The 72089-nt window shown below is 41.0% G+C and overlaps 1 long non-coding RNA gene across 1 annotated transcript; it reads right to left on the minus strand.

Moving 5' to 3' along the window:
• Positions 1 to 484: 484 nt before the first annotated feature.
• LOC117520553 lies at positions 485 to 17745 on the minus strand. The gene is made up of 3 exons (XR_004563685.1): positions 17735 to 17745; positions 15311 to 15313; positions 485 to 691 (listed from the first exon to the last, which is right to left on the minus strand). It is a non-coding gene; the product is annotated as an uncharacterized LOC117520553 (long non-coding RNA).
• Between the last annotated feature and the right edge of the window lie 54344 nt (positions 17746 to 72089).

Below are 72089 nucleotides of genomic sequence, written 5' to 3' on the forward strand. Positions count from 1 at the left end.
TTTAACATTTTTGATTTCTGAATTCTTTTTAACATAATTTTCAAAGAAGTTTGATTATATTTGCTATTCACAATTTGTCATTGCTTGTTGCCACTTGGTTTCAGACTGATACCTGAAAGATAGACAAACGGGCATAAAATTGGAACCTCCAACCAATTTGGGTCATGTAGGCAAATCCATAACAGAAAAATGAGTGATTGTGGCACTTTGATGCAAAATGTACACCAAATGGGCTTTTCAATATTAAATTTTAAATGTCAGATGTCCACAAAATCCACAGTCCTGATAAGTTCTGGATCAAACTTTGTCAGGTGATAGTGAGTGCCAGTCTACACCTCACCTTCAAATATCAAAATGATTGTAGCATGTTTGGTAAATATATTATGTAAAATTTACATTAAAAAGGGTTTTCATTGTTAAATTTAAATTGCCTCAAAATCTGCAATCTGGATCAGATCTGGTTCAAACATTGTCAGTCAATAAAGGATACCACCCTACATAACACTATCAAATATGAAATAAATTTGATCTTTTTTGACAGTATTATGATTTTTTGAAAAATTGTTCAGTGTAAATATAGGGATTTTTTCCCAGTATTTCAAGATTTTTCCTCACTTTGACCTTTCACCTATGACCTTGAACATTGAATCAGTTTTTGCCTATAAGGATATGAATCTTCTGTAAACATTTCCTAATGAAAGGCTGTTCACAAACAAAAAAACAAAGAGGGGTGACAACATAACCTAATTAAGCTTATATTTCTTGAATGCAATGATATACATTTAATTTTTCATCTATTTATCTAAGTGTTTTCTTCTGAAGGCCAGAATTGATGATTTCCTTGGTGTACAAAGCACAGCAATCAATGTTTTCCTCAAGGACACCTTGCAGGGCAGATGCTTTGTTCAGTCAAGGCTTTGAATGCCACTCTGCTGTCGAGTTATCAAAACGTCCAGAAACCCTGCTGAATAGTGAAGCAATGACATCCAGCAGGAAAAACAAACACAAATGGTAAAAAATTATCAATTTCATTGTCCTAATTTGATTTCATAGCTGCAAATACAAGATGATGCAAATTAGCTGATCTATCTATCTATTCCTTGTTTGCAACCCTCTACAATATGAGGTCTATTAGAAAAGTATCCGACCTTATTATTTTTTTCAAAAACCATACGGATTTGAATCACATGTGATTACATCAGACATGCTTGAACGCTCGTGGGCATGCGAGAGTTTTTTTCATGCCTGTCGGATACGTCATTCGCCTGTGGGCAGTCTTTGAGTGAGGAGTGGCCCACCCTCTCGTCGACTTTTTCATTGTTTAGGAATGGCTCAGAGACTGCTGTTTTGTTTGATCAAATTTTTTTCAAAACTGTAAGGCACAACTGAGTGGACACCATTCGATAAATTCAGCTGGTTTTCGGTAAAAATTTTAAAGGCTGATGAGAGATTTTGGTCTGTCAGTGTCGCTTTAAGGACGGCCCACGACGCCTGACGGCGATCTGCACTCCGAGGCGTCGTTGTCTCGCTGTTTCAAGCTGAAAACTTCCACATTTCAGGCTCAGATTTGCATGTCGGGCCGGACCGGACCGACAGGAAAAACACCTCCATTGGAAACCTTAACGGACAAGTTGGAACATGCCCAGCTGTTAAACAATTTCTCAGATACTCACTTGTTGAAAGCCATCAAAAGCCGCCTGAATTTTACAAATGGATTTCAACACGGAGGTGTTTTTCCTGTCGCGGCGCAGACGGATTTGCGGTGTCGTCACAGAACCGACTCGGTGAATTTGCCCGCACGTTCTTTCATTACAAAATCTCCTTTAACAGTGGAATGTCCGCATAAACTCCTCATGCCGACTTCTTCTGAAACTTCTCTTTTCTCTGACGATGACCTGGGTGAACAGAGCCTTAAATTAGGATGTTTTCAGCTCGAAACAGCCAGACGGACGCCACCTCCAACCGTGCCGCGCCGATCCGCTTTGTGAGCTGTCCTTAAAGCAAAAGAAACTCCACAATCTCTCATCAGCCATTAAACTTTTTACCGAGAACCAGCTGAATTTCTCAAATAGTGTCCACTCAGATATCCCTCACAGGTCCTGAAAAAATTTTTGATAAAGCAACGCGCACCATCTCCAGCAGCGTCTCAGACAAAGGATTTCAGCCGAGAGGGCTGGACTAGTGCTCACTCAAAGCCTAACCCACAGGCGGATGACGTCACCGACACGCGTGAAAAAACTCACGCATGCGCACGAGGGTTCAAGCATGTCTGGTGTAATCGCACGTGATTCAAATCCATATAGTTTTTTTTTTTTTTTTTTTTATAAAACTGCTGGTTAGTTTTCTAATAAACCTCGTATTTATTTTGTACAGCTTCTTTTCACATTCAGAGTAACTATGCAGGGCGGAGGTGACAAAATGATTGCCTTAATTTTAGCCAATCAATAAAGTTATCTATACATAATTACGGGCATGATTTAAGTGACAGCTACCATCCAGGTGTCTGACCACTACAACCATGTTAGTATGTTGCTAGAGTTAATTTAGTTTGCTGTGGTTAATTTTATGAATAAATCATCTAAAGGCCTGGTCACACGGCACTAACGAAGGGCAACGAAGCCCAAATTAATCAAGAAATGAATTTGGGCTGGGAGAGCTGCGTGTCGTCAGGGAGAGCTGTGTGTCGTCACTCAGGGAGAGCTGCGTGTCGTCACTAGAGAGCTGTGTGTCGTCAGAGCGAGCTGCAAAAAGTTTGTACCTGAGTTTGCAGAGGTGGTGTTTGTAGTTGCCATCTGCCACGCCGGTGTTTGCCAACCTGGACAGTGGGAATACCACCTCAACCGGCAACTTAGTCCCGCGACTGGACAGCAACAACGTCCAAGGCCCGCCCAACGTGGTGAATTCACTGAGGCCGCGCGCTGCGTCATTAAAGCCGCGCGTCACGAGTGCCGCTTCCCCGAGGCCTCGTGCAGCCACCGCGGATCCATCAGCGCGGAAACACAGAGGCCGCGCGGCACCAGCACAGTGCAGATCCATCCCGGTGACAAACAACGCAGGCTGTTAACGTCGGCGATCGTCAAGCTGCCCATAAGCCGACCATGGGGCCTAAGAAGGTTCTGACAGCGGAGGAAGGTGACGATATTAAAAAATCTCTGGACTTTCTATCAGAGGAGATTTCTGTTGTGAAGCAGCAACAGAAATCAATCATGCATCTGGTGGAGGAGGTGAAGGCATTACGGCTCCAGAACACTGAGAAAGACCGGCGTCTGGTGCAGCTGGAAAATAGAGTGGCTGAATTGGAGCAGTACACCAGAATTAACAACGTCATCATCACAGGTCTTCACATCAAACCACGGTCCTACGCACGGGCGGTAACAGATGAGAGCGGAGGGGAGCCCAGTGAACAGGAGGTCAGCTCTGTGGAAAAACAGGTTGCTGATTTCCTCCTATCTAAAGGTATAGAAATGGATTTAAATAACATTGAAGCGTGCCACCCTCTGCCCCGGAGAAATGACGGTGATAAACGAACCGTCATCATGAGATTCATCAACAGAAAACACAAAACAGCACTGTTAAAACAAGGAAGAAAACTGAAAGGGACAAACGTATTCATCAATGAACATCTCACCAAACGGAATGCCGACATCGCCAGGAAAGCACGCTTCTTAAAGAAACAGGGAAAAATCCAGCACACATGGACTTCAAACTGTAAAATATTCATTAAACTGAACAGATCTCCAGAACAAGCAAAGGTTATGGCAATAAGGAATATCGAGGAGCTGGACAAATATGAACAATAGGTATGAGGACTCAAACACATCACAGCACCATGATGCAGACTGGAGCAACCCACTCATCCACATCATCTACACCCGGAGACAAGAGAGACATAATGACTAAGGATAATGATCCGTTTATTTCTACCCAGGAGCTCTGTCTAGATACATTTAATTATAATAACTCTGCTAACCACCCCTTCGAATCTGAAAATGATCCTGATACCTATTTCAGTGAGAATATTGTGAGACAGTGCAAATATTTTACAGAACAATTCAAAAATTATAAAATCAATGATGAAGATTTTTCAATTATACATTTCAACAGCAGAAGTCTTTCTCGTAATCTGTCCACTATTAATGTTTGTTTGAAAACATCCAAAAAACGTTTTTCACTTATTGCAATTTCAGAAACATGGTTAAATGAGGATAATAAAGATCTGGTATATCTTGATGGTTATGAATTGTTCCTGGTTAATAGGCAGACGAGAAGGGGCGGAGGCGTTGCATTGTTTGTAAGGTCAGATTATAACTGTAAACTCATCAACAACATGTCATTTACAGTGGACAACATCATGGAATGTGTTACCATAGAAATTACATCTATAAACTCCAAAAACATAGTTGTTAGTTGTATTTACAGAGCTCCTGGGACAAATATTGACACCTTTGAAGACATTATCTTAGGAATGTACAACAAAATCAACAGAAACAAGCATTTATTTGTCTGTGGAGATTTCAATATAGATTTTTTAAACCCTTCACTTCATTTATAAACACCTTGTATTGTTTAGGACTGTTTCCAACCATCATTCATCCTAGCAGAATAACTATGGACTCAACAACTCTCATTGACAATATTTTAACTAACGTTATATCCGGTAATCTTAGTGGGGGACTACTGGTCAGTGATATCAGTGTTCACTTGCCAGTTTTCTCAGTCTTTGCATTGGAGGGTTGTTGTAAGTATCGAAGCAATACCAAATTCATGAGTAGAAAAGTAACACCTGAAACAATTGATAATTTAAGGGAGGATTTATCAAGTCAGAATTGGTCAGATGTTTTTGTTGATGATGTTGACAGGTCATATGATGCTTTCATCTCCATTTTTTCCAGTTTGTATAATAAACACTGTCCATTTGTTGACAAAATATATAGAAATCAATATAGCAACAAACCATGGATAACTAAGGGGCTTCAGAGGGCATGTAAAAAGAAAAACATACTATATAAACATTTCATAAAACTACGAACTAAGGAAGCTGAAAGTAAGTATAAAACATATAAGAATAAGTTAATCAATATCATGAGACTCAGTAAAAAAAATATAATGAGTTACTTGTCAAAAATAGAAATAACATCAAAAACACATGGAACATATTAAATGAAATAGTAAAAAAGAATAGAGTAACTAGAGATTATCCTTCATTTTTTCAGAGTAACAACTACATCACGATTGATAATGACGAGTCTATTGCTGAACACTTTAATGAATACTTCGTTAATGTGGGTAAAAATCTTGCCAGTAAAATTGACTCATCAACTAATAACTTCTGGGTAAATAATTCAACGTTTAACAAATCTGTTTCAATGTTCATTGGTGGTACTCATGAAAGGGAAATACTTGATCTGGTTCATGGTTCAAAAAGTAAGAAATCGACTGATTTTAATAATTTGGATATGGCTTTATTAAAAAAAGTTATTGATTGTATAGTAAAACCGTTCAATTATATTTGCAATATGTCACTAAGTACTAATTATAGACCTATATCACTCCTGCCACAATTTTCCAAAATTTTGGAAAAAATATTTGCTAAAAGATTAAATGATTATTTACTGAAGCATAACATCATTTGTGAAGAACAATATGGATTCAGAAGGTCTCGAACTACATCACATGCTTTGATGGACTTTGTGGAAAGTATAGCAACTGCAATTGACAATAAACAATACACAATAGGTGTTTTTTTAATTTACAGAAAGCGTTTGACACAATTAACCATGGAATACTATTAATTAAACTGCAGAAATATGGAATCAGAGGTCTGGCATATGAATGGATAGCTAGTTATTTACAAGGCAGATTTCAGTATGTTCAATTCAATAATACAAATTCTGAACTCAGGGATGTCACATGTGGGGTGCCACAGGGCTCAGTGCTGGGTCCTTTGTTGTTTATAATCTATATAAATGATATAAGTTGGGTGTCGAGTTCACTGAGATGTGTCCTTTTTGCGGATGATACAACTGTGTTCTGTAGCGGTGAAAAACTTGAACAGCTTCTGGACATAGTGGAGAAAGAACTGGAAAAATTTAAGGTTTGGTTTGACACTAATAAGTTGTCACTCAACCTTGGGAAAACTAAATGTATTATATTTGGAAATAAACAGGCACCCAAATGTAAAAATTTAACTATAAACAATAAGGAAATTGAGTTAGTAACAGAGAATAAATTTTTAGGTGTTATAATTGATAATAAACTTAGCTGGAAACCACATATAAATTATGTGAAATCAAAATTGTCAAAAACTATAGCCATTCTGTATAAAGCCAAAGACCTACTGCCGCAAGAAGGGTTACTTACTTTATATCATTCTCTGATGGTACCATATATGACATATTGTGTTGAGTCATGGGGAAACACTTACAAATCAAATACCAATCCAATATTCCTTTTGCAAAAACGAGCCATACGAATCATCTGCAATAAACAATATCGTGAACCAACTCATTCTTTATTTGTGTCTTTAAATTTATTAAAATTCATAGATTTGGTCGTTTACATTACAATTCAAACTTTATTTCGAGCGAAAAACCAAGCCTTACCGAGACATGTCCAGAGTCTGTTCTGACTGAGGGAATCCAGATATAGTTTAAGAGGTTGTGCAATTTTTATGAAACCACCAGTAAGAACAAATGTAAAGGGTTTTTGTGTGTCTGTGGTTGGGGTGAGGAAATGGAACAAATGTTCAACAGAGGTTAGAATGAGTAGTACCTTAGTAAGATTTAAGAAACTACTCAAAAAGAACATCATGTCTAAGTATCATAAAGAAGCAAATATAATTTGATTTATATGGAATGTTCAATTTATAAGTGGGACTCATTGTATATTTGAATGTGTGGGTATGTATATGCGTATGTAGATATATAGATATGGGTAGGTGTATATGTATATAAGTGACTGTGTATATGTATGTATGTATATATTTATGTTTGTAAAGTATATAAGTATGTATATAGGTATATATGGCACAGCCCAAGCAGAGGGTCACCCCCAAGAGCCTGGTCTGCTTGAGGTTTCTTCCTTATAAGGAGTTTTTCCTCACCACAGTTGCCTAGTGCTCGCTCTGGGGGTTGGTAAGGTTAGTCCTTACTGGCGTAAAGTGCCTTGATTTGAATTTCTTGTGATCTGGTACTATATAAATATAATTATAAGTGAATAGTATATTGATGTGTATGTCTGTGTATCGACATGTAGTAGTGAATTTGTATTTATGTAAATATGACTGATAAGAATTGTTGGACTTGTACGAGCAGGGGTGGGCGCTAATAAGCTTTGCTTCAGCCCACACCCTTTCGGACTCACTAGTTTTGTCTGTGTTTGTTTGTGGAATTGTTCATTTTTTTCTATTTGAATATTTTGTGTGCCGAATAAAACTTTGTCACTTGTCACTTGAAATGTGGAATTTCATTGACTTTCGATGGCATTGTTTAACCTTCGCTCAGCTTCGTTCCTGCAGCTGGTGCTTTTTCAGGATTTTTAAAACTGTTAAAAAATTTGAACGAATGCCACCAAAACCCTCAATTTGTCCATATTTCATTTTGCTGTCATTCTTAATGGCTTCTTATCATTTGCTTAGTTTATGTAACATTAGCGTTTCATTCGATTTTGTTTACACTTTGTTTAACCTCACAAGTCCGACGTATTGAACAAACGCAACATCTGAACAAATCAATAACCAAAGCCTCGACCAGCTGTATGTTTTCATATAGTAACAATCATGTTAAGAACATTTTATCAACTATGTACGGACGTTTCAGGTTTCTGCCGTTTATGTTTCAGTCTTTAATTTTCTGTTATCATATTATTGCCACTGGTTTTGTTTTCTGTTCATTATGCATTTTCTGTTTGTCATACCATAGTCATGTCTTTCTGTTTATTATACTTAGTCATGTGGTTTATTCAGTTGTAATTTCTGCACAGCTATTGTTTTTCCATTGTGTTCTTTAGTAATCTTTAGTCCTTTTCTATTATCTCTTGTGAGTTCCACTCTTGTTTAGTTTTAACCTTTATTTTCATGTTGATCCTTTTCAGTTCTTATATTTGGCTTTTGGTTAACTCCTTGTTTGGGTATGTTGGGTCTTCATTAGCTTTTATTTACGAGGTCTTGAGTTTTGTTTGCCTTTGGTTTTGATGTGTTATTTTGATGACTGTGATTTTAGGTTCATCTCTTTGTCAGGTCATGTTCACTTTGCGTTTGTCTTGCTGCACCATCTTGCACCAGCTTCCCTCATCTGCTTTGTGTCACTGCACCATCTTGCACCTGCTTCCCTCATCTTTGTTTCTTCCAGCCACACCTCCTTCCTGAATGCTCTCCACACCTGTGTCTATTTCCTCTAATTATCACCTCCCTTATTTAAGCAGCTTTAGCTTCAACTTTCCTTCCAGTTTGTTGCACTTTTTGTCATCGTTCCAGCCCTTCTCACAGCCTTGTTTTGACCTTGTTTGATTGCCTGGCTAGATTCAAATCCACTGTTTTTAGCAAGGACACACAAACTGGCTCAGCAAAAATAAACTGTAAAAATAACCTGTGATGCAGGTGATGGAATCACAGCTCATCAGGACAAGTACAGACACGCCATGACAAGAATATGAAGACAAAGAAATCACTCACCTGGAAGTCCTGTGGAAATGAGGGAAAGGTTGGCTTTTATAGCTGTTGTCGGTCCCGTGATCGTGAAAGTTTTGTTTTAAAGCGTCAAGGTCAAAGTTAGCTTTCTTTTCATTTTGTTCCTCTTTCTTTCCTTTTGTGCTCTTGATTCACGGGCAGTTCGATGATGGGAAAAATTAAAGATCATTTGTGCACCTTTTCTCGACAATTTGTGATTTTGTGGCTTTGTTTCCTTCTTTTAGGAATCGTCGTGTCCTGTGTGAGCGGGCGATAAGAAGTATCTTCTCCATGATTTCCTATGAGTTTTTTTTTTTTTTTTCATTTGTATTTTAGCACTGTAAACGCAAAGTTATTGGTAACTAGGCAACGTCAGCGTCACTGATAATGTCGCGCTTATTGAAGATTGGCAGTATCAAGATGGCCAGAGCCAGATCTAGATCTACCCCTTTTGGGCTTCAAGCCCAGTCTTCAGAAAAACACTGGGGTGATGTCACTCAGAGTTTGTTAATTTTTTTCTTTTCCTTTTAGTATGCTTTAATACTTTGAGAGTGCACCATTGCAATACAAAGTGGTAAATAAAATGTTCAGCTTCCCCATTGTTGGATTTTTTTTAATAGCATAAGCCTATAAACATGGTCTGAGTACACAGTCATCAGACTTCACTTGGTGAGAACAAATTCACCCCATCTGTCTTGCCATTTGAATCATGACTGTAAATTCTTGTTCTCTTTCTTGTGCCACGCAAGGGTGAAACCAAATGTACTGCTACTCTGTTGCCAGCTGTTCTTACTGCTTGTGAAACTTAGCATTACTTAGCTGACATCTCACAAATGATGTTAAGAAGACAAGTTACATAATTACATGAAATCAGATCCAATGTCAATCACAAACACAAATGTTTGCTTCCAGGACATTTAGCTGATTACTCACAGCTCCGGGTAGAATGAACTGACCAGAAGGAGCGTGGGCAGCCATCATGTGCTTCTTTTGAAAACTAGACATGGCAGATGGACCTGGGTCAAGGGCAACCTCAAAGTACCATTGGTGCATCAGCTCTGCTGTAACCCCAAGCTGAAACAAGCATTTGGAAAGAAACACACCACACCATGCTTTTTGTCTTTATGGGTGCACTTTGCTGGGTTGTGTCAACAAGCACTGGGAGGAATCACCAGTCTTGCCATACATGTGACAGTAGAATTCCTTTCAGAGAATGGGATACATAATTCTGAACCAAACCTGATTATAACTTGGATCAACCCTAAACATGGTTTATCAGAGTGGAACTAATTAACTGTGCCAAGGAGGTCACATACTATTTGTTTGTGTTTGCTTTTCAGCAGGGTATCTCATAAGTAGATTGAGCAAATTTCAATGACACTGGGTGGACAGCTCAACCATTTCCATCCACAAATATTCTGCACCCCCCCCCCCCCCCCCCCCCAAAAAAAAAAATAAATAAAAAATAGCAATCAGACTCGGAGATCACCAACTATAATCAAGGCTCAAGAAGAAAGATGAGTGATCAGAGGAGCAACGATCAAGGTTAGTGATCTACTGTATTCTTTGACATATTTTCTCAGGTCAGTATATGTATATAGCTTCAAATCACAACTTAATTAAGCCCGAGAGCCTATTTCACCAAAATCACATGCCCATATATTATGATTTATTTCCCAGCTTGTACAAGGTCAAAAAATGCAAAAGTTTGGTTCAGCTAAAAGATAGGACCTAGGGGATGTTGTGGATGCAAAAAAATTTGAAAGTAAATAATACTTGGTAGGAGTAAATGAGGTTTTTTTTTTCCCCAAAAAATTAATTCCGAGCTTAAGTCATCCAAAAGCAAGTCACAAGGGTAAGGTCTAGCCTCACCAACCTCACTGATAAAATATCCAATCCACTTTATTTATAAAGCACATTTAAACAGACTCAAGTCTCCAAAGTGCTGCACAGTAAAAGCATAGACACGCAAAATAGTAATAATAACAATAATAACAGTAACATAGATAAGATAAAATAATACATAAATTAATAAAACCATGATAAAACAATAAATTTCAATAAAATAAAAATAAAATAAGACACAAGGGCCGTACAACTCACGCGGTGTTAAAAGCCAAGGAATAAAAGTGGGCCTTAAATATATATAGTTAAGAGTTGTTAGGATAAACTTCCTTTGGTGATTTTGAGGAAGAAACCTCAAGCAGACGAGAGTCAGATTGGTGACCAACTGCTTAAGCCATTCTAACAGTAGCAGAGATCAATTAAACAAATTCCAAAAATGAATGGATGAACTTGTAACAAAAGCAGAAAAAAAAAAAAAAAAATGAAATGCCCATAGACCATCACGATCTACAGCTCATCACAAATGGTTTCCATATTCTCCTGCAAGTTCAGTCCTAAACTGCATGTTTAGACAAGGAACCGGTAGATGGGTGCTTCTCTCAACCACAGCCATTAGTAAAGTCTGACGACCATAACTCAAACAAAGAAAAAGAGACCTAATCAATCAGTCAGAACTAAGAACTCACAGAAGACTATTTCTAAGCCAAAATAACAAAATAAAAGTGCCATTGTAAATTACAAAAAAGGAGGAAGACACTTTTCTGTAAATTCGCTCTTATTCTGAAAAGCTCTACGTCACTTAAGCTGTAATTTTACTCAGAGAAGACTTCATGTGTAGAGGCAGATGAGGATTTAACTTAAAAACATTAAGTATGTTTTAACACTTTGTTCTAAGATATGTTTGAATTAATATAACATTATTAAAGTCACCAAACTAACACATGAACAAATCATTGGTGAAAACAGAATATTTCACCATCAAAATATTAATAAGTCAAAAATCATATTACCATAAACCATGTTAAAAGGAACATATGTCAGATTAAATGAAATATATGCAAAGCATTTGCTTGAATAAACACAAGAAAACATTAGAATTTTCATATGTAGCTAGAATAATGTTTTGAATTTAAACAAAGATTTTTTTTTCTCCTCTTGAAGTGAAATGGAGACACATTTCAGCCTGGTCTGTGAAATCTCTTGCCTTGATGTCAATAAATGTTGATCCACCCGGGCCTGGAAAGCTTCTCATTTTTGACGTGAAACAATTTAAATGTCCTATAATTTCCACTGATGGAAATTTCACCGATAACAGGTTTCAAGGACCCCTCTGAAGAACTCTGAATTACCGTTCTGTTGGAATGTTGGCCACAGTGTAGGGGCCAGGGAATATTTCAGGATGTCCCCAGGAATTTCAAGTCAGAAGTGAAACCAGTCTTTTCTCAGTTTACAACCTCAGTTATTTGAGGAAACATCAATGTATGTTATTTGGTGTCAATCGAAGTCAGATTCGTGACAACAGTTTAGTTCAAATCTCAAAATACATGAGCAGATTTCAATCACACTTAGTGGTTAAAATCCAAGTCAATGGATGGGCTTTTGTTTATTGATCTGTGTTTCTGATTTCCTTTGTTTTGGCCTTGCCACTGATTTTTGATCTCTGCCAACTATTTCTTTGATCCTGCAATGAGGACTGCTGATTCATACAGTGATCAGGTTCACAGATCACTTATTCTGATTTCTTTGCTAATAACAACAAAATCAAAGCAAGACAGATAAGCAGCAAGAAAGAAGAATCATAAACAAAAAATAACCTCTTTAGCAAGGTTCAAATTCAGCAATCACAATCAAAGATCAACAAACAGGATCAAAGCCAGGAATCGAATAACATCCATCCATCCATTTTCTTTCGCTTTATCCGGAGTCGGGTTGCGGGGGCAGCAGCTCAAGCAAAGCCGCCCAGACCTCCCGATCCACACACACCTCCCCCAGAAAAAAATGACCAATTCAGCAATCAAAGCCTAATGTGTTATTTACTGTGTGTTTGTCAGCAGCGTATTTCAAATGTCTAAAAGCAGATGTCAGTGGCATTCGTTGGGTCAAGGAAGAGTTGGCTAAATTTTGGTGCTGATGCAGTTCAAAGATTAAATGTTGCTTTTGATCATTGAAGATTATTCCTGATTCTTGTTGCTGTGATCCTGCCTTTGTTTGGTCTCTCATAGTAATTTTTTGATCCTGTAACAAATATTAATTCATACTGTGTTCAGGATAACACATCAAGATTCATACTGTTATCCTGATTCATTTGGTCTTGATTGCAGAATCAAAGAACGACACAGCAAGAGAGAAAAAAAAAAAATCCTTTGCAAGGTTCAATTTTCAATTCTTTTAATGTTAAAAATTGGTATCAAAGCATGGGATTGAAGAAGAGTGATCAGGAATGAAGATCAAGTTGAACAATCAAGATCTATGAAAGCGATCAAAAGAATTACCCACACACAGAGGAATAAACTCTATGAACATCCTTCTCAGTTTTCATGTCATGTCAGTACCTTTAGGCATTCCTCTGCACTCTGTCCAAATGAAAAAAAAATCTTTCAACAGATTTATCCAAATGTTAACTAATTTAGAGTTTGACAGGATGTTGCACTGCCATTTTGTTCTGTAAATAAACCTGATGAATTAACACATTTTTGACCTGTGCTGGAGGATACTTGGACAGTTTCAGGAGACAAGAAACAAATGCACCCAGTAAGACATACAAGTACATGGAAACAATATACAGTGCTCATAGGTTGTGCTGTTCTGTCACTGAGCAACAGTCTTGCTTCACCTGTAGAAATAATGTCTAATGCAATGAAAATGAGCTGTTTTTTGTTTTTGTTTTTTTTTGAATGAATGAATTCAATTAAGCCGTAGTAGAACATTTCAATGCCTGATCAAAGGTCAGGAATGATGGCAACACAAAGGAACATTTCTTTTACAGTAACACAGTTTTCTATTTCCACTTAAAAGTAGAACCAAACTTAAAAAAAAAAAAAAATGCATGTTTTAGTTGGAAAATGTAAAGGATCTTACTCGCCCTTGGGTGGAAACAATAGTGGTAAAACTAAAATAGCCTTTTTAATTAGGCTTTACAATGCTTACAGAAGGCATATGGCATCTTTCTCTAACTTCCCTTACCTACCACAATGTATTGCACTTCTCATGCAGACAGTCAAATTAATTTACAATGATGCCTCAAATTCACATTAGCACACTGCTATGCAAGGTGCTCAACTGCACAAGCGTATCATGGCGATGAAGACCTCCCCAACACACCTTAGTGATTCTCCTCTCTGACAGGGAATCAAACTGAGGATACTCTGGTCTCAAGCCCACCACTTTAACACTTTTCCATATGCCTTCTGGCAAACTGCAGCTGAAATGTCATATGTCCCTTTAAAAAAAAAAAAATCATTTTCTATTCCTCTCCTCCATGTGGCTTTATAATGCAACAGATGAAAGTTCCTCTAGTCATTCAAAGAAGCCTGCAACTCCTTCAGAGTTGCCATATGTGTCTTTGATGCCTTCTTTCAAGTCTTCTTCTTGCATGTTCACTTAATTTGGGATTCCAATGATTTGGCTTTCATATATATATATTTTTCAAAGCCAAGAACAAGATGGCACCATTGTATTTATTTATTTTTTTTTTTCTGATTTTGTGAGGCATCACACAACACCAATGCCAAGTGGATGGTGGCCTTAAGAACACAGCACAGCCACCTCCCAGAAGAAGAACCAAGTAACAAAGGCAGACATCTCAGGGAAGAAGAGGTGGACAGCACCAGGGCCTGATATAATCCACACTTTCTGGCTGAAGAAGCTAACAGTAATCCATGTGCACCAGGCAGTACAAATGGGTGGGCTACGGACAGCAGGTCCTCATCCAGTTTGGCTAACACAGGGCAGGACAATCCTGATCATAATGGATCCCCACAAGGGTATGCCCTCCTCAAACTAGTGGCTAAATGCTTAACTATCCACAACATGGAAACTCCTACCAGGCATCATAGCAACCAAGTTGAGTAGGCACATGAGTCAACACATGAACATGGCTCAGAATAGCAAAAAAATGAGCATTTCATTAGAAACAATACCAGAAGGTTAAAGCACCAACTACTGGTTGACCAAGCAGTACACCAGGACTCAAAGACCAGGCAAACCAACCTGAGCACACTCTAGATTTGCTATAGAAAGGCTGATGACTCAATGCCTCACACATGGATAGTGCTTGGCACTAGACATAGCTTACGGTGAACTGATAACCTTCATCAAGAACTCAATGGGACTGTGGAAAATGTAACTGTAGGCCAACTCCCACGTAATTGCAAAAGTCATTATCAAGTGCGGAAGATATCAAGGTGATGCACTGTCCCCATTGCTATTCTGCATAGGGGATAACCCTTTCAGGAGATAAATGACACTGATGTACCTTGAGGCTCTATGAGCAACGCAAGGAGGGAGGGTGAGGATTAGTGAGTGTCAGAGCCACAATCCAGCTGCTGAAGATAGACGGTTACAAGGAACAGGAGGAGAAGATATCATGGAAGATCAAGCTCCTCCAAGGGATTGTACCATTGACAGACAGAGGAAGTGGCTGACATCAAGACGACTGGCCTAAAGGACAGCACAGAGGCTCTGACCATGGAAGCACAAGAACAAACCCGAAGCACCAGATCCATAGAGGCAGGAGTTGACCACAGCTGACAGGACCAAAGATGCAGGCTGTGCAAATGTGCCGCAGAGAAAGTTCAGCACATACTAGCAGGATGCAAGCTGGGACATTGTACACTGACAGGCACAACCAAGTGTCGGGAATTGTGTACAGCAGGGGTGCCAAAGTTCGGTCCTCGAGAGCTACCTTCCTGACACTTAGTTGTCTCCCTGTTCCAACACACCTGAATCCAATGAAAGGCACATTAAAAGACTGCTAATGAGTCTTTCATTGGATTAGGCATATATATATATATATATATATATATATATATATATATATATATATATATATATATATATATATATATATATAGATAGATAGATAGATAGATAGATAGATAGATAGATAGATAGATAGATAGATAGATAGAGAGAGATTTTAATATATCTATATATGTGCATTGTCATGTTCTGCCTTTGTCTTTGCCCTTTATAACCTCTTGTGTGTAGTTTGTCTGTTTTCCCTCCAGGTGGCGCACTGTAGAGCCAAGGAACACCTGCAGCTCATCATCTCCTCACACCTCTGGCACATGAGCCCCTGATCATGAGCCAGCTACTTAAACCCTGGCTCTGAGCTCAGTCTTTGCCAGAGTCTTGGTGACCCTGACCAGCAAGAGTCTTCTGTGAGAAATCCATGACCTTGTCTACTCTGACACTTCCATGCGCTCTGATGTCTGAGAACTTCTAAAATCTTCCAAGTCGTTTCTGAAGCTAAGTCCTGCGTTGGGATGGGTATCGATAAGATTTTATCGATATCGATACCATTATCGATTCTGCTTATCAATCTGATTCCTTATGGATTCCTCTTGTGATTTTTTTGTGTACTAAAAGTAGGTTTTACAGGTTTTCTATGTCTGTGGGTCAAAGAGCTTCTTCTTATTGTGCACCTGCTCTGTGGAACAGTCTTCCTGCGACCATGAGGCAGTCAAAGTACGTGAACATTTTTAAGTCAAGACTTAAAACCTATTTTTATTTTCTTGCTTATGAATAGTTTTTATTTTTTATCTGTTTTATTCTTTTACTTCTGCTTTTAATTATGCATTTGATTTTTTTTATTTATTTAGTTTTTTATGTTGAACTGTTTTGTGTGAGGCGCCTTGAGACGGCTTTTGTTTTTTGGTGCTTTATAAGCTGATTAAATTGAAATTGAATTGAAACTGAACAACATTTTATAGAGACATAAAGTAAATAAATGTGAAATTGATTACTGGATCCTTAAACTCTGGACATAATACGCTCTACATGGTGGATCCTTGTACTCTGGACATAAATAAGAATAAATAAAATCTGTAGTTTTTGTCAAAAGCATTTCCTTTCAGACACTATTAGCATGAATGTCTTTCCATACATCTGAGCTGAACTTTTACAGCTAGGTGTACTGCACGTCAGGACGTAATTCATAAAGAATGCAGCATGTCTCATTTTGGGATGAAAAAATGTTTTAGTCGATTGTAGTTTCTTGTCTGTATTACAGTGTTTGTAAAGAAATGTAATTTTATTTAAAGCGGCAATTCGTTTTGAAGTTATTAATTCCGACTGGACTCTGTCTCAGCAGAGAGCCACACAGCGTTTGGAGCTGTGCCAATGGAAACTGAGGATGATTCTTGTTTCCTGACTGCAACAAGACAAGAGTCCCAGTTAGTTACTTTAATCCACAGAAAAGTGACTCACTATATTTTAATGGCTTTGAGAGGGGTTAAGAAGTGAACTTGTCACTTCTGAAGAGCAGCGAATCAAAGAACCAATGAGGTAGTGGATTGAAGCATTGCTTCATTAGTTCATGCCTGAAAGTGGAGTCGCGCTGCAGAAACGGTTGATTACAGAGCCACTGCAGGGTCTGTAATCAACATAGAGGAATGATCACCTTCCTGACAAACACCCTCAAAAACAACAGCCATTCTGAAAGACTGATAAGGGAATCGTTAAGCACAAAGGCTATTGATATTGGTGGATCTAATCATTTCTTAATGATACTCGAAAAGAACCGGTTCTCGATACCCAACCCTAGTCCTGCTTACTGGAACTGCATCACAAGACACGTGGCATCTGACCTCTGACCTTTGAGGACAATTTATGAACTGTGAACATTCCTGCCTTAAGCCTACAGTGAATTGTTTATGGTTAAAGGCTTCCAGTGTTACGAGTGCAATCACTCACCTCTGTTCTCCTCCGTTCTCCTAGTTCCTTGTCTTCGGCTTTCTGTGTCTCACCTGGCTCCGGTTCCAGCTCCATATACTCCAGCTCATTCTCAGACTCCCAAGTCTGTCCCTGCGTGCACTGTGGCTCCTGAACTTCCACCACGATATGTGGGCCCGTTCTTGGCTCATCAGGTTTTCTCCAGCTCAGCACCTCAGTTATTTATTATTGTAAATAAAGCTCTTTTCATTCACACCCAACTTGTCTTCCTTGCTCCCAGCCTTTGAGTCCATCACCTGAAACGGTTCGGTCCTATCCAGACCTCGAAACACAATAGAAGACTCTGGCCATAAAAATTGACTCAGTGGGAGCACATCCAGTCCAGCAGGCTCTCAACCTTCAAGGGGAAATTGCTGGGAGAAATACAGCTATCGAAGCCCAGGTCTGGAGCCTCTCAGCCCAGGTTAATCACTCTGACACTCATGTTACCCAGTTAGAAACCCAGGTCATTCATTTAGACACTTGCTTTACACTGCTCACTGATCAACTGCCTCAACTCCGGGGTGATGCATGAGCATGGGCTACAGCTCTCTGGAGCAACAAGTTGTCTGTACTTGACATATATTCCGTGTTCTCCCGTGAACTCCATCTTGTTTTTGATCACCCAATGAAAGCTCACTCCGCTGCTCAGCATCATCTCGTTCAAACTACTGTAATTTCTTTGGTAATTTGTTTAGACTGCCGTTTGCGAGAGAGACACAGAGATAGAAGCAGAGGGTCAGACCAGACCACCCTCACTCAGACTCCTCCCCTTACACGTCCGGGTCCGTCTGTCCCACACTCCGCTGAGATTCCACTCTCTGGCACTCTTGCCCCATCCCAACTTTGTTGAAATGTGTTGCAGGCATCCATTTCAAAATGAGCAAATATTTGCACAAAAAACAACAAAGTGTTTCCGTTTGAACATTAAATATCTCATCTTTGTGGTGTATTCAACTGAATATAGGTTGAAGAGGATTTTCAAATCATTGTATTCTTTTTTTTTATTTACATTTTACACAACATCCCAACTTCACTGGAATTGGGGTTGTATTATGTAAAGCTCAGAGGGGTACAATCCTTTTTGCTGCAGTATGTGTTCTGATTTAGAAATTCTAAATAATAAACATTTATTACATTTATTTATTCATTTTCTGGAAAAATACATGTTTGATATTTGGTGGGCCTCACATCTCATATGGAAAATGCTTTCCAACCCACTTCCAGCAGCTGTCATTGATGCAAATTTCCACCCCAAAAAATAAGACAATGACATTACCTCTATGTCCTCTCTGTGCTGGGTCATCTATAGAGTGATACATTTCCCGATGTCACAAAGTTTCTGCCAGAGGTCACATCAGTGTCATTTGGACATGCCAGGTCACTGATTTTTGTTTACGTGTCCTCTTTCGTCCTTTCTCTCGCAAAGTGTTTCTGAAGTCCTGCGAGTCCTGACAGAGACGAATATGTGCTTTAGCCTGTGTGTGTGCATGCGTGTCCGCTGAAGTTAACATTGTCTGTCTTGCCAAAGAACCCCCAGTCCCATGAGTAACCACGGTGACACACACAGAGATGCATACACTCATCATCCCCATCACACACACAAACACACACACACACACACACACACATGCACACACATATTCTTAGGGCATGAGCAACCAGGGATTGGGAACATCAGGGGACGACCTTGGATCTAAAGTTGAGTGGTGCTCTTCACAAAGGATTTGTGTCCAAAAGCCACATTTGTCCTCACTTACACCCATATTGCGTCTTCAGGCTCATTTGAGGAGATCAAGCTTTGATTTGTTTCTTTGATTGTCTCCAGAGAAAATTATTGCATAACGCTTGAGTTTTTTGTTTGTAAATCACAAGTCAGAAATATTTTGGAGCACAGAATATGTATTTATGTAGTCAGAATTATTATTTTCACAAAGTTCGTTGTATACAGAATGTATTTCTGCAAACTGTAAAACTAATGGACCCTATCTTGAGAATAAAGCAGGTCTCCCATTGCCAATTTGGGGCACACCGTTGTTTGCTTATTGGCAAAAAAAAAACAAAAACAAAACAATGGCATTCCCAATTAGGAGAAAATAGTGCACAGTATAATGACCAGTGTAAAACTAACACTGACAGTGTTAGTGACAAGTGATTATATTGTGTGGTGTTGTTGATCGTTGTGACCAATCAGAAAAAAAATTGATAATGAGCAAAATAACTGTGACATTGTTAAACATGATCCACAGAAGTGAAAAAAACAGATGTAATGTGCAGGTAGAGGGTAATATGCATCTTTTACTTTCATTTTCAAAACAGCTTTTTATACAGTTACTAATTCATTTACTTTTTGTTTATTTGTTTGTACATCTTGAAATAAATTATTTTTGCCTGAATGTAGAATTGGCTGCTCAGTTAATTTGATGCCATCTTAAAATTGGATGCAAAAATTAGGGCAGACGTGTGTGTGTGTATGTGTGTGTGTGTGTGTATGGTTTTGATTACAGAGAAACTGGGAAGAACTGCCATTTGCTGTTCGGTATGCTTATGTATTGTGGGTCAAAGATGACTGCTGCTAAAATGGAAAGTTTATAGGACTAACATTTTTAGAGAATTTAATGTGATTAGCTAACAGAAGTGAAGAATGGACATTGTGCTGAAATGCACAATGGGATTTCAGGGTTTACTGTAAATGTTGTTTTGTGATTGTTGTACATAAATGTTGTACATGTTATTTTAACAGTGCCGGTAGTGTTATTGATTTATTGTGTTTTTGTAGTTCAATTGGTTTAGACAGCTTTGTTAAATTTTTTAACAAAGTTTGCCCCTAAAAATTGGTCCGCCCTGCCGCCACTGTGCATGCGTCACTTCGGCGCTCTGAGACAGTCTCTTCACCCAAATAATCAAATGGTTTAATGGAATTATTAACCATCAGATGACAAAGGAAAACCTCTTAAATAATTCTAAAGTCAGTTTTAAGAAAAAAACAAGGCTGTTATAAGCAGAAACGAGGCAATACTTAGTGATGCTATGAAAGGACCGACGTGCAGTGAACGCATCAGCTAGCAGCTCGTGTAGCTGCGGCGCTCTGATCGTTTCCTCCATCTTTTATGATGAAAAAATGCTGACTTTATGTGGAAATGATTGTTGTACAAAAGCTTCAGATATCTGTCACTGAGATATATAATGACTGGAGTGCAGTTTTAAGCAGAAACGAGGTGATAATCAGTGAACCACAGCTAATGACATGCACAGTGAAGGCAGGTTGGACCGATTTTTAGGGGGGACCGTTCAGTCTGTGACACCGGTACTATGTTTGAAAACTGTCTTCTGCCAACACCTTTGTTTGTGGGTGTGTAAAATTAAAAGCACCTGCTTGTGAGGGAATGCAGAAAAGACAAAAAAAGACATTTAAAACACTTTCTGCACAGCCAGATCAATAATTAACCACAGCAGTTAACTGGAGTGGTTCTTTTTTGTGTTTTTTTGTTTTTCATTTACCAGATCTGCATAATAAATAGTTATTGACTACATTGTCAGTTATGTGTTGAATAACTGCTGATAAAGGTTTGTAACTTCCCTGTTCTATATAGTCATAGCAGAAGAATGAAAACATTGTTATCATTGCGCAAATGGAATACATTCATTATTTATTTTATATGATACCAAAATAGAGTTGCATCACATTATATATTTGATATATTTGTTAAAATTATCAAGATGTTTGTTCTCTGATCTGGAAACTGAAGCCAATAGGACCCAGCAGTTCAAGCTGTCCAGGTGACCAAACGACACACTGCTGAGTTCAGCCAGCTAACTCAGCTGGCTGAACTCATAAATCAGCTTCTTAAATCCAATGATAAATCATGACAAGAACTCCAGAAGTCCAATTTTTCATCTGTCAGTGCTACAGCAGTTGCTAAAGATGTCCCTTCAAACTGTGCAGCTGCTGGATTTAGCTTCATGGCAGCATTTTTCAAAAAGCTCACGGTGGCATGTAATAGAATGGAATTTATGTGAGATTAAATGCACAGGAAAGAGTACAAAAAGGCAGAGTGACATCACTCACATAATGGGACAAATAATGGATGTCACATGACATGCAATCTACCAATCAATTGACAAGGATCTACTGAGGTATAATAGATAGATAAATACGAGGTCTCTTAGATAATAAACCGACCCTTTTATTTTTTTTTTAACTATATGGATTTGAATGACATGCGATTACACCAATCATGCTTGAACCCTCGTGCGCATGCGTGAGTTTTTTCACGCGTGTCGGTGACGTCATTTCCCTGTGGGCAGGCCTTGAGTGAGATGTGGTCCCGCCCTCTCGGCTGAATTCCTTTGTTTCACACGCTGCTCGAGACGGCGCGCGTTGCTTTATCAAATTTTTTTCTGGACCTGTGAGGAATATCCGAGTGGACACTATTCGAGAAATTAAGCTGGTTTTCTGTGAAAAGTTTAACGGCTGATGAGAGATTATGGGGTGTTTCTGTCGGTGTAAGGACTTCCCACTGAGCGGGACGTCCTGCAGCGCTTCCAGGCGCTGTCGTCGGCCTGTTTCGAGCTGAAAACATCCTAATTTAAGGCTTAATTCACCCAGGACATCGTGAGAGAACAGAGAAGATTCAGAAGAGGCCGGCATGAGGAATTTATGCGGACATTCCACTGTTTAAGGACATTTTTTTAATGAAAGACGTACGCGCAAATTCGCCGAGTCGTTTCCGTGACGACTCGGCAAATCTGTGTGCGCCGCGACAGGAAAAACACCTCCGTGTTGAAAACCATTTGTAGAATTCAGGCGGCGTTTAATGGCTTTCAACAAGTGAGTAACTGAGACATTGTTTAACAGCTTGGGCATGTTCCAACTTGCCCGTTAAGATTTCCAACGGAGGTGTTTTTCCTGCCGCGACCCCCCGCGGTCGGGTCCAGCCCGACATGCGACTCTGCCCGCACGTTCTTTCATTACAAAATGACCGTTAACAATGGAATGTCCGAATAAACTCCTCATGCCGACTTCTTCTGAAAGTTCTCTGTTCTCTGACGACTTACTGCGTCAACAGAGCCTGAAATGTGGAAGTTTTCAACTTGAAACGGCGAGACGCTGCCGCCTCAAAGCGCAGATCGCCGTCAGGCGCCGTGGACCGTCCTTAAAGCGACACTACCAGACCAAAATCTCTCATCAGCCGTTAAAATTTTTACCGAAAACCAGCTGAATTTATTGAATGGTGTCCACTCAGTTGTGCCTTACAGTTTTGAAAAAATTTTTATCAAACAAAGCAACAGTCTCTGAGCCATTCCTAAACAATGAAAAAAATCGACGAGCGGGTGGACGACTCCTCACTCAAAGACTGCCCACAGGCGAATGACGTAACCGACAGGCGTGAAAAAACTCTCGCATGCCCACGAGGGTTCAAGCATGTCTGATGTAATCACACGTGATTCAAATCCATATGGTTTTTGAAAAAAATAATAAGGTTGGATACTTTTCTAATAGACCTCGTATATTTCTCTTTTAGCTCAGTACACAGTGTCACAAAAAGCTCACTTTTTGAGCTCTGTTGCTTCTGTATTGTACAACACATTAAATTTTTGATCACAAAACAGAACACAAAGAATGTGTAAAACTCCACACAGGAAACTGTTGGGGTCTGAAAGTGGTTGATGTGGAAGACAGCATGTTGACCCCCAAAATGTGAATCAGGTGCAAATTGTGAATTCTCCACAAACAATTAATGAAAATTTACACAAACCGTGAATATCTGCAAACAAAATGTAAGTCAAAAATCATGAATGTCATTCATGATATATATTTTCTTTCACTTTAAGGAGTTTATGGATTTCAGTTTAGGGATCAATTACTTCAGGAAATCAGAAAACCCTATCTGTAAAAAATATTTTTTTCCAACCTGATAGAGCTTGTGTGCCAAGCATTGACATCATATTCAAGAAGACTTGAGGCTGTAATTGCTGCCAAAGGTGCATCAGCAAAGTAAGTAAAGGGTGTGAATACTTATGTACCTGTAATTTCTTTGCTTTTTTTTTTAATAAATTAAAAAAATAGAACTTTTTTCATGATGTCATTATGGGATGTAGTGAGTAGAATTTTGAGGGGAAAAAATGAATTTAAAATCTTAACATCTCAACCCCCTTTTTTCCAACTCGCCATGAACGCACCACAACCAGGCCCATGCACAGACACATTCACGCAGTTCAGTCTTGTACTCATGCCTCCAGGCGAGAGAACCATATAAAGCCAAAAATAACTTGCCAAGCAGGCCAGTCCCTGTCCTGCTGTCCAGAATCCAATTGTCCATTTTGAGTGCGTTGAAACATTTCCGGCCACCATGCGATACATGAACATGTCACGGCGAACCTCGCTGTTGCAGCGGACCTCGGCACAGAAATACACAAACAATGTGTAGCTTGTAAAACACAACCCCCTGACATGTCCTGACTACTGCTAAGCTGAATGCAACTGGGCATAGTTGGCTTTCAGCTCTTGCCACCTATAACTGCACTTTGCAATATAGACCTGGGTCTAATAATTCGGATGGTGATGGATTATCTCGGAATCCTCTTAGTTGTGATGAGGGGGAATAGCAGAGTGTGCCACTGGAAAGTGTTGAAGCATTATGCAAGCAGAATCATCTGATGGGGGGAGCCCAAGATACTATTCGTCTGGCGGAATGCTTGGGGTTTTCACCCGAGGTGGTCCCAGAGTGTTTTGCTACCCAGTCTGCCTTGATTCAGGTTGTTTGCTCCAACTCAGCCCTTCTATTCTATTCTTCTACTTCTATTCTTTTTGAAGTTTGGTTCTCCTTTCAAAGTATAGCCACCTTCTCTTTCCATGAATAGATTTTGTATTTTTTTCAGCAGTAAATTGTTTCTGGCTTTGTACATGATTTGTGATCTTTTAAATTTGACCAAATCCATAAACTTCAAGATGTTTGATTTTACAAATGGTGGTTTGATATGTTATCTGTATCCCACTTATGTGTAAGGCTTTATAGTCCAGTATGTATTTTGTCCTGTCCAGAATTGCAGTGCATTTTGCCAGTTTTGACCTAACATGGCTTACATGAGGTTTCCAGCTGATTTTGCTGACTGTGATCACTCCAAGAAATTTATTTTGGCATACTTTTTCTATGTGTGTATTGTTTATAATCAGGTCTACAACGTCATCTTTGTTTTCTCTAAATTAAATGATAATTTGTTTTTGTCGAATCATAATTTTACTTTGTTCATTTCTGTTGTGATCAGCTCCAAAATCTGCTGCAAGCTGTCACCAGAACAACAACAACAACAACAAAATTGTATCAAATGCAAACAATACAAATCTCAATAACTTTGAAACATTAAAAATATCATTGATGTATAAAATAAACAGCTTAGGTCCTAATATTGACCCTTGTGGTACCCCAGAAGTGATATCCATGTAGTGTGATTTGTGCTCACCCATTTATTTGTACATATTGTTTCCTGTTTCCTAGATAGCTCTTCAGCCAGCTAAACCCAATCCCTCTAATACCATATCTTTCCATTTTGTCTAATAATATTTTATGATCAATAGTGTGATTTCCTCTATTAGTTGTATGACTGCCAATGCTGTTGGTCTGCCTGCTCGGAAACCACATTGATTCTCAGTCAGCAAATGATGTTTTTCAATAAATGTATCCAGTCTGTCATTAAAAATTTTTTTTCGAATATCTTGGAGAATTGGGAGAGCAAAGAAAGAGGCCTATAGTTTGTGAAATGGTGTCTATTTCCAGATTTAAACAATGGTATTACTTTTGCTACTTTCATTTTGTTGGGGAATTCACCATATTGAAAATACAGGTTGCAAATATGGGTTAGCGGCTTTACAATTCCTTCAGTAACTGTTTTTTACTGTATTCATATCTATGCCATTCCAATCAGTGGATGTTTTATTTTTAAAATTTCTTAGTATGTCTATGATTTCTTTTTCATCAGCTGCTTTTAGGAAGCTTGTGCTTGGATTTCTATTCCCCATACTACTATTAGCCCCACCCTCTGCTATCTCTGGCTCCTTGATTTTTTTCTGGACCTACAATTACAAATAATTTGTTAAAACCATCAACCACATTCTCCATGTTGTCTATGGTCTTGTCATTCTCAATGAAGTATTCCAGGTAAATTTCATTTTTATGTCCATTTCTTATGATACCATTTAATATACCCCATATACCTTTCATATTATTTGAATTTTTATCCAACATTTTATTATAATATTCCTTTTTACATATCCACATAATTTAGTTACCTTATTTGTATATATATATATATATATATATATATATATATATATATATATATATATATATATATATATATATATATATATATATATATATATATATATATATATATATATATTTATACTTTACCTCTGCTTTTGCCTTTTGGAGCTTTATGAACTTCCTATAGAACATATTTTTCTTTTTGCAGGCCTTTTGTAACCCTTTAGCGACGTACGGACTGTTCTTGTATTTATGGTCATTATTGTATTGTTTTACAGGGCAGTTTTTTATCATATAAAAGATTAAATACATTGAGAAATTCATCATAGGTTATACTGATATCTTTTGCCTCATGTACCATCTTCCAGTTCTGTGCAATTAAATCTTTGTTTAGAGATTCCATTGCTTCCTCCGTTTTCAACGCTAAATGGTAAAATGTTAAAAGACCATTGTGTTTGAGCGTTCTGGCATACCGAATGCGGTAACACCAAACTTTGGTGATCTGGCTAATTATGTAAAACCAGCTGTCAAGAATTTGGGAGTGATATTTGACAGCTGTTTCAGGTTTGATCAACAGATAAACTCTGTCGTCAAAGCAATGATTTTCCAGCTTCATCTTCTGGCTAAAGTAAAGCACTTCCTCAGTAGCCTCAATGGCCATCTCAGTGATCTTGAGATGGCCATTCATGCTTTCATTAGCTCTAGACTTGATTATTGTAACACACTTTATTCTGGCAATCAGTCTTCTCTTGCTCATCTACAATTGGTACAGAATGCAGCTGCTCGTCTTTTAACACACATTTTTAGATGTGAGCATATTACACCTGTCCTGTACTCACTCCACTGGCTTCCAGATCATTTTAGAATTGATTTTAAGATTTTAATGTTTGTTTTTAAAGCTATTTATGGCCTTGCACCTCCTTACCTGTCTGAAATTTTAAATTTGCACACTTACAATAGGATATTATGGGCATCTTTACTTAAATGGTCCGAGGTCAAAATATAAATTCTGGGGTGATTGTGCTTTTGCAGTAGCTGGCCCCAGACTGTGGAACAAGCTACCTCTCGACTTACACACTATTCCTAACCTAGCACATTTTAAATCTAGACTTATTTATTTAAGATGGCTTTTAACACGTAGTGGGGAGGTGACATGTTCTATTTTCATGTGCTGTTTTAAATGTTACTGTATACTGCCAGGGCCTGACTGTTTGTCTGGTCATTTGCGGGGGTTTTGGTTTGTTTTTGTTGTCATCTTGCTTTTGTATTATGTTTCTGTGCTTGTGGGATTTTGTTGCTGGAGTCTGTCTGTGGTTCTCTCTCTGGCCACACCCCGCTTCTGGGTCCTACTATGCACACCTGTCTGTAATCTGCTGATTGCCACCTGGGGCTTTATTAGCTCACAGGTTGTGTTGGTTGTTTGCCAGTTTGTTGCACCTTGTGCCATCATTCCAGCTCTCATTCTCGTGTTTTCTAGATCTGCCTGCTTCAGTGTCTTCTCAACCTACTCTCTTCTGACCACGTATAGCCTGATGATCTTTGTACTGCTGCTGTGCCTTTTGGACTGCCTCCCTGTGTACTGACCATTGCTTGCCTTCTCATTAAAGTCTTTTTGCAAACAGAGCTGTGACAGTGAGCCTTGCATTTGTCTCCAACCAAACCCGCCTGTCAGAACAAACTGGCCACCAATGGAGACAGCAGGCTCAGACCCGTTTCATCTGGCGGTATGTCACCACAGCCAGCAGCTCGCACAGCAAGAAGAAAAGCTTGATACCCTAAGCTCTGGTTTTAGTGAACTCATCACCCGCCAAGAGACTTTTATGGCATCAGTCAGTGATCAGATGAGTCAACTGCTGTCCAGGCTTGATCTTCAGGCTATGTCAGATGCAGCCACCGGCAACCCAAGCATACCACTGGGGCTCCCAGCTGTCTCACCAGCTTCTGCATGAGCGCCTGTAATATGCAACCAGTTGTCACATCCTGAACACTTTTCAGGCGATTCCGGAGATGTCAGACCCTTCATCACACAGTGCGAATTACACTTTGAACTTATGGCATCCATGTTCCCGTCTGACAGATCAAAAATAGCATACATCATCACTCACCTGTCCGGTCAAGCATCAGCCTGGGCCATGGCCGAGTGGGGATGACAATCACCCACCTGTGCTTCACTCCCGGCATTCACAAGAGCTCTCGAACAAGTATTCCAGCACACCGCCCCATGACATGAAGCAGCGTGATCCGTTATGAAGCTGAAGCAGGGCAGCCGCCGGGTAGCAGATTACACAGTCGATTTCCGCATCCTGGCAGCAAAGAGTGAATGGAACACGGCTGCACTCCTCGACGTGTTTTTCCAGGGACTGTCAGCAGAGATACATAATCAGCTCATGGCCATAGACCTGTCAGAAGAATTGGACGATCTTATCGCGCTACCATCCTCATGGACCGGCGCCTACAAAACCGTCCTCGCCGTGAAAGCCAACATCCAGACTACCAATCCCACACATCTCCTGGCTGCTCCGCCTCCTCCACTCATGTCCGGCCAGAGCCATCTCAGCACAGCACAGAGGAATCGATGCAGCTCGGGCGCATGCGCCTGACTCCAGCTGAGCGACAGCGCCGCCGAGTGGACGGCCTCTGTTTCTATTGTGGACAAGCTGGACACATGATAGCCGATTGTCAGGCCAGAGGTGCCACCACGCGGTCAAGGGCAGAATTGCGGGTGAGTCTTAATTCTATCTCCCCAGTTTCAACACAAAATATAATCCCAGGCAAATTAATGTCTGACCACACTACCATTACTGTTTTGGCTTTTATTGATTGTGGTCTGATGCCAACCTGATTCTGTCTTCTCTCGCCAAGTCCTTCCACGTGAAATTGTATAAGATTTTGCGCCCTCTGGTGGTATGTGCTGTGGATGGCCATGTCCTGGGCCACACACAGTCAATACACAGTCTGTCAAATTACTGATTTCTCATACACATTCTTAATCAAGCAGTTTCCATGTTTTGGACAATATAACTCAGTTGCTAATCTTGGGGCACACCTGGATACAACGACATGGTCCGAATTTTGATTGGGTTAAGGGTGAAATCACATCCTGGAGCCCAGCCTGTAATTATTCATGTCTATCAAGACCCAAACAAACGCCGCAGGGTTCGAATCCGGATCTCGCTGGGGTACCTGATCATTACCACGACCTAGCTGCTGTATTTAGTAAAGCAAGAGCCAAATCATTACCTCCTCATCGTGAATATGACTATGCCATTGAGCTTCTCCCTGGGGCGAGCCCGCCCTGAGGGAAACTCTTTTCTCTATTGGCACCTGAATGTCACGCGATGAATGAATACATTTGGGAGTCCATGGCAGTAGGGTTAATTCGTCCTGCATCCTCACCTGCAGGGGCGGGGTTCTTCTTTGTTGAAAATAAAGATAAGACGATCCGTCCCTGTATTTATTACCATGGTCTAAATGACGTCACCATAAAGAACCGTTATCTGCTGCCGCTCATTTCCTCTGCATTTGAGTTGTTGGAGGGAGCCACGGTTTTTTTGAAGCTTGACTTACATAATGCATATCATTTGGTCAAGATCAGACAGGTAGATGAGTGGAAAACAGCCTTTAGTACCCCATCCAGCCATTATGAATACTTGGTCATGCCTTTTGGTCTCACAAACGCACCAGCCACTTTCCAAAATTTAGTGAACAATGTGTTACGTGAATAGCTAAATAAATTTGTCTTTGTATATCTGGATGACATCCTCATTTTTTCCCTGGATTTAGCTACACACAAGTGCAACGTACGTACAGTTTTACAAACACTCCTGCAAAATGAGCTGTTTCTGAAAACAGAGAAGTGTGAATTTCACAATCCACGGTTTCCTTTTTGGGCTTTGTTATATCTAAGGGGGAAGTATGGATGGATCCTGAGAAAGTGGTGGCAGTGCGGGATTGGCCCGCACCCGTATCACGTAAAGAAGGCCAACGGTTCTTAGGGTTTGCTAACTTTTACCATAAATTCATCTGAAATTTCAGTACTGTTGCGGCACCACTGCATGCAGTCACCTCATCCCTCCGCCGGTTTGTCTGGACCCTGGAATGTGAGTAGGCATTCAGAGCCTTAAAACATTGCTTTACCACGCCCTCTGTGCTACTCCTCCCTGACCCAGCTCGGCAGTTCATGGTGGAAGTCGATGCCTCCAATGTTTGGGTTGGAGGAATTCTCTCTCAGAGAAATCTTTCCGAAGGCAGGCTGCACCCATGCACCTTCTTGTCCAAAAAACTGTCTCCTGCAGAACGGAATTATGGCATCAGTGATTCTGAACTGTTGGCAGTAAATATGGCCTTAGAAGAGTGGCGGCACTGGTTGGCCACCACTGGTTGGCACAGATACCATTCTTAGTCTATACCGACCACAAAAATCGTGAGTACTTACGTTTGGCCAAACAGCTTAATTCCCGCCAGGCTAGGTGGGCAATATTCTTCAGTCATTTCAATTTTTTGTTGTCCTATCGACCAGGCTCAAAAAAATGGAAAACCTGATGCCTTATCCCAGCAGGGGGAACCCAGGTGACACGTCCACCGATGCATGCACCATTCTACCTGCGTCCTGCTTTGTGTCCGCACTTACTTGGGACATTTAGTCGAAGGTCAAATCAGCCTTAGGCACAGAACCAGTTCCCGCTGGTTGTCCGCCAGACTGCCTTTACATCCATAGAATGTTCAGGGGGGATGTAATACAATGGTGCCATGACAGCCATCTATTCTGCCATCCGGGAATCAAAAAGACCATATCAGTGATACAAAAGTGATTTTGGTGGCCGGGGCTTACTACGGATGTGGAGGAATATGTCAAGTATGCGCTACACAGAAGTCAACCAACCACCCACCTGCGGGTGACTTGTTACCGCTTCTGGTTCCTAATTGTCCATGGTCGCACGTTACCATAGATTTTGTTACTGGTCTTCCATCTTCTAAGGGTCACACTGTGATTTTAACTGCTGTCGATCACTTGTCTAAGATGGTACATTTTATCCCTTTGCCACGCCTCCCGTCTGCTAAAGAGATGGCGGAGGTCATGCTGTCTCATATTTTCAAGTTACATGGGTTAACACAGGATGTTGTGTCTGACCATAGTTCACAGTTTGTGTCCAGTTTTTGGAAGGAGTTCTGCCATCTCCTCGGGGTCATGTCGAGTCTAACCTCGGGCTACCATCCACAGGCCATTGGGCAGACAGAACGTTTTAACCAGAAATTAGAAAAAGGTCTCCATATCCTCGCGTCCCAGCATCTGGCATCATGGTCTTTGCAACTCCCCTGGATAGAATTCGCTCACAATAATTTGCCTTCGGCATCCTCCGGCTACTCCCCTTTCCATGTTGTTTTTGGTAACCAGGCTTCAATTTTTCCCGCGGTTAACAATAACTCGTCTGTTCCCTCGGCCCTCAGTCTCATCCTACATTGCCAACGAACTTGGGAGCGGGCTAGGCGCACACTGTTACGTTCATCCTCAGTTTATAAGACCGCCGCGGATCATAGGAGGTTGGCCACGCCGCCGTACGCCCTCGGGCAGATGGTCTTGCCGTCCACCTGTCACTTGACCCTTCGGGGAGCTCCTAGGAAACTGACTCCCCGGTTCACTGGTCCCTTTCTGGTATCCAAGATCATTAACCCAGTTACCATCTGTCTCTGCCTTCCCCGGTCCATGCACGTCCACCCCACTTTTCACGTTAGTCAGGTCAAGCCTGTCCGGTCTAGTACATTGTGACTGTACATCTAGATCTGCCTGCTTCAGTGTGTTCTCAACCTCCTACCCATCTCTTCTGACCACGTCTAGCCTGATGATCTTTGTACTGCTGCTGTGCCTTTTGGACTGCCTCCCTGTGTACTGACCATTGCTTGCCTTCTCATTAAAATCTTTTTGCAAACAGAGCTGTGGCAGTGAGCCTTGCATTTGTCTCCAACCAAACATGCCTGTCATCTACATGTTTTATTTTTGTGAATCTGTTTTTATTGTTAGGCACTTTGGACACCATCTGGTACTGTAAAGTGCTCTATAAATAAATATTGATTGATTGATTGATTTTTACTCGGTATGCGTAATCTTTTCCTGTAAAGGATCAGATGGCAGCTACCAAGGCAAAACTCTGTGTGAGAGATATTTCATGCATTATGGCCTCCCTGTGCGCATTCATTCAGATCAAAGGAGGGATTTTGAATGTAAGTTGTTCAAGGACCTGCTGAGAATGCTTGAGATGCATAAGTCTCAAACCAGTCCGTACAATCCGCAGGGAGATCCACAGCCTGAGAGATTCAATTGTACATTGTTATTGATGTTGGGGACCTTGGAGTCTAGGTATCAGAGGAAATGGAGTCAAAAGATCAATCAGTTAGTGCATGCTTACAACTGCATCCAAAACAAAGCAACTGGTTACTCACCATACTTGTTGATGTCTGGTAGGGAATCCCATTTGCCTATTAACATCTGTTTTGGGGTGTTAGATGAAAGCTCAAAATCTGTGTTATTTCAGCAGTATGTCAGTCAGCGATTGCTAACATTCTCTGAATTTTACCTATCCCAGCTGGGGAGGAGCAGTTGGAGACTGGACTGAACAAGCAAGACTAATCATTGAGGAATGTGATCATCCGGAAAGGGAGAAGAGAATGAGGATAATGGAAAATGTGAAGGGTCCCGCGTTGGAGATGTCGCATGCTGTTTGGTTTAATAGTCTCGATACTACCGTTCTGGAGTATTTCAATATACTTGAGAATACATTTGGTACTCACTAAACGGGAGACAAACTTTATTTTGCATTTAGATCATTGTGTCAACATCTGAGTGAGAAACTCTCTGAATTTTTGAGGCGTCTATAGTGTGCACCAACCTTAATAGGTTGGTGCAGAAAGGTGGGTTGTAGGTAACAGCAGTGGACAATGCGTGTCTTTATAATCTTATGAAGTGTGCCACATGAGCTGATATGATGCTTTTTAATCTCAGGCTGTGAGAGCGTAGAGATAATCCTCCTACGTTTTTGCGGCCTTTGAATGAAATTCGGGGTGAAGAGGAGCACGAGGTGGTTCGTCATCAACTGCAACCTGGGAGTGGGGTGTATGCTGGGATTGCTATGGTTACAGCAGACCAAGAGGTGCAAGACTTGCAGGTCAAGATACAGGATCTTAAGAGCAGAGTGAAGGAGCTCATGGTAGCTGCCACCCCACCTAGGTCCATTGTCGCTAGTGTTCCAGTCCCAGTGTCTATGCCAGTGGAGAGTTCTGACCCCTCAAGTGTAAAAGTATTAAAGAAAAAAGTGACTAAGCTTCGAAAGTGAGATTTTGTCATGGGAATTATCCCCAGGATAGGCCTGTTGAGGTGTCCTGCTTGAGGGAGGTGATGTGTTCATCAGGATTAACCTAGAGGTTTGTCCAAAGAGAGTCTAGAGATTGTTTTTGTTACTGGTGTGGTGAGGATGGGCATATGGCCTTTAAGTGTGTTGCCCCAGAGAATTATGCTCAGGTGGTACAAAAGTTGTTACAAGAGCGAAAGAAACAAAAAGTCAACTTGACATATGCCAGTAAGCCTCGAGCTAAGACCATTCAACCTAGTGTTAAGAGGAGCATTGTGCAGATGCCTGTGAGTAGTTTACCTAAGGGACTTGTTGGACCCCCATCTAAAATCAATGGAAACCCCTGTACTGCCTTTGTGGACAGTGGTTCTCAGGTTACGATCATCTTTGACAGTTGGCACGCTGAACACTTGCCTCATATTCCGCTGCATCCTTTGACTGGACTAGCGATATGGGGACTTAGTGAATCGGAGAGTAGTTACCCATACAAAGGTTATGTTCATGTGGCTCTTGAGTTCCATAGACATGCAAGGGCTAGGAAAATAAAGTCTGTATTCATTTTGTCATTGGTATGTCCAGGTCCTGGTGGTTCCAATTCGGTACCAGTTTTGCTGGGTACTAATGTCAAAGGGATGCAATCCATTCAGTCATGTCCTTCGTCTCAAGGGGTGGAGTATTGTCAGGCTGCTGGACTGCCGGTGCAGGATCAAGAGAGTGTGGCAGATCGTGACCTATTGTAGTCACCAGATCATGGACGTAAGTTGCCAGTGTGGGAAGTCAAATGGATGGGGCCTGGTCCCCTGGTGATTCTTGCTGGAGCAGAGCAGGTGGCAATATGCAAGGTTAAAGAGAACTTGCAGGTTGGAGATAGTATATTGATAATGGAGTGTGCCATATCAGTTTCCCTTCCTGATAGTGTTTTGGTCCATCCCAGTGTGTTGTTTTCAAAGTTGCTTGATAAGAATTGATTTTTGGTGCTTTTGCGTAATGGGTCCTTAAAGCAGGTTGCTATTCCAATGGGGACGTTGATTGCTCATCTGCATGTAGCAGACATGGTGATGGATGCCTCAGGTCTGAGGGGAGGCACTGTTCCCGTTTGGGACTCATTGGATTTTGAGGATTCTCCCATTAGTGAGGAATGGAAGGAGAGGACGCGGACTTCGAGAATCCACTTCAACAGGAGCGGAAGAGCTCCATCGATGGGAGAATGCCTTTACTCTCTCAGAGTGAGCTAAATGAGAGGAAGGTTTGACTCTATACAGAGAACGTTTACCCCGGACACACCAAACTGTTGGTGGGCCAACCGACAGAGGAGATGCTGATGTCACCATAGCTGGACGGCGAGACAGGAGAGCCTGGAGGCAGACTCATCCGCAGTGGCTGGGCGCAGGAGACATGACATGTTGAGAGATACGCCTGATTCCAAGACATCAATCAGATAGCCTGTTTTCACGCGCAGGTCGGGGGTTGTGTTTTAAAAGCTACACATTGTTTGTGTGTTTTTGTGCTGAGGTCCGCTGCAGCACCGAGGTTCGTCGTGACATGTTCACGTTATTGCATGGTGGCCAGAGACGTTTCAATGCACTCAAAGCAGACAATTGGATTCTCGACAACAGGCTGGGAACTGGCCTCTGTGGAAAGTTATTTTTGGCTTCATATGGTTCTCTCGCCTAGAGGCGTGAGTACAAGACTGAACTGTGTGAATGTGTGTGTGCATGGGCCCGGTTGTGGTGCGTTCATGGGGAGTAAGGAAAACGGGTGCTGAGATTTTAAGAGTTGGGAATCATTGAATGTAGGTTTGTTTTTATTGTTGTCATTAGTTTGCATTATAGCAAATGTGGAAATTGTTTGTGGGGCTTTGTTAATATTGTATTCTCTGGTGATTTTTTTCCTTGATAAATAAATAAAGGATGTTATATGTTGGCAACAAATGTTTCATCTCTGAATCAAAATTCACTTAGCAGGACAGCATTCCATACCGCATGTTAGGAAGGGCCTAATACCCGTAATAGGAGACTGGACCCAAAGCACCCTCCCATTCTCAAGTATGAGTATTATAGAGTGGCGGTAAGGGTGCTATACTCCATTTTGAAGTAAGGCAAATGTGAAGAAAGTGAAGTCCTGTGAATGCTATCTGGAAGCACTGCATCTTTCTAAGTTCTAAACCACCAAAGGAAAGTACTGCAGGTGCTTGCTCAGACTACATGAGGCTATTATGACCAAAAGGACAGAAAGCTGATAAAGTTAGTCTTCTGTAATGATGCTTGTCTTGGGTTACTATGGCTGCAATGCCTGCCTGTGGCTCCCAGCTAATTTACAGCCAGCAATATTATCTTTATATTATTTTTATTTGTGAAGGGACAGTGCATGTTCATGTACATCACCATACAATGAAGTAAACAGGCCAGATTATAGCCATTGGCTAATGTCCTTCTGTTGTCCTTGGTAGATGTTCCAACAGTATGTTGTTTGATTGTGGGAGGAAACCTATGCAGACACATGGAGAACATGCCAACTCCACACAGAAAGAGTACCATCTAAGTTCCATCTGTTTCCAAACAAGAAAACACATTTGGTTGGGTAAAAATGTTGCAGTGCACTCTGCATTTATTCCGCAATTAAAGGCTCCTTTGAGCAACATGATAAAAAGTTTGTATTTCAAGGGGATCGACATGCTGCCCGACTAATATATGTGGAGACTATGTCGAGATATACCACAGTCATTGTCTCACCTCACAAGGGTTGATTGATCTTTGACCAATAATACCCTAAACTGAGAATGTTTGCTCCCATTGGTATTGCATTTCATTGCAATACGAGGTTTATTAGAAAACTGGCAGTTTTATAAAAAAAAAAAAAAAAACGATATGGATTTCAATCACGTGCGATTACACCAGACATGCTTGAACCCTCGTGCGCATGCGTGAGTTTTTTCACGCGTGAGTTTTTTCACGCGTGTCGGTGACGTCATCCGCCTGTGGGCAGACTGAGTGAGCACTGGTCCAGCCCTCTCGGCTGAAATCCTTTGTCTGCGACGCTGCTGGAGACGGCACGCGTTGCTTTATCAACATTTTTTCTGGACCTGTGAAGCATATCCGAGTGGACACTATTCGAGAAATTCTGCTGGTTCTCGGTGAAAAGTTTAACGGCTGATGAGAGATTGTGGAGTTTCTTTCGCTTTAAGGACAGCTCACAAAGCGGATTGGCGCGGCGCGGTCGGAGGTGGCGTCCGTCTGGCTGTTTCGAGCTGAAAACATCCTAATTTAAGGCTCTGTTCACCCAGGTCATCGTCAGAGAACAGAGAAGTTTCAGAAGAAGTCGGCATGAGGAGTTTATGCGGACATTCCACTGTTAAAGGAGATTTTGTAATGAAAGAACGTGCGGGCAAATTCGCCGAGTCGGTTCCGTGACGACGCCGCAAATCCGTATGCGTCGCGACAGGAAAAACACCTCCGTGTTGAAAACCATTTGTAAAATTCAGGCGGCTTTTGATGGCTTTCAACAAGTGAGTATCTGAGAAATTGTTTAACAGTTGGGCATGTTCCAACTTGTCCGTTAAGGTTTCCAATGGCGGTGTTTTTCCTGTCGCGACCCCCGCGGTCGAGTCCGGCCCGACATGCAAATCTGCCTGCACGTTCTTTCATTACAAAATCTCCTTTAACAGTGGAATGTCCGCATAAACTCCTCATGCCGACCTCTTCTGAAACTCCTCTGTTCTCTGACGACGACCTGGGTGAACAGAGCCTGAAATGTGGAAGTTTTCAGCTTGAAACAGCGAGACGACGACGCCTCGGAGCGCAGATTGGCGTCAGGCGCCGTGGGCCGTCCTTAAAGCGACACTTACAGACCAAAATCTCTCATCAGCCGTTAAATTTTTTACCAAAAACCAGCTGAATTTATCGAATGGTGTCCACTCAGTTGTGCCTTACAGTTTTGAAAAAATTTTGATCAAACAAAGCAGCAGTCTCTGAGCCATTCCTAAACAATGAAAAAATCGACGAGAGGGTGGGCCACTCCTCACTCAAAGACTGCCCACAGGCAAATGACGTAACCGACAGGCGCGAAAAAACTCTCGCATGCCCACGAGGGTTCAAGCATGTCTGATGTAATCACACGTGATTTAAATCCATATGATTTTTGAAAAAAATAATAAGGTTGGATACTTTTCTAATAGACCTCGTATATCCCGTAATTTCATCTGCAAGATTGGCAGATAAATGTACAAAATGACTCTGAAACAGCAAATCTCTGCAAAAATCCAATGATAAATCTGTCTCTCTTCACTGTTTATTTCTTGAGTGCAGATGATCAACACTGCCAGAACAAACTGCCGTAATGTATAAAACTCATTAGAGGAGGAGTGTTGAATGTGTTTGCTGTTTTCAGCTCTAACTTTAGGAAATCTCATTTCAAGAAAGATGATCACTATCTGGACTTTTTTCTGCAATAATTGTGTGGCAGTTTGGCACATTGGCTGATAAGTTAAATGTGAAGAAGCAGGTTTATTACACCGTGCTGACCGTCGGGTGTTTCTCAAGCTGTGAGATTCTCCAGCTGGTATTTCATTACTAGTGCCCATTATCGTAGAGGCAGGTAAAAAAAAAAAAAAAAAAAAAAAAAGATCTGGGTGCTGATCAGTTTTGGAACAATGCTGCAAGCCAAGCTCAGGTGGTGCCGATGCACAATGATACAGTATCAAATCTGTCATAAAGAGATCTATGTTTTCTTAAAAAATATAGCTATTATGATGTAAGAAGGTTTATGTGAGTAACTGTATGCTAAGACCTCGGTCATGTCCAAGCATCTGTTGCATTCAACATGCTACAGGCTAAAGCAGTTTGCATACAATCTGGTCCATAAATATTTGGACAGTGGCGGTGTGTATATATGTAATGTAGCCTGTGTACACCACTGTGGAGCTCTATGGGCTTGTGGGGTCGAGTTTTAACTGTAACTCTTGGGCCATTTGTATCCATAGTCATTCCATATTTGGGGCCCATAGGTAAGACAGTGCAAAGACAATACATAACAGCGGTGGAAATGCTGATTCAGTTGGATCTCTAAGTAATTAGAGAGTGAAAAATTTAGTTCCATTAAAATTCCATTGTAAAATGATAATATATGAGTCCATAAGTAACTGGACAAAGTAAATATAAGGTTTATTTTTAATTCAAATCATCACTTTGACAACCATTTATCTTTAGACAAATCATATAAAGATACATGAAAATGTCCAAGTTACTGAATATATCATGAGCATTGTGCATTTCAATCAGTAAGAAATCCTAATTCCAAAGAGCTGCAAGGATTTGCAGGAAGCAGGCAAGTAAGGGAAGACAGCCAGACCTCCCGCCAACTCTGAATGAGTTCTAGGCATCTGTGGCTGTGATTGGAGAACTGTGTACAATGCAGCTTTTTTTTTTTTATGTTGTACAGGTTCATGGTGGAGAGGAATTACAAATATGAAACTTAACCCAGCATTTGCTAAAAGGGACATCAGAGATTTTACCCCACATTTGGTATTTTTGCTTGTGTGAAAATCCTTTGTTACATTCCACCCTTAAGCTGCAGCTGGTAGTACACCAAATTTGCACTCTACAGAGTTTCTCTACTACAGAAGCCTACAACTCATTGAGAGTTGTCTTGTTACCTTGTTGGCTTCCCTTACATCTCATGACACAATCATGTCAGACAGATTTGAGAAGTGTAGCATACTGTAAATTCTACCAGGGTGACTCAGTTTTCAAGCTTGTATTCAAAGACACCAGATCAGTAACAGCACGATCTCCAATAGGAAGCAGCTACCCCACATTTTAATAATCAACTCACTACCAACAGGAAATGAACACATTTTTTAAAAATATCAGTTTCAACTCACCTTTCTGCTGTTGCAGTAGCTGGAAAGAAACGTGACCTCCTTCACCACCGTGCCACCAGCTGATTCCTATCTGATGCTGGTGGTAGGCTCGGATCCTACCTTCTTCTGACTGCAGGATTAAAGATCAACATGACACTTCACAGTCAAGACAAGAAAATGGATTATCTCATTTACCCCAAAGTAATGTTGTATTAGTAACTTGCTTTACTGACATGTCATATCTTTAAAAATTCAATGAGGTGTATTTGGCAAGGGCATTTCTACTACCAAAAAACCATGCATTTGGATTTAGTAAAATTTAACACCAGTTAAAACCATGAGGCTATCTTGCAATCAAAAAATGTACCATTAAAAATATTTGTTGCTGTAGTGAATATTGTCACAGACATATCTTTCAAAAGTTGCCTTAATTTTACACTTTTAACAAAGAAGGAAGTCTTCAGACATTTGCAAAGGCCCCTTCACACATAACATGAAGTTGGGTGAATCAGACCGAATCAAGCAAAAATAGGCCAAACCAGCCAAATGTGCAAAACCCGAAAAATTCCAGCCTCAGTCGAGATGGACACACGTTCGGACAGCCATGTATGGATACCGTATGACCACCAAGAATGTGGGTGGATCCTGCAGTGACTGTTTCATGTACGATCGTGTGCACGTGCACGAACACAGTGCGACCATGGTGAAAGGTGTGATACCACATCACAGTAGCGGAAGCAATTAAGTGTTGCACAAATGTTTATAAATCAAAGAAATATATAATGACAAAATCATGAGAGACAATAGAACATTATAAGAACAATGAATGTACTGTTGAAATATAAGCTAATCATGTAACTTGTAATGATTTTTTATTGATGCTTGATGACTTGATGCTGGGATGGTATCTGTGTTGGACATGATGAAACCAATGGATTTCTTTTTGTATGTTAAAAATATTTAATTCCTGTTAAAAGGTGCAGAGAATACAATAATTATCGTTCTTCTGTTCCTTTTTGCTCATAAAATATGGACATGGAAGTAAACAAGGACTTAATGAAATTACATGAATGTGATGAAATAAAAACATCCAACCCACCCTTGTGCACAAAATGACCAGAGGTCAGGCCAGCGAAGTTCACAGCAGCAGTGGACCACCTGCCTGTTGCAGCTCTGACTGGACAGACGTGAACCATCCAGGTGCTCATATCATGATCACATCAGGTGACAGCGGCTGGCCACACAGAGTGTCCGCACATTCATCTTTCTGGTCACTTGGTGCACTGAATGACAACGTGTCATGTGGACCATAACATACGTGGTGGACATGACATGAGCCTCACCAGCTGGCTGAACACAAAAATTACACAGATAATTTCAGATGGCCCAGCCTGGCTGCATGGTCATTGCCATGCATGCTGAGATGTGGCTGGGGTGATCCAAAGGTGATTTCTTTCATTTTAATTTTTCTCAATGTCATCATTGCTTCCAAACATGCATACACCACCGTGTCTTGTATATGGGTGATTGGAGCACATATGACTTGCATTGCGCTAACATGACAGTCAGCTGTGATGTGGCGATGCAAGCCACAGGAATGCAGTCACTGGCTATGGGCCTTGGTTAGCTCTCTCCCTGCTTGATTTTGGATGACATCCAACCCATGATTACATGTCAACCATGGCCCCGGGACATGCATAACTCTAGTGGCTGTAATTATGTCAATACAGACATCACATCACAGATGAGCAAGAGGGCCCCCTGTCCAGTACAGCACAGCGCTCACATGAATGGGCTCACAGCTCATGAGCTGTCCACTCCAGTACACGTATGTACACGTCAGGTGCGACAAGATGTGATTGCCTTGGTGAATGCATGTGTGATCATCTGACAGCTTTGGGGCTCCTGCCTGCACTGACGTCACTCATGCTCTGGATCTAAGTGACACACACCCCCTGTCCAGAGCAGCAAAGCACTCACATGGATGGGCTCACTGTCACTGTCCTGCCAACACAGGCTGTCAGCTAATGTCCACATGACGGACGGACCGCATGTGCATAAATATATATATATATATATATATATATATATATATATATATATATATATATATATATATATATATACAACCCCTGGCAAAAATTATGGAATCACCGGCCTTGGAGGATGTTCATTCAGTTGTTTAATTTTGTAGAAAAAAAGCAGATAAGAGACATGACACAAAACTAAAGTCATTTCAAATGGCAACTTTCTGGCTTTAAGAAACACTATAAGAAATCAGGAAAAAAAAAAATTGTGGCAGTCAGTAACGGTTACTTTTTTAGACCAAGCAGAGGGAAAAAAATATGGAATCACTCAATTCTGAGGAAAAAATTATGGGATCATGAAAAACAAAAGAACACACCAACACATCACTAGTATTTTGTTGCACCACCTCTGGCTTTTATAACAGCCTGCAGTCTCTGAGGCATGGACTTAATGAGTGACAAACAGTACTCTATATCAATCTGGCTCCAACTTTCTCTGATTGCTGTTGCCAGATCAGCTTTGCAGGTTGGAGCCTTGTCATGGACCATTTTCTTCAACTTCCACCAAAGATTTTCAATTGGATTAAGATCCGGACTATTTGCAGGCCATGACATTGACCCTATGTGTCTTTTTGCAAAGAATGTTTTTGCTCTATGGCCACATGCATTATCATCTTGAAAAATGATTTCATCATCCCCAAACATCCTTTCAATTGATGGGATAAGAAAAGTGTCCAAAATATCAATGTAGACTTGTGCATTTATTGATGATGTAATGACAGCCATCTCCCCAGTGCCTTTACCTGACATGCAGCCCCATATCATCAATGACTGTGGAAATGTACATGTTCTCTTCAGGCAGTCATCTTTATAAATCTCATTGGAACTGCACCAAACAAAATTTCCAGCATCATCACCTTGCCCAATGCAGATTTGAGATTCATCACTGAATATGACTTTCATCCAGTCATCCACAGTCCACGATTGCTTTTCCTTAGCCCATTGTAACCTTGTTTTTTTTTCTGTTTAGGTGTTAATGATGGCTTTCATTTAGCTTTTCTGTATGTAAATCCCATTTCCTTTAGGCGGTTTCTTACAGTTCGGTCACAGACGTTGACTCCAGTTTCCTCCCATTCTTTCCTCATTTGTTTTGTTGTGCATTTTTGATTTTTGAGACATATTGCTTTAAGTTTTCTGTCTTGACGCTTTGATGTCTTCCTTGGTCTACCAGTATGTTTGCCTTTAACAACCTTCCCATGTTGTTTGTATTTGGTTCAGAGTTTAGACACAGCTGACTGTGAACAACCAACATCTTTTGCAACATTGTGTGATGATTTACCCTCTTTTAAGAGTTTGATAATCCTCTCCTTTGTTTCAATTGACATCTCTCGTGTTGGAGCCATGATTCATGTCAGTCCACTTGGTGCAACAGCTCTCCAAGGTGTGATCACTCCTTTTTAGATGTCGACTAATGAGCAGATCTGATTTGATGCAGGTGTTAGTTTTGGGGATGAAAATTTACAGGGTGATTCCATAATTTATTCCTCAGAATTGAGTGATTCCATATTTTTTTCCCTCTGATTGATCTAAAAAAGTAACCGTTACTGACTGCCACAATTTTTTTTCCTGATTTCTTATAGTGTTTCTTAAAGCCAGAAAGTTGCCATTTGAAATGACTTTAGTTTTGTGTCATGTCTGTGATCTGCTTTTTTTCTACAAAATTAAACAACTGAATGAACATCCTCTGAGGCCGGTGATTCCATAATTTTTGCCAGGGGTTGTATAAATGCGCTTGCACAATTCTATTCTATTCAGTTTCAACTCAAATGTGTTGGTGTACACACAAAGTTAAAATTGTATAACTGTTTAAATATATATGGTTGAGGTGCTTGTTTGGTATGGATTTGTGTTGCCAAATCCTGAAAAAATTTGCATTTTTATTTGATGAAGACAAATTAAATTGGCCATGATAATGTTTGTGTGAAATATTATTAATGACAAAATAATTTTCTGTTGAATGCCAACTGTACAAGTACATGCACCGGCTTGATGTGTCCCAATTCAATGAACCAAGGGTGAGTTATTTCCATTTCTGCTTGCACTAACCTATGTAGCAGCTTCTGAGATGGTTCTTTCCAATTTGTATTTAGCTATTCTGACAAACCCTGAAACTGATCTTAAATCTGTATTCATAGTTTTAAAATGTAAGCACATTCTAATGTATGTGGAAGGGTATTTATCACAGCTGGTGTTACACTCAATGCCAGAATGAAGATACTTTATTCAGAGCAGCTCTGTGCTTGTGTCAGGCCTAATTTGTTCTGCAGTGGAGCTCTGTGCACTGGAGTGACACAACAACCTCTGCCAGCCAGAGATAAACTCATAATGGAGATGTGAAGCGAGCACATTCACAACAGTGACCAAGTGGGAAAGAGGCACCAAACAAAATAAAAACACAACTGGCACATCTTTAATTTTCAATGTTATCTCCCTTATATTATCTAAAACACATAAGCCTGTTTTTGGTGAAGATTTAAAGAGCTTCGAGCAAGAAATACAGTTATTCATGTAAGCTCGACTGGAGCTGTTGAGGATTAAGTGCCTTGCTTGAGAGAACATGAGGAGTGGCAAAGCAGATGCAGACAGTGCCATAAGTAATTAGATAGTTACACTTTTGTAATTTTACAATGGAATTGTAAAGAGCTAAACTAGATGAGTCCATAACCACCAAGATAAATTATGTCAAATCCGAAAAAGTTTGGAAAATATGGAAAATGCATAAAAAAATAAATAATCTGTGATCCTGACATTTACTTGTACTTTGATTTCTGTTTGAATGAATGAATGAATATATTTATTCGGCACACAGATCAAGAATAACAAAACAGTGTACCTGTGTGGCCATAAGGGTGTAGGCAGAAGCAAAACTGATAAATACCCTCCCCTTATACCATAAAAAACAAAGTATATATATACGAGGGTAGGCTGAAAAGTTCTAAGGCTCCCCATGAAGGAGTAATGCATTAACTGCATTATAGTGAGCCACTACTGTGTATATATACCTGTATATATACAAGGTCTGTGAGAAAAGTATTTGACCTTTTTATTTTTTTCAAAAACCATATGGATCTGAATCACGTGTGATTGCATCAGCCAAGCTTGAACCTTCGTGCGCATGCGTGAGTTTTTTCACGCCTGTCGGCTGCGTCATTCGCCTGTGAGCAGGCTTTGTGTGAGCACTGGTCCACCCCTCTCGTCATTTTTTTATTGCGAATATATATATATATATATATATATATATATATATATATATATACGAGGTCTATTAGAAAAGTATCCGACCTTATTATTTTTTCAAAAACCATATGGATTTGAATCACGTGTGATTACATCAGACATGCTTGAACCCTCGTGGGCATGCGAGAGTTTTTTCACGCCTGTCGGTTACGTCATTCGCCTGTGGGCAGGCTTTGAGTGAGGAGTCGTCCACCCGCTTGTCGATTTTTTTCATTGTTTAGGAATGGCTCAGAGACTGTTGCTTTGTTTGATAAAAATTTTTTCAAAACTGTAAGGCACAACTGAGTGGACACCATTCAATAAATTCAGCTGGTTTTCGGTAAAAATTTTAACGGCTGATGAGAGATTTTGGTCTGGTAGTGTCGCTTTAAGGATGGTCCACGGTGCCTGACGGTGATCTGCGCTTCGAGGCGGCAGCGTCTCGCCGTTTCAAGTTGAAAACTTCCACATTTCAGGCTCTGTTGACGCAGTAAGTTGTCAGAGAACAGAGAACTTTCAGAAGAAGTCGGCATGAGGAGTTTATTCGGACATTCCATTGTTAACGGTCATTTTGTAATGAAAGAACGTGCGGGCAGAGTCGCATGTCGGGCTGGACCCGACTGCGGGGGGTCGCGGCAGGAAAAACACCTCCGTTGGAAATCTTAACGGGCAAGTTGGAACATGCCCAAGCTGTTAAACAATTTCTCAGTTACTCACTTGTTGAAAGCCATTAAAAGCCGCCTGAATTCTACAAATGGTTTTCAACACGGAGGTGTTTTTCCTGTCGCGGCGCACACAGATTTGCCGAGTCGTCACGGAAACGACTCGGCGAATTTGCGCGTACGTCTTTCATTAAAAAAATGTCCTTAAACAGTGGAATGTCCGCATAAATTCCTCATGCCGGCCTCTTCTGAATCTTCTCTGTTCTCTCACGATGTCCTGGGTGAATTAAGCCTTAAATTAGGATGTTTTAAGCTCGAAACAGGCCGACGACAGCGCCTGGAAGCGCTGCAGGACATCCCGCTCCGTGGGAAGTCCTTACACCGACAGAAATACCCCATAATCTCTCATCAGCCGTTAAACTTTTCACAGAAAACCATCTTAATTTCTCGAATAGTGTCCACTCGGATATTCCTCACAGGTCCAGAAAAAATTTTGATAAAGCAACGCGCGCCGTCTCGAGCTGCGTGTGAAACAAAGGAATTCAGCCGAGAGGGCGGGACCACATCTCACTCAAGGCCTGCCCACAGGGAAATGACGTCACCGACACGCGTGAAAAAACTCACGCATGCGCACGAGGGTTCAAGCATGATTGGTGTAATCGCATGTCATTCAAATCCATATAGTTAAAAAAAAATAAAAGGGTCGGTTTATTATCTAAGAGACCTCGGTCTGCGAGAAAACTATCCGACCTTTTTATTTTTTTCAAAAACTATATGGATTTGAATCACGTGCACTTGCATCAGACAAGCTTGAACCTTTGTGCGCATGCGTGAGTTTTTTCACGCCTGTCGGTTGCGTCATTCGCCTGTGGGCAGGCTTTGTGGGAGGAGTGGTCCAGCCCCCTCGGCGGATTTTCATTCTCAGCAAACAGTTGAGCTACTGCCGCTTTGTTCCATGAAATTTTTTTTCAGAAACTCTGCCAGACAGCCAGCTGGAAACCATTTGGAAGATTCAGGTGGCTTTCGGTGAAGATTGTTTCGGTATCACACGGATTAAGGACCATTAAAACTGGATTAAAAACGGCCCACAGCGCCAGAGGGCGCACCGCGCCCCGAGCGGCCATGAACAGGCAGACAGTTCAGAAGAACAGCGTAGTTTGATTAAAAAGTTGATTGGAGAAGGGAAAACTTATACGCAGGTGCAAAAAATTATAGGCTGTTCATCTACAATGATCTCCAATGCTTTTAAATGGGAAAAAAAACAACAACAACAAAAAAAAAAAACAGAGGCGCATAGAACAAAATGGAAAACAACCATCAAAATGGACAGAAGAATAACCAGAATGGCAAAGGCTCACCCATTGATCAGTTCCAGGATGATCAAAGACAGTCTGGAGTTACCTGTAAGTGCTGTGACAGTTAGAAGATGCCTGTGTGAAGCTAATTTTATGTGCAAGAATCCCCTGCAAAGTCCCTCTGTTAAATAAAAGACGTGTAGACGAGGTTACAATTTGCCAAAGAACACATCAACTGGCCTAAAGAGAAATGGAGGAATATTTTGTGGACTGATGAGAGTAAAATTGTTATTTTTGGGTCCAAGGGCCGCAGACAGTTTGTGAGACGACCCCCAAACTCTGAATTCAAGCCACAGTTCACAGTGAAGACAGTGAAGCATGGTGGTGCAAGCATCATGATATTTTTTCAATCTCCACATGTGGGGTCTCTCAGGTTTTGGAATCCTACAGATACTTTTAAAATCCTGCAGTCAACAACACTGTGATATAACCGGTCACCAGTAGATGACAGTGTTCTACAACCCCTGGCAAAAATTATGGAATCACCGGCCTCGGAGGATGTTCATTCAATTGTTTAATTTTGTAGAAAAAAAGCAGATCACAGACATGACACAAAACTAAAGTCATTTCAAATGGCAACTTTCTGGCTTTAAGAAACACTATAAGAAATCAAGAAAAAAATATTATGGCAGTCAGTAACGGTTACTTTTTTAGACCAAGCAGAGGAAAAAAATATGGAATCACCCTGTAAATTTTCATCCTCAAAACTAACACCTGCATCAAATCAGATCTGCTCGTTGACATTGACCCTATGCCATGACATTGACCCTACGTGTCTTCTTGCAAGGAATGTTTTCACAGTTTTTGCTCTATGGCAAGATGCATTATCATCTTGAAAAATGATTTCATCATCCCCAAACATCCTTTCAATTGTCCAAAATATCAACGTAAACTTGTGCATTTATTGATGATGTAATGACAGCCATCTCCCCAGTGCCTTTACCTGACATGCAACCCCATATCATCAATGACTGTGGAAATTTACATGTTCTCTTCAGGCAGTCATCTTTATAAATCTCATTGGAACGGCACCAAACAAAAGTTCCAGCATCATCACCTTGCCCAATGCAGATTCGAGATTCATCACTGAATATGACTTTCATCCAGTCATCCACAGTCCACGATTGCATTTCCTTAGCCCATTGTAACCTTGTTTTTTTCTGTTTAGGTGTTAATGATGGCTTTTGTTTAGCTTTTCTGTATGTAAATCCCATTTCCATTAGGCGGTTTCTTACAGTTCAGTCACAGACGTTGACTCCAGTTTCCTCCCATTCGTTCCTCATTTGTTTTGTTGTGCATTTTTCGATTTTTGAGACATATTGCTTTAAGTTTTCTGTCTTGATGCTTTGATGTCTTCCTTGGTCTACCAGTATGTTTGCCTTTAACAACCTTCTCATGTTGTTTGTATTTGGTCCAGAGTTTAGACACAGCTGACTGTGAACAACCAACATCTTTTGCAGCATTGCATGATGATTTACTCTCTTTTAAGAGTTTGATAATCCTCTCCTTTGTTTCAATTGACATATCTCATGTTGGAGCCATGATTCATGTCAGTCCACTTGGTGCAACAGCTCTCCAAGGTGTGTTCACTCCTTTTTAGATGCAGACTAACGAGCAGATCTGATTTGATGCAGGTGTTAGTTTTGGGGATGAAAATTTACAGGGTGATTCCATAATTTTTTCCTCAGAATTGAGTGATTCCATATTTTTTTCCCTCTGCTTGGTCTAAAAAAGTAACCATTACTGACTGCCACAATCTTTTTTCTTGATTTCTTATAGTGTTTCTTAAAGCCAGAAAATTGCCATTTGAAATGACTTTAGTTTTGTGTCATGTCTGTGATCTGCTTTTTTTCTACAAAATTAAACAACTGAATGAACATCCTCCGAGGCCGGTGATTCCATAATTTTTGCCAGGGGTTGTATGCATTTTGACGCCGGTTATATCACACGGCCTGAATCACAAATGAACAGACTTGTCGGCTTTTGGAGAAGCAACCTAGGCTTCTTCGGGCATTTTTACGTAAAACGAACACAATAACAACATCTATAAACCCAGAGAATATATTCCCGAGAGTTTTAGGCACAATATATACAAAGAGTGTAATGCTGTTGTCCATGTGGAGCCTGATCAGAGCGTCTTAAATGCATTTCTTCTGTTGTGCATACCCATATTGCACTGGGGACAGTGCATTAGTGCATTACTTTAAAACTAAAACATATATCTGATATTTTCACTTTATAAAACTTCAGACGTGACATTAATTTAAATAACTTGTCCAAAATTAGTTTGGTTAAAATAAGATAAAACTGTATGCCACTGGATGACCTGGGTGCTATTACCAGCATATTAGTATGGGGTCAAAAGAAATGAGTTTTTTTTTTTTTTTGTCATTTCTATGACTAGTTTTCCTTTGACTACAGCGGACAGAGTGGTTTCTTATGGAACTAGCTCTTCTGTTTGTAGAAGATAGAACGGAGCATCTACTACAAAAAGCTACGTCTGCAAACATGCTGGTGGTCTAAAAATTATTGGGTCAAAACTAGGAAGATAATTGGTTCGATGATGGTTTTCAAGGTTATCTGAAAAGCTAATTTGAGAATGAAAACATTATCTTCAATAATTAGCAGTTAGCGGATTAGTGGAACTGTGCCTACCACTGGTTTTATATGTTTCCCCAAACCTCAATACTATATGTAATATAGAACAAGAAATGAAAGATACAAAATGGTTAATGAATGTTGGGAGAGGGAGTCTTGTGCTTTATGCAGAATTGCAATGGACCTTGATATCATGTAATAATACAGTTCTGCTTAGGTTCCTGGACTTATTCCCAAATATGATACACTGAATTTTACCAAAATGGAGAGATAATTTGTTTGAAATGAACCATTGTTTAAATTTCTGTAATTCATTATCCATCATTTCCAGGAGCTGTCCCAAATGATCCCCTCTACAGTACACAGTCGTATCATCAGCAAATAAAATACAACTTACAGACTTGGAAACCAAATATATATCATTATATCTTATACCATGGTCAGTGAGAATTGCATGTCTAACTGGCGTGCATTAATTTCATGTATATGCACACGTAGTTCGGCGAGTTAAGTCACTGTTATAATCACTCCGCTCTGGTCGTCACCATAGCAACATGTTTTGACAAGTGAATGACAGAAACGCGATAAAACATGGATTTCCAAGTGAATTTTAATATTGTTGGCCAAAATAAAACGTTTGAGGAATAGAAAGAGGAGGAGAGCAGATGAGAAGAACAGCAAAAGCAACGGCGTAATGACTTAACATCGGACGAACTGGACAAGATTTAAGACGGGAAAGAAGAAGAGAACGGTTCTATCCTTGCGGGCGGCCAAGCGCGCTGCATCAAAACAGCGAGCGTAGTTTCTGGACCTGTTTGCCAGAGTTTGTCACAGCGCGACACAGCAGAGAGGGGGGCGGTGAGTGGCCCGCTGTGGCTCGAGCCCGCAGACTCGGTAAGCGCATCAGAGACAAAACATAAAATAGTACCAAATACTCACACATTTTTATCAAGTTCTGTTAACTTAAATAAATATTTTTGTGTTAGCTCACTGTGTGGGACTATGGTTTAAGCGGATTAAACAACTCAAAGCCGTGCATTATACGGTTTAAATGAAATGGAAAACACGAAGCGGAAACACGCCGTGCATTCAAACCGTATAATGCACGGCTTCTCGTTTGTTTAATCCTTACATATATCATTGCAGACAGTACACAAGATATGCCATGTTTTGTGTGGTCAACGTCATTCCATTTGCCAATATACATAGATTCCTGCATTTAAAGCTTGCAATACTTTCCTGAAACAGGAAAATTTATTACAAATATATGGATAAAATAAAGACTTTTGGAGCCAGTTTGCTTGAGACATGAGAACATGAAGATTTCCAAGTAACTGAATATGTCTTGGACTTAATTTGTATCTTTTTGAAAAAAACAAAACTGAATACAGCTTTATTTGACTGTGTGTAACAAACAGTTTATTCCTGGTGTTTGATTAGTTTGAGTGCATAAGATCAATAATTCAGTACTTTTGGAATCACAAGCAGAAAAGTAATTGAATATATATATATATATATATATATATATATATATATATATATATATATATATATATATATATATATATATATATATATATATGGATTGATGATCTGGACTGAGAGGATAGAGTTGCAGGCTAGGACATACAAGACAGCTTCATGTACCTGGGTGTTGTGCTGTTCTGGTCTGCTCTTCTCCCACTCCCTTCCTGTTTCCTTCCATGCACCCCATCACAGAGCTGATTTGTCTCACCTGTCTGCAGTTACCTGCACCTGTATGTAAACCCCAGTTCTTCCACTCCACAGATACTAGAAACTCAGTTTAGCTTGTGGGGTACCTAGCCTCTGTTAATCTTGCATGAACATTTTTATTTTTTGTACTTTGACTCCGTGGTTACACTGTCTTTTGTCTTCTCAGCATTCCTGCCAACTGTCAGCTCTATCGTGACTGTCTGGTCCTGTCTCTGGTTTTGGAACTGCCTACATCCACCATCTGCTTCAGAAACAGGAACCTTCACCTACAGATCCAACAGATGTCTTCCTCATCCAGTGTCTGCTTCCACGCCTTGCACATTAAATTATTTAAATTGTTCAAAAATAAATAGTTACTTTTTTTTTTTTTATTCTGGCCTGCTTACTGCAGTTGGGTCTTACCTTGGGTATTGGTTCACTGCAAAACATCTGGGAATCCCACAAGCAAATGGGAAACATGATAAAGATTCAAGAAAGTCAAAAGCAACCAGAAGGTAAGACAGGTGCAGAGAAGGCACCTCAATGGTAGGAATAAGTTCCAAGTGAGCAATACATATGCCCTACCAGTCATCAGATACCCAATAGTAGCAAGATGCAAGTTGGGACAGCATACAACTAGAGGCACAACCAAGAATTAGGATCGTGAACAGGAAGATCTGTGCCACGTATGGATAAGATGTCCCCATGTCCCGATAGGAGACACCACCAAAGGTGGTTGAGAACAACAGGGCTGAAGACATGACAACTTTAAATTCCAGTCAGACAAGCAGTTGCTGGCCAACCAACCAGGTGGTTGACAAGAGAAAGAAGACCACAGTTGTGATTAATGTGGCAATCCCTGTTGACAGCAACATCAGAAAGAAGGAGCATGAGAAAATAGAGTACTACCAAGGGCTGAAAAAGCAGTTGGAGCAAAAGTGGAAGGTAAAGTCTAAAGCAGTCCCAGTGGTAATAGGAGCACTAGGAGATGTAACCACCAAAACTGTAATAGTGGCTCCAGCAGATTCCAAGCACATCAGCAGTCTCTGTACACAAGAGTGCAGTCATAGGAACAGCTAAGCTACTGCGCTGACTCCTCAAACTCCCAGGCCTCTGGAGACAATTCAAGTTGGAGAAACAGAAATGCCACCCTCCATAAGGTGTGGGGATGGGGGGGTGAGAGGGAGATTTTAAATACACTGAACAAAAATATAAATGAAACACTTTTGTTTTTGCTCCCATTTTTCATGAGCTGAAATCAACTATCTAAAAAGGGCTCCATGAGAAGTTTTTTTTTTTTTTTTTTTTCACACAACACAATGGCAGAGATGTTGCAAGGTTAGAGGGTGAATGCAGTTGGCATGCTGACTGCAGCAATGTCCACCAGAGTTTTTGCCTATGAATTGAATCCTCATTTCTCTACAATAAGTTATCTCAAAAGGCGTTTCAGACAATTTGGCAGTACATCTAACTGGCCTCACAACCACAGACCACATGTAACCACACCAGCCCAGGACCTCCACATCCAGCATGTTCACCTCCAACATCATCTATGACCAGATGCCTGGACGGCTTCTGCAACAATTGGTTTGTAGAACCAAAGCTTTTCTGCATAACCTGACAGAAACCATCTCAGGGAAACTCCTCTGCATGCTCATCGTCCTCATTGGGGTCTCGACCTGACTGCAGTTCATCATTGTAACCAACTTGAGTGGGCAAATGCTCACATTCGATGGCATCTGGCTGCTGATCAACACTATGCAAATATGTGTTGCACTGAATGGTGGTCATCCCAGATACTAACTGGTTTTCTGCCCCCCCTGCCCACAACACCCTCAACGAAGCAAAACTCCACATTTCAGAGTAGCCTCTTATTATGACCAGCCTAAGGTACACCTGTGCTATAATCATGCTGTCTAATGACCATCTTGATATGCCACACCTGTGAGGTGGAAGGATTATCTGAGCAAATGAGAAGTGCTCAGTAATACACATTTAGACAGAAGTGTGAACAATATTTGAGAGCAACAGGTCATTTGTGTACAACCTCAATTCCAATGAAGTTGGGACATTGTGTAAAATGTAAATAAAAACAGAATACAATGATTTGCAAATCCTCTTCAACCTATATTCAATTGAACAGACCACAAAGACAAAATATTTAATGTTCAAACCGATAAACTTTATTGTTTTTGTGCAAATATTTGCTCATTTTGAAATGGATGCCTGCAACACATTACAAAAAATTTGGGACGGGGCAACAATAGACTGGGAAAGTTGATAAATGCTCAAAGAACATCTAATTGAAAACAGGTGAGTGCCATGATTGGGTATGAAAGGAGCATTCCAAAAGGCTCAGCCATTCGCAAGCAAAGATGAGGCGAGGATCACCACTTTGTGAACAACTGCATGAAAAAAAAATAGTCCAACAGTTTAAGAACAATGTTTCTCAATGTTCAATTGCAAGGAATTTAGGGATTCCATCATCTACAGTCCATAATGTAATCAGAAGATTCAGAGAATCTGGAGAACTTTCTACACGTAAGTGGCAAGGCCGAAAACCAACATTGAATGCCCGTGACCTTCAATCCCTCGGGCGGCACTGCATTATAACCAACATCGTTGTGTAAAAGATCTTACTGTGTGGGCTCAGGAACACTTGAGAAAACCATTGTCAGTTAACACAGTTCGTCGCTACATCTACAAGTGCAAGTTAAAACTCTACCATGCACAGCGAAAGTCATACATCAACAACATCCAGAAATGTCACAACCTTCTCTGGTCCTGAGCTTATTTGAAATGGAGAGACGCAAAGTGGAAAAGTGTGCTGTGGTCTGATAAGTCCACATTTGAAATTGTTTTTGGAATTCATGGATGTCTTGTCCTCCTGACAAAAGAGGAAAAAGACCATCCTGATTGTTACCAACACAAAGTTCAAAAGCCAGCATCTGTGATGGTATGGGGGTGTGTTAGTGCCCATGGCGTGGGCAATTTACACATCTGCGATGACACCATCAATGCTGAAAGGTACATCCAGGCTTAGAAACAACACACGCTGCCATCCAAGCATCCGTGCTTATTTCAGCAAGACAATGTCAAGTCACATTCTGCATGGGTTACAACAGCGTGGCTTCATAGTAAAAGTGTGCGGGTACTAGACTGGCCTGACTGCAATCCAAACCTGTTGCCCACTGAAAATTATGAAGCACAAAATATGACAACAAAGACCCCGGACTGTTGAACAACTGAAGTCATACATTAAGCTGGGAAAGAATTCCACTTCCAAAGCTTCAACAATTAGTGTCCTCAGTTCCCAAACGCTTATTGAGTGTTGTTTGAAGGAAAGGTGATGTAACACAGTGGTAAATATACCACTGTCCCAGCTTTTTTTGAAACATGTTGCAGGCAACCATGTCAAAATGAGCAAATATTTGCACAAAAACAATAAAGTTTAGCAGTTTGAACATTCAATATCTTGTCTTTGTGGTGTATTCAATTGAATATAGGTTGAAGAGGATTTGCATATCGTATTCTGTTTATATTTACATTTTACACAACATCCCAACTTCATTGGAACTGGGTTTGTATATACGTGGTCTGTCCATAAATTAACGGTGCTTTTTATTTTTTTTAAAAACTATATGGATTTCATTCATATGTTTTTACGTCAGACATGCTTGAACCCTCGTGCGCATGCGTGAGTTTTTCCACGCCTGTCGGTGACGTCATTCGCCTGTGAGCACGGGGGACATGTCCAGCTCTCCACAAGTTCTTTTATACTCACTCGACTGGTAAGCACTGAAAGCCGAGATAGACATGTCCCAACTTGTCCTCTAACACTCCGAAACGGACGTGTTCCTTTGTCTCGCTTCATCAGCGAATCGGTTGTGACACGCGAAGCCTCTGCGCGGCTTTCCATGACAAAATCTCTTGTTAAAAGTGAAATCTGCCGGAAAATGGCTGATGTCCAGGTCTTGTGATAACCAGAGAAAGAGCACACGACGGTCTCGTATCCACAGAGCCATTAGCTTAGAAATGATCCAGTGGTTTGTGCCGCATCGTCGCAGCTCGCCGCGCGGCGCACCGACCGTCCTTAAAGGGGTCCTTAAAGCTGTAGTTAAAGTCCTTATTCTCTGTGAAGCCTGTAAAATTTTCGCTGAAAGCCAGATAAATTTTTCGAATGGTTTCTAGGTGCCAGTCTCTAACAGCTTCTGAAAAAATTCTGATGGAAAAAAGTCCTTTTCATTCCGCCATTTCCAGACAATGAAAATCCGACGAGGGGGCAGGACCACTCCTTCCACAAGGCGTACTCACAGGCGAATGACGTCACCGACAGGCGTGGAAAAACTCACGCATGCGCACGAGGGTTCAAGCATGTCTGACGTAAAAACATATGACTGAAATCCATATAGTTTTTGAAAAAAATAAAAAGGTACGATACTTTATGGACAGACCTTGTAGAAAATGTTTTACCTCTTTGAATTCAGCTCATGAAAAATGTGAACGAAAACAAGTGTTGCATTTATATTTTTGCTCCGTACATTAGTTCTATTTGTTTGTGATACGATCACAAAATGTATGACATTTTGTGACGGTTTCACAAAATTATTTTGTTATTGCATCACAAACTAATAGATTAAATCACTTTTTGGGGTTACACAAGTGTGTCTGTGTGTGTTGGGGGATGTGATGCATTTTATGACAGTGTCAGGAGGGAAAAGCATTTTGAGTGCTCAAAAAAATGTGACCTCATTACATTTGATATTTTGGGAGAGGTGGACAGCAACTGTTGGAATGCTAAATGTATAGGTTATAATAGCTATGAGCATGAACACAGTATTGTTTGGCCCTATTGACCTTGACTTTCACCCAACTTATTGATTCTTGCTAACTTTGGCAGGGCAATTCAAGTTTGGTAGAAATCAGAGCAACTCTGAGGAGTTGGTGAATTAACAAACAGGAAGAAATGATCTTGACCCTGGTTCCTCTCCTCTCCACAGTTGCCTTTGTAGGGAAATCCTGAACCCCACCTTCTCATGTTTGCCAGGTGCAAATTTGTGTGAAAATGAAAATTGGGCACTTAGACCCCATTGTGACCTTAGCCCAGTTGTTGAACTTATCATTGGTGGAGAGATTTGTATGGCCCTATGAACCTGAGAGCTGTGTTGTCTAAATGCATCATGCTCCTTGTAGGGTCTCCCATGGCAGATTGGTGTCGGTGAGGTGCCAGACTAAGAATTGTTTACCAAGAGGCAGAGGGGTTGTGGCCTGGCTTGGAAGAAGCCAGGGGCCCCCATCTTGAGCTACTCATGGACAAAGGGCCTGTCAGCGAGCACCCAGTGACTGGGCTTCTCATGGAGCTCGGCCGGCCTCAGCACAGAGATGAAATGTGGAATTTCCATCTCCACCCTGTGGGCTCTCCACACGCAGGGGTTGGGACTGCCCCATATGTGGCAGTGAAAATCAAGGACCTTGATGGACCAGAGCCATGTTGTAGAAGCTAGTTCTCTGGGTGTGGAATGTCACCTCACTGTGGGGGTAGGAGCCAGAGCATGTGTGGGATGTGGAGCACTACTAGTTAGATTTGGTTGCCCTCACCTCCACACACAGCCTCGTCTCCAGAACCACTCTCCTTGATAGAGGTTGGACCTAATTCTTCTCTGGAGTTGCCCACAGTGTGAGGCACCAGGCGAATGTGGGGATACTCACAAGCTCCCTACTGAGCACTGCTGCATTGGAGTCTACCCTGGTCGACGAGAGGGTAGCGTACCTGCACTTTTGTCATACTGCGGGGAAAACTGCACTGTTGTTTGTGCATATGCACCGAACAGCAGTTTGGAGTACTTGGCCTTCTTGGAGTTGCTGACTGGATTCCTTCATGGTGCCCCAGTGGGGGAATCCATTCTTCTGCTGGGGGACTTCAATGCATGGCAATGACACAGACACCTGGAGAGGTGTGACTGGGAGGAATGGCCTCCTTGATTTAAACTCAAGTTGTTGTTTGTTATTGGACTCATGTGCTAGTCATGGATGGTCATAAGGAACACTATGTTCAAACATAAATTTACATAGTACCAGAGTTCCCTAGTTCCAAGGTTGTTACAGCATCGGGTGGTAGTGGGGACAAGCTCCCACTACCTAAAAAGTTTTCCCATTATGGCATGTGTGTCAAATAGCCTCTGGCAACCAAGTCCAGCTCCTGGCCAGCTCGTGTGGCTTAGCTTCTAAGCCCAGTGGAACTGCTATTACTGACAGGAGAAGGGATGAAGGTGGGTCTCTGGCGCCTCAAAATCATTGCTTCAGGTACATGGAACCTGTTCATCTAGGAGAAGGAAACCCTGATCTTAAACCTCTGCTGCCTTGTGGCCATATCCAGTGTTGGACAAGGCTTTCAGGAGTAAACCTCGAGGAACACTCCGGAGTCAGAGTCCCTAAGGGGGTCTTTTGCTGACCAGCATTTTCTCCACAACTCCTGTGATGCTACCACTGCCAAACTGCATTGGTTTCTGGCTTTCCTTTGGACCACAGTGACAGCATGGACAGGGGAGACCTGCTGCATGGGGAACACTGGATCTTCCATATTAGCTTGTCCAGACTTTGTAGCTCCACTGGAGAGGACACCACAGCAGCAATGCAAGATGCAAGCACAACATGAGAAGTGGCAGTTTACCAATTATAAGCTCGTCCATTTGGCAATGGAAACAAGCGCCAGGGGTCACTTCTGATGGTGGGAGGGATCATCGTATCTCAGACAGTGACCATCCACCTAAGCTGGGCAGATCCCAGCCAGTAAGGTGCTGTCTTGCCATGGCCTGCTTGCTCCACTGGGTGTGAAGCTTAGAGAAAACCTCGAAAGGCAGGCCACAAATTCTGCACCAGGCAACAACCAGAGTGTGCTGGGCCGAAGGTCAATGATCGATTTTGTGATTGTCTCATTTGATCTGAGGCTGCATGTTCTGGGCACTCCGGTGAAGAGATGGGCAGTGCTGTCAACTCACCATCTGGTGATGAGCTGGATCAGAGAATGGGGAGGGCATTGGATAGATCTGATAAGCCCAAACTGATAGTGCAGTTAAACTAGGAACTTCTGGACTCTGGGAAATCTTTAACTCACCCCTCTGGTGGAGCTTTTCTGGCATCCCTATGGAGTTTGGGGGCATTTGTACAAAAATGGGTAATGTCCAAAGCTTCCATTACTGATGATGCAACAGGGAGCTGTGGATGGAAGGTCTTAGGTTCCTCAAGGGCCGGAACCCCTCGAACATCATGGTGGGCACTGATGGTCAGGAAAGCTATCCAAATGAAGGAGTCTTTTTTAGGATATCTTATTTTGGGGGACTCCAGAGGCAGTTGCAAGGTATCATCAGGCCCAATGGGTGGCAGCCTTTGTTGTGGGGGAGGCGTAGCAATAGGTTTGGGATGAGTTCTGAGAAACCATGAAGAAGACCTTTTAATCAGCACAAAGGTGCTTCTAGAGGGCCATGTGCCACCTCAGGAGAGGAAAACTGGGAACCATTCAAGCTGTATGCAGTCAAGATGGGACTCTGTTGATGTCATCTGAAGGTAATCGGTTGCTGAAAGAAGCACTTTGAGGAGGTGATGGTCTAGTGGTTAAAGTGTTGGGCTTGAGACCAGAGGATCCTCGGTTCAAATTCCAGCCTGACCGGAAAATCACTAAAGGCCACTGGGCAAGGTCCTTAATCCTGGTGTGTACCTTGTACCTTGTGAGTACCTTGTATGGCAGCACCCTCACATCGGGGTGAATGTGAGGCATTATATGTAAAGCGCTTTGAGCGTCAGATGCAGATGGAAAAGCGCTATATAAATGCAGTCCATTTACTTTGAGTAAATACTGCATCAGACTGGAGCACCCTCTGTAATAGAGGCAGAGTTGGAAGCTCATGGGGGATCATCATTATTTTCCCTGGTGGAAGTCACTGAGGTAATCAAATAACTCCACAGTGGCCAAGCCCCAGGAGTTGATGAGATCTGCCCAGAAATGCTGAAAGGTCTGGGTGTGGAAGGACTGTCTTGGATGTGATGTCTCTTCAACAGTGCCAAAGGAGTGGCAAATGGGTGGTGGTACCCATATATTAATAAAAACAATAAAAAAAAGATAACAAGAGAGCATGTTTCAACTACCAGAGTATTAGACTACTCAGCCTCCCTGGTAAAGTTTTCTCCAGGGTGCTGGAATTGAGGTTTCGGCTGATAGTCGAACCTCAGTTTGAAGACGAACGATGTGGGTTGCATCATGGCCATGGAACAAGTGGCCAGCTCTTCACTCTCACAAGGATCCTGGAGCAAGCCTGGGAGTATGCCCATCCAGTTTACATGTCTTTTGTGGACATGGAGAAGGCGTATGATCGGGTAGCCTAGGATATGCTGTGGGAGGCGCTGCTGGAGTATGGTGTGAGGGTGTCACTTCTCATGGCCATCCAATCTCTGTACTCACAAAGAGAGAGCTGTTTTTTGTTCCTAGTCAGTATATCTGACTAATTTCCCATGGATGCTGGCCTCTGCGAGAGCAGCACATTTCACCAATGCTGTTTGTGATAGTCATGGGCAGGATATCAAGGCATATTCAGGGGAGGAGGAGCTTCAGTTTGGAAGGTTTCCTCACTGGTTTTTGCAGTTGATGTGGTCCTGTTAGCATCATCGGCCTGTGACCTCCAGCACTCACTGGGTCAGTTCGCAGCCAAGTATGGAGTGGCTGGCATGAGGATCAGAACTTTTAAATCTGAGGCCTGGTTGCTCAGCAAGTAACTGATGGACTGCCTACTCTGGGTAGAGAATTAAGTCTTGCCTGAAGTGAAGGAGTTCAAGTACCTCAGAGTATTGTTCATCAGTGAGCCAACAATGGAGCGTGAGATTGGCTGGTGAATCGGCACAGCAGGGACGGTACTGCATTCGCTTTTCTGTACTGTTGTGATGAAAAGGGACTTGAGCCAAAAGGTGAAGCTCTCAATCTATCATTCAATCATTGTTCCTACTCTCACTTATAATTATGAGGGTTGAGTCATGACTAAAAGAACTATATCCCAGGTACAAGTGACAGAAATGGGTTTGCTCAGGAGGGTGGCTGGGGTCTCCCTTAGAGACAGAGTGAGAAGCTCATTCATTCTTGATGAGCTCAGAGTATAGCCACGACTCCTTTGCTTTGAGAAGAGACAGCTGAGGTTGTTTGGGCATCTGGTATAGATGCCTCCTGCGTGCCTCCCTAAGTAAGCATTCCAGGCATGTCCAGCTGGGAGGAGACCCCATGGAAGATCCAGGATTTGGTGGAGAGATTATATCGCCACACTGACCTGGCAACGGGAAGTTTTGAGTTCTTTGCTGGAGCTGTTTCCCCCCACTACCTGATTCCAGATAAGTGGTTGAAGAGAAACTGAACTGAACCTACATGTCTGCGCCATGTTAGATGGAAAACAGAGTGAAAAAGAAATGTGATATTTAACCTAAATACCTTACCGTTTGTAAGGCGATCAAAGCAAACCCTTGAAGGTCTCCTCGGGATTAATACTCAACAATATGTCAAGTAGTTTTCAAATTAGCCAAAAGACATAGAGGGACTCAGGGAACAAATATTGCTCACATCATGTTTGTACCTTTATTCTGTGGTGTTTATGCTAAATGCATGCATTTAATCTTGCTTTACACTATCCATTTGTCTAATAAATCAGTAATTCAGAAATTATGATCATTTGACAAGTACATATGCTGACACCATGAATCCTACAAGAACTGTCACTGAATAAATTGGGGATGAATTTGTGCTTAAGGGTAATATTTTCCTCAGTCATATTCATTCTTAAATTTTAAGCAGGTATCTCAGATGCATTGTAAAACGTTGAGTCCTGAAAAGTCTGCCATTTATCTGTAACTCTCCATAGTTACTTCTGAACATATCCTGTGTCTTGTTCTGCACCACAGACAATGATCCAACATTTAATTAAAATGTTCTGTACATAATGATGTCTTTAAAAATCCTGAATTGCCATCTGTAGTACCAAGCATCCTTATGGGTTTAACAAGGCTGAAAGAAACGAAAGAACAAAACAGCTTATGACCTGTATATTTTACTCTGTTGATTGAATTCTGTGAGAAACTCAATACTCAAGGGCACCTCAGTCAAATATTGGATCTCAGTGTTGCATCCATATTTAAGGAGAACATGATTTTTAAGTTTGACGCAGCTCTTTGTTTTCCAACAAAGTTCAAAATTTCCATTTCCACTGCATCTTGTCATAAGACTTTAGCAAAAAAAAAAAAAAAGTCTAAGTGTCCCAGTTTGAATGGACAGGTAGCAGCATATCAGCTATGACACCAGCTGCAAGCCTTTGAACAGTGACCAGTGACTTAAGGGTCAAGTGTAAAGCCACTCATTGAATGTCTGCCTCCAGTAAGATTCCATAGAAACATTTAAATTAAGCCATAAACCAAACGTCAAGGTTGAAGGATGAAAGGAATAATGGTAAAAGATCAAAGGTAGGACATAACACTTGATCCATATCATGTGGTCTGTTCGAGCAGGGTCACCACTGTGGCTCTATTACATAATCACATTCAATGATATCCTGAATGCACCCATCTCAAGTGTATCTGTATGTGGTGAAAGTATTGAACTCAGAGACATTTACTAATCTCAGCAATGACCTTCCTCTCTCTGTCTCCCCAACCTGGACAACTGGAAAGAGTATGGAGTCATGAGGTTGCAGGACAGAGGTGATTCATTTCAATCCAGTTCCTTTGCATCATGCCAAATCACAGCACAAGCCACCTCAAGGCACTTGTGGTAACGCCTCAAGGCAGCAGCGTCAAATAAAAGCAAATCCAACCAGCTAATTAACATGAGTACAACCAAGCTATCTGGTCTTACAAATATGCTCGGCTGTCTGTTTTCTCCAGTGTCTGGGTGCCAGAGGGTTTTCCTGAGGTATTCTTTGTTGCCAGCCTTATTTTTTTTATTTGCAAGGGCATCTTAGTGCAGGTCCCTGACCTGGATGTGGTTCCTAAAACACTGATATTTTATCTTATCAGTTGGGTGACCATCCATTACAGCAACCATAACATTGTGAAACATCATCAAAAGCAATACAAATACAAGAGATTTATGGCACACAATCAACAATAAAGCAACTGGAGTTACATGCAGTTAACATACAAATCAACACCACTAAATCCAACCTGGTCTCATGGCAAGTCGTGATTCAGCAGCACGAAATATAGTACATTAATCTATTGGTTCGTGATTGTGACAAAAAGCGCCTCATTTTCGTCACGGCAGCACAAATTCATTCTAATTCATTACATGATGGCTACATGGGATTAAAAGTGAAGCGGTGGGTTCAGGGTGGTTATAGTTAAGGTTGGGGGAAAGAGTAGGGTTAGGTTATGGTTAAGGTTAGGGTTGGGGTAGGAATAGGGTTAGTAATAGTGAGTTAAAAAAAAAAAAACCCTGTCACGAAAATTTGACTCATTTCGTGATGGGAGCATGAAAAAAAATGTGAGACTGGGCTGGCGAAATCAGCATCAGTTGTAATGAACAGACAACAGATAAGTACTTATTCAATATTTAAATGAGTTCAAAGAATCGGACTGTCTGTGTTGGCGGTGGTGTCTGTGTGTGTGTGTGGGGGGGGGGGGGGGATGCTGGATTAGATGATGCTGGATTAGATGCTGGATTAGATGAGCAGTGACACAAATGGTGACCTTTTCATGAGAGCATCCCTATCGGCAAGCGAAAGGTGATCCTGCATTGCAGCTTTAAATTTTGTACAGATTAATGTGATTAAACTCTGTTCCATTTCCATTAGAGTGTGCAGCTTGTGTGAAAGAGAAATTCAGAACTAACTTCCATGTCACAACCACATTAACATTACTAAGTCCATCCAGTCAGCCAGCTAATAAGTCCCGTATGAACAGTCAGTTCATTATTATATTCCCCTGTTCTTATGTTCTTTTATCTTTTGACTCTCAAATATTCATCTGTGTTGGTGAGGAAATGTCATTAAATGCCAGGTCAGGCTTACCATTTCAAAAGCCAAATGTTAGTTCATCTGTTATGTCAGCTTCCACTCAGCCTGAACAGCTGTACTGTGGGCTGTCCCTTTTTGACCCTGTGACATGGATATAAAACTGACCGTTGGACCCTCTGGTCAATGCTGGATTTAGGTCATATTCCAAACCAATCCACCCAAAACCTACAGCACAACCAAATTAAGTGCATTGTTTCTGTACATAAACAAGTGCTACTGAGGATGCAATGCCACATGTTGAGAATGAAATGCTGGTCCGAGAGTCTTCATTTTGATTTTTTTTTTTTTTTCAGAAAAAAAGCTATTACAGGCTGTAATGACACACTTTTTTTTTTCTTTTTTTTTTCAGAAAATAGCAATTTTCATGTGAACATCAGTCCACCACTTCTCAGAGCTCAGGAACAAGTGGAGCTATAAATCAGATTGGGATCTTACATTTGATCTAAATGTGATTGTTTTTCCAAGTTTAGATTTGATCCAGCTGGTATTTTTCCTTTAAACTCAAAGTCAAAGTCGGCTTTATTGTCAATTCTTCACATGTACTAGACATACAAGGAATGATGGGTATAACTAACTTTGACCTCTATTCCATTCCCCTTTGTAGTAGCCAGGAAACCTGCTACGATTTATGGAGATGATGAACCCAAATTGTAGACAGCGAGGACACAGGGGATGTGTATCAATCCAGGTGATTTATTGTGAAAACGTAGTTAAAATGAGTGCAGAGGTGACAAAAATCACAAAAATCCACAAACCCAGTGATGACAAACTCAGGAGATTTGCAAGGAGAACTATCAAAAATTGATTTATAGCAACACCACGGTGGTGGTAAACATGGAGAGCTGGAACTTGCACAACGGGTAGACATCAAAACAGGGCAAGAGCAATGAGAAGGCACAGATCATCACTAAGGTGAAGACCTTGACAGAAACATTTACAATGAACCGGCAAATGCTGACACAATGGAGTGCTTAATAATGGTGGGGTAATTGACAAGAGGTGTGCAACAACAAGGAGCCAGAACTAAAAGATGCACGTGAAGAAATAGAACACAAGGAGATAAATGACTAGTCAGACAATAACCGGTGATAAGTAATAATACAAACAAAAAAGGTGAGAAGAAAACTAAATAACAATAACTAACCAAAACCACAGAAGAAGAGAAATAAAAACAATGAAATAATTGACAAACTTGGAGGTGAACAAAATGCAAGCCAATAGGAAAACTAACAATGACATCAAAATAAGAACAAAAACAAAAATGACAGTAAGAACAAAATTATGATCAGAAGCAAAACCCAGAATTCAACTGAACAAAGATGTGGAACAAAGAATAGACCATGTGCACAAGAAGCAGGTGGACAACAGATTGGGGACTGACACCTTAACCAAAATTGATGATCAGCATATGTTGGGGAGTGGACATACAGAAGAAACAGAAGACAGACGGAGGGAAGGTACGCAACACACACACAGACTGCAGGGAGAAAGGTGCACACTAAGGACCAGGGGAGACACACTCACACCCACACTGGAGGGACGAGACAAAACAGAACACAAAACGAGACAAAACAGAACACAACGTATAAACTACAGGACAGGAATCACAAAAGGAATCAATTTTTTGATTTATTGTGTTTCCCCCTTTCGTTTTTTTTTTTTTTTTTTTTTTGAGGACTGCAGTGGAAAAAATATATAATGCTTTATTGTGTTATCCTCAGCAATTTGTGGCCATTCCAACACATAAAGGAGCTCTTCCAGAGGATCCCAGAGCCCGTGTGCACATCAAGGAGTGCTTCAAGTGGATCTCAGAGCTCAGTCAACGGAGGCAGATGACTATATAGTTACCATTCCTGGGAGGAGAGAACAGTGGATCCAGCAGGGACAATAACATTAATGAGACACAGCTCCTGGACATTGTTCTGCAAATTGTTGAGTTTGCAATTCACACTTTTCTTACCGTTTTTTTGATTGTGGCCTCTGTGTACTTGCATGCATGCATCCATGTGTATAACTTCAATCACGGAGAAAGTGGGGAGAGCTCACATTTGCTGTTTGTTATGCCTATTCATTTTGGGTCAAGGATTAACACCGCCAAAACAGAACATTGATAGGACTAATATTTTTTGGAGAAAATACAAATATTAGCTAACAGCACTATGTGTTATATTTTTATATAATATGTTATATTTAAACTCATCTACTTTTACCACTTCTACTCCTTGTAACTGCACTATTCCACTGGGCTCCCTCCCATTCACACATGTACTCAGTCTTGCTTCTACTGACTTTCATTCTCCTTCTCTCCAAAGCATATCTCCACCTCTCCAGACTAGACCCAACTTGCTCTCTACTCTCACTACAGATCACAATGTCATCTGCAAACATCATAGTCCATGGGGACTCCTGTCTGATCTCATCCGTCAACCTGTCCTTCACCACTGCAAACAAGAAAGGACTCAGAGCAGATCCTTGGTGTAATCCCACCTCCACCTTGAATGGGTCTGTCATTTTAACTGCACATCTCACCGCTGTCACACTATTCTTGTACATGTCCTGCACTACCCTAACATACTTCTCTGCCACTCCAGACTTCCTCATGCAATACCACAGCTCTTTTCTTGGCACCCTATCATAAGCTTTTCTAAGTCCACAAACACACAATGTAACTCTTTCTGGCCTTCTCTCTACTTCTCAAACAGTATTCTCAGAGCAAACATTGCATCTGTAGTGCTCTTTCTCGGCATGAAACCATATTGCTGCTCACAGATCTTCACCTGTTTTCTAAGCCTAGCTTCTACTACTCTTTCCCATAACTTCATGCTGTGGCTGATCAGCTTTATGCCTCTGTAGTTACTGCAGCTCTGCACATCACCCTTGTTCTTGAAAATATGAACCAGCACACTTCGTCTCCACTCCTCAGGCATCCTCTCACTTTCCAAGATTTTATTAAACAATCTGGTTAGAAACTCTACTGCCATCTCTCCTAGACATTTCCATGCCTCCACTGGAATGTCATCTGGACCAACTGCCTTTCCACTCTTCATCCTCTTCATAGCAGCCATCACTTCTTCCTTACTAATCTCTTGTACTTCCTGATTTACTCTCACCACATCATCAAGCCTTTTCTTTTGCTCATTTTCTTTATTCATCAGCTCTTCAAAATATTCCCTCCACCTTCTCAGCACACACTCCTCACTTGTCAGCACATTACCATGTGCATCTTTTACCAGCCTAACCTGCTGCACATCCTTTCCAGCTCTGTCCCTTTGTCTGGCCAATCGGTACAAGTCCTTTTCTCCTTCCTTACTATTCAACTTCTTGTACAGGTCACAATATGCCTTTTCCTTCGCTTTTACCACTTCTCTTTTTACCTTACGCCGCATCTCCTTGTACTCCTGTCTACTTTCTTCATCTCTCTGACTATCCCAAAGCTTTTTTGCCAACCTCTTTCTCCTTATGCTTTCCTGGACCTCTTCATTCCACCACCAAGTCTCCTTGTCTTCCTTCCACTGTCCAAATGTCATACCCAGTACTGTCCTAGCTGTTTCCCTCACCACATCTGCAGTACTTTTCCAGTTGTCCAAAATTGCTTCCCCTCCAACCAGTGCTTCTCTCACCTGCCCGCTAAATTTCACACAACAGTCTTCCTCCTCCAGCTTCCACCATCTGATCCTTTGTTGAGCTTTCACTCTCTTCTTCTTCTTTACCTCTAAAGTCATCCTACAAACAACCATCCTATGCTGTCTAACGACACTCTTTCCTGCCACCACCTTACAGTCTCTGATTTCTTTTAGCTTGCATCTCCTATAAAGAATGTAGTCCACCTGTGTGTACCTCCCTCCACTCTTATATGTTACCCTGTGCTCCTCCCTTTTCTTAAAGTAGGTATTCACCACAGCCATTTCCATCCTTTTGCAAAATCAACTACCATCTGTCCTTCCCCATTCCTATCCTTGATACCATATCTACCCATTACTTCCTCATCACCTCTGTTCCCTTCACCAACATGCCCATTGAAGTCCGCTCCTATCGCCACTCTTTCATGCTTGGGCACACTCTCCACCACCTCATCTAACACACTCCAGAAATCTTTCTCCTTCATCTCACAACCTACCTGTGGGGCATATGCACTGATGATATTCATCATCACCCCTTCAATTTCCAACTTCACATTTATCACCCTGTCAGACACTCAACCTCCAACACACTTTTAACATACTCTTCCTTTAAAATGACCCCAACACCATTTATTTTCCTGTCCTCACCATGGTACAATAACTTGTACCCACCGCCGATGCTCCTGCTCTTACTTCCCTTCCACTTGGTCTCTTGCACACACAATTTGTCTATCTTTCTACTCTCCATCATATCAGCCAGCTCTCTCCCTTTACCAGTCATACTACCAACATTCAAAGTCCCCACTCTCATTTCCACCCTTCTAGTTTTATTCTTCTCCCGCTGTTTGTGGAAACATTCTCCTCCTCTTCTTCGCCGTCTTTGCCCAGCAGTAGCCCAATTTCCACCACCACCCTGTTGGGCAACAGCACCGGTGGCGGACGTTGTTAACCCAGGCCGCGACTGATCCAGTATGGAAATTTGATTCTTAGTCTGCATAGTTGGGTTAGCTTGTTTTACGCCCTTCCTTCCTGATGCAACCCTCCTCATTTATCCGGGCTTTGGACCGGCACTCAGAATGTACTGGCTGCACACCCCATGTGGCTGAGTTTCCTAACCTTATGATGAGTGCAAAATGAGTATGGCATTATTACTGTTTTGTTTAAGAATGTTTAATTTTCACTGTTGCTGCACTTTGTGTGAAATCATTGTCGTATCATAATGATATGACAATATTGAGATATGGTAATTTGGCCATATTGTACAGCCCTACTGTCAACTAAATGAAAACTTTGAATATTAATTTACATCTACATTAAAAAATGCTTAAAGTGGCAGGAGGTTAAGAAGGATGTAAATAGGGGGGTCTGGTGGGTGAAGCCCCCACCCCAGAGGCTGAAAGGCAAAAAAAGAAAAATGCTTAAAAAGCTGTGGGGTCTGTGGGGGCGGAACCTCCCAGAAGCTGAATATTTTTAGCCATGCTATAATGCTCCCCTGAAGCATTTGCTCAAAAAAGTCAAAAGGACCTAAATGACATGGTGAGATGCTGAAAAGCTTCACTCGTTCATGTCTGCGACATATACATATTAATAATAATAATAATAATAATAATAATAATAATAATGTATCTATATGATATCAAGAACCTATACAACTTAGAAGTACATTAAGACAGTAAATTAACATTAATAAATTATGTAATTAACATGAAATAAAAGGTTTGAGTTCTCCCTCTAAAAACTGTTCAGTGCTAAGGTCTAAGGGCCCTGTCCCACTGGCGTTTAGAAGGATTTGCATATGGATTGCGCACAAAGTTGGCCCAATTTCGCCAAACATCCGCAATATATGTGTAACATGCCTGTATGAGATGGCCGTCATCCGAACACACCCGTGATCATCCGCAGAGGCACGGATGTCCGCAGCCAGGATTTTTGAGCTGTTCAAAAATCTGAATGCGGATGACATCCGCCTTTACATACTCCATATATATTCAATTCATACACAATACATACTCACTCTATGCACTGTATATCTGCCGTTAACCGCTGATATCCGCAACTGACGGGGATTTGCGGCTTGGCAGTGGAGTGGGACAGTGTGTAAAACAGATATATATCGTGCCCATCATGTCCACATCACAAACTAAAATATGTTGTAGCGAATGCATACAAATTGGCCATGAATAAAGTGTTTTTATTACATCTGCTCTGCAGCTGATTTGCGGACAATCTGTGAATGCATAACAAACATGTCACGTAAACCCAAAGTGTGGCAGAAAGCAACATACCTTGCCAGTCTGTGCCGGTCCGGCTGTGTAAATCCACAAAGACGTAGCTGCTGCAATCCAGGACTTTTATTTAACACCAACAAAAGGAAAAGTTGCTGTTTATCCACAACTCACTCAAAAAAAAAAAAAAAACACCGTCTCACACCCCGAGCGCCCCCCCGCTCCCCAAACCCATGAACAGTTAACCCTCGCATCACTCTGTGATCAACTTGTCCAAGTCCATCACTTGCTCCAGAGGCTGTATTGTTGGTGTGAATAGTGATGCATCAATGATGATCAATGTGTCGGATCAGTTTCCTCACTACATGTGTTATATAACCGTGATTGTTCATTATATATTCACTATATATTATTAATATATGCATAATTCATACTGGGACATTTGTCACTTTTGGCCATTTTTATTGCAGATGACAACGAACACCCGCAATTTGTATACTCAATTCATGTGCAACTAATCCTCTCCCCAGTGGGACAGGGCCCTAAGGTTCAATAAACATTCGGGACTCACACAATTCCAACTCATTACCATCCTTGAAAAATGTGATCCACCTATTTTATGAACATTACCCATTCTAGAGCCCATGGATCCCCATGGGCAATACAGTAGTTTTATATTATTTTGTTATTTCAACCTTTATTTAAACAGGTTAGTCCCATTAAGATCAAGATCTCTTTTATAAGGGAGACCTGGGCAATTCTAGTTTCCAATTCACCTAACCTGCATGACTTTAAATGTTGGAGGAAACTGGAGCAATCCACGCAAAACCAGAGAGAACATGCAAACGCTACACAGAAAGGCCAAATGGGGGGAATCAAACCCATGCCCTTCTTGCTGTGAGACAACTGTGCAAACCACTAAGCCACTGGGCTGCCCCTATTTACAGGGCTGTGCATTGTTGCTACAGTCTGGGGTTTTTCCACAGCCTCATTCCACATAATAGCAGGATAATACCAGCCGACAGCCATTCTGAGCACTTTGTTCACAAACATGTCTTCAATTCAGCTGCAAGAGTGGCACTTAACATCTGTGAGAGTAGCACGTGACATTCACCGGCAAATCAGAAATCTTTCCACCTGCAAAGGCCAGGGTAGACATCCACATGTGTGTCAATTTCTTTTGTGAGGTAGTGGAGCAGCACTCATGTGATAGGTATATGTACTTTTTTGCCACAAATCAATGAAAAATTCACCCCAGATTTGGGCAACATGCACTACTGTGTCGTTAGTGCCAATTCACTGAGATACCAACTGCAAATTTGTCACTGATTTGCATTTTGTGTCACAAATTTGTATCTCCAATGCCTCTCCAACAGTCATGGTCAAGTCAAACAGTACCCTTAGAACAGCTCAGCAAAAAGCATCCCATTGAAAAGTCCAACTTCACAAAATGTTTAAAAGTGTTGTGTTGGAAACAATCAAAAAATCATTTGGACAATCATAGGAGAAGGTTTGCAATGAGAATTTGCCTGGTTTTTATTTGCGTCATCCTTGCAAACCACATGCACAGTTGCCTGGCTAAAACATAATTTCCCATCAAGAATCAATATGCCGTGACCTTTTGGCAATAATAAAATACATAATTTGCAGTAAACAGAGAAAACTATTAGGTGAGACCAAGCTGAAGGGCAGGCACATCTTTTCATTTTGCATGCCCTGTTAGTTAACTATGAAGTGAAAATGAGGATCTTACTCAGTGGGATTCAGCCCGACAAGGAAGTGCAAATGGAGTGAATCTCTTCAAGTACACCCTGGATAATGGTACCCCGCCCCGTCTATTTCCTTCTCCCACAGTGACAGTCAACATCTGTGGCCTCTGTGACACAATCTGCAAGTAATCCATAACCATAAATCCAATGACATCTCACTGGAGCTGGTGGTGGGGTTTAACATCCCCACCAACACAAGAGCAATATCACCGTTCACCAGCCAAGCATCTCCGGCACCTCCAGAACCTTGAAATTAGAACAACTGTGCAGGGGATATCGTCAGTGCACACTTCAGATGTCGAAGAGAAATGCAATTTCTTCCATTTTTCTCTCTCTCTCTCTCTCTCTCTCTCTCTCTCACACACACACACACACACATTTACATACAGTCACAGTGAGGGATGTTCTGTATGAATCTGTTTCAACTAAGGCTTCACTATCATTGGGTCATTTTTAATAAAAATGACATATTCCTCACATCAATATTATAAACTTTCTCCGCACACCAAATAACCATTTGTGCTGGTGCTTTATCTCAGATTCTGTATGGTGAAGCTGATGAAAGTCATGTTAGTGTGGGCTACTGAGTGGATTAAGCTAGAAAATCTGTAACAAAAATATGGCCTACTACTGTACGTATGCAATCTAAGGAATACATGAATTAAAGAACAGATGGAGTGTGTTGCTAGTGATGGAAATTGGACAATGCATTAAAAGGAAGACACCACAATGAGCCAAAACATATTACAAAACAGGAAAGAAAAAAAAATAACGACTGGAAAGAATGCGTGACAAGGGATGGAATCAGCTCTACAATAATAATAAAAAAAAGTATCTTCCATGGATTAAACTGAGTCTAGATCCATACTGGATCAAGTTGTACAAGAACTAAAACAGAAACCCAGGGATGTGTAGAAACAAAATATACATATAACAAAACACAATCTAAAAAGGAAATAACCCAACTAAAACCAAACCAAGGATACAAAGGAAAAAAATAAACATGGAATTTGAAAGTGTACACATAACACGATGAACTAAAGAACATAAGATGAAGACATAGATGACAAGAACCATAGGGACATGGACAGTAGAGAGATCACAAGAACGAAACCAGAGCACAGACATAGATGGGGACAGACTGGCAAAACAGACACAGGACAGACCATCATACAACCACGGATGACAGAGCAGTGAGAAAACACAACAATGACAAAAACAAGGGTGCAGACAGAGAACAATGACAATAAACACACAAACACAGACCAAGGATACAGACAAGAGACAGGACACAGAGAACACAGGCACTGTTGCTGTGAGGCACCACTAAGATGCCCTGGATTCAAATATCAATGACTATAAGTACCTGTTCTTCTGCTCGACAACATAATTTTGATGGGAGTGACTGCCCTTTCAAGGAAAATATATGAAAATAATATACAGAAGTATAATAAAATCTTAAGTGTCCACACAAAAATGTGAATGAAATTGAAGATAAAAATAAAATATGCCTGTATTAGTGCTAAATCTTCTTAATTTGGGAAATTGTATATGATAAGTATAATAATATATAATATCAGTTTTATATTATCCAACGTCCTGCTTTTACATTTAATTTATTTAGGAAGACATAAATGGACTGCAATTATACACAAATAGCGCTTTTCCATCTGCATCAGATGCTCAAAGCACTTTAAAATACTGCCTCACATTCACTCCAATGTCAGGGTGCTGCCATAGAAGGTGCTCACTACACAGCAGGAGCAATAGGGTATTAAAGACCTTGCCCAAAGGCCCTTAGTGATTTTCCAGTCAGGCTGGGATTTGAACCAAGGATCTTCTGGTCTCAAGCCCAACGCCTTAACCACTAGACCACCACCTCCCCTAAGACATGAA

This window comes from Thalassophryne amazonica, chromosome 1 (genome assembly GCF_902500255.1).
Source record: "Thalassophryne amazonica chromosome 1, fThaAma1.1, whole genome shotgun sequence".
Taxonomy (NCBI): Eukaryota; Metazoa; Chordata; class Actinopteri; order Batrachoidiformes; family Batrachoididae; genus Thalassophryne; species Thalassophryne amazonica.